Here is a 72089-nt window from a genome sequence, read left to right on the forward strand (position 1 = left end):
ATCAATGTATTGTACAGATTAAATATTGACATATTACACTGATATCAATGTATTGTACAGATTAAATATTGATGTCTGACACTGATATCAATGTATTGTACAGGTTAAATATTGATGTCTGACACTGATATCAATGTATTGTACAGATTAAATATTGACATATTACACTGATATCAATATCTTGTACAGGTTAAATATTGACATATTACACTGATATCAATGTATTGTATAGATTAAATATTGATGTCTGACACTGATATCAATGTATTGTACAGGTTAAATATTGACATATTACACTGATATCAATGTATTGTACAGATTAAATATTGATGTCTGACACTGTTATCAATGTATTGTACAGGTTAAATATTGACATATTACACTGATATCAATGTATTGTACAGATTAACTGATATTGATGTCTGATACTGATATCAATGTATTGTACAATGTCTGACACTGATATCAATGTATTGTACAGGTTAAATATTGACATATTACACTGATATCAATGTATTGTACAGATTAAATATTGATGTCTGACACTGATATCAATGTATCGTACGGGTTAGATATCGATGTCTGACACTGATATCAATGTATTGTACGGGTTAAATATTGACATATTACACTGATATCAATGTATTGTACAGGTTAAATATTGACTTATTACACTGATATCAATGTATTGTACAGGTTAAATATTGACATATTACACTGATATCAATGTATTGTACAGATTAAATATTGACATATTACACTGATATCAATGTATTGTACAGATTAAATATTGATGTCTGACACTGATATCAATGTATTGTACAGGTTAAATATTGACATATTACACTGATATCAATGTATTGTACAGGTTAAATATTGACATATTACACTGATATCAATGTATTGTACAGATTAAATATTGATGTCTGACACTGTTATCAATGTATTGTACAGGTTAAATATTGACATATTACACTGATATCAATGTATTGTACGGGTTAGATATTGATGTCTGACACTGATATCAATGTATTGTACAGATTAAATATTGACATATTACACTGATATCAATGTATTGTACAGATTAAATATTGATGTCTGACACTGATATCAATGTATTGTACAGGTTAAATATTGACATATTACACTGATATCAATGTATTGTACAGATTAACTATTGATGTCTGACACTGATATCAATGTATCGTACGGGTTAGATATCGATGTTTGACACTGATATCAATGTATTGTACGGGTAAGATATTGACATATTACACTGATATCAATGTATTGTACAGATTAAATATTGACATATTACACTGATATCAATGTATTGTACAGGTTAAATATTGATGTCTGACACTAATATCAACGTGTTGTATAGGTTAAATATTGACATATTACACTCATAACAATGTATTGTACGGGTTAGATATTGATGTCTGACACTGATATCAATGTATTGTACAGATTAAATATTGATGTCTGACACTGATATCAATGTATTGTACAGGTTAAATATTGATGTCTGACACTGATATCAATGTATTTTACAGGTTAAATATTGACATATTACATTGATATCAATGTATTGTACAGATTAAATATTGATGTCTGACACTGATATCAATGTATTGTACAGGTTAAATATTGATATCTGACACTGATATCAATGTATTGTACAGATTAAATATTGACATATTACACTGATATCAATGTATTGTACAGGTTAAATATTGACATATTACACTGATATTGATGTATTGTATAGATTAAATATTGATGTCTGACACTGATATCAATGTATTGTACAGGTTAAATATTGACATATTACACTGATATCAATGTATTGTACAGATTAAATATTGATGTGTGACACTGATATCAATGTATTGTACAGATTAAATATTGATGTCTGACACTGATATCAATGTGTTGTACAGGTTAAATATTGACATATTACACTGATATCAATGTATTGTACGGGTTAAATATTGACTTATTACACTGATATCAATGTATTGTACAGGTTAAATATTGACATATTACACTGATATCAATGTATTGTACGGGTTAGATATTGATGTCTGACACTGATATCAATGTATTGTACAGATTAAATATTGACATATTACACTGATATCAATGTATTGTACAGATTAAATATTGATGTCTGACACTAATATCAATGTATTGTACAGGTTAAATATTGATATATTACACTGATATCAATGTATTGTACAGATTAAATATTCATGTCTGACACTGATATCAATGTATTGTACAGATAAAATATTGATGTCTGACACTGATATCAATATATTGTACGGGTTAGATATTGTTGTCTGACACTGATATCAATGTATTGTACGGGTTAAATATTGACATATTACACTGATATCAATGTATTGTACGGTTTAGATATTGATGTCTGACACTAATATCAATGTATTGTACAGGTTAAATATTGACATATTACACTGATATCAATGTATTGTACGGGTTAGATATGGATGTCTGACACTGATATCAATGTATTGTACAGATTAAATATTGACATATTACACTGATATCAATGTATTGTACAGATTAAATATTGATGTCTGACACTGATATCAATGTATTGTACAGGTTAAATATTGATGTCTGACACTGATATCAATGTATTGTACAGATTAAATATTGACATATTACACTGATATCAATATCTTTTACAGGTTAAATATTGACATATTACACTGATATCAATGTATTGTATAGATTAAATATTGATGTCTGACACTGATATCAATGTATTGTACAGGTTAAATATTGACCTATTACACTGATATCAATGTATTGTACGGGTTAGATATTGATGTCTGACACTGTTATCAATGTATTGTACAGGTTAAATATTGACATATTACACTGATATCAATGTATTGTACGGGTTAGATATTGATGTTTGACACTGATATCAATGTATTGTACAGATTAAATATTGACATATTACACTGATATCAATGTATTGTACAGATTAAATATTGACATATTACACTGATATCAATGTATTGTACTGGTTAGATATTGACATATTACACTGATATCAATGTATTGTACAGGTTAAATATTGACATATTACACTTATAACAATGTATTGTACGGGTTAGATATTGATGTCTGACACTGATATCAATGTATTGTACAGATTAAATATTGACATATTACACTGATATCAATGTATTGTATAGATTAAATATTGACATATTTCACTGATATCAATGTATTGTACTGGTTAGATATTGACATATTACACTGATATCAATGTATTGTATAGATTAAATATTGACATATTACACTGATATCAATGTATTGTACAGATTAAATATTGATGTCTGACACTGATATCAATGTATTGTACAGGTTAAATATTGATGTCTGACACTGATATCAATGTATTGTACAGATTAAATATTGATGTCTGACACTGATATCAATGTATTGTACAGGTTAAATATTGACATATTACACTGATATCAATGTATTGTACGGGTTAAATATATTACACTGATATCAATGTATTGTACAGGTTAAATATTTATTACATGATATCAATGTATTGTACAGGTTAAATATTATTACACTGATATCAATATGTACAGTTAAATATTGACATATTACACTGATATCAATGTATTGTACAGATTAAATATTGATGTCTGACACTGATATCAATGTATTGTACAGGTTAAATATTGATATATTACACTGATATCAATGTATTGTACAGATTAAATATTGATGTCTGACACTGATATCAATGTATTGTACAGATTAAATATTGACATATCATACTGATATCAATGTATTGTACAGATTAAATAGTGACATATTACACTGATATCAATGTATTGTACAGGTTACAATATCAATGTATGTACAGGTTAAATATTGACATATTACACTGATATCAATGTATTGTACAGGTTAAATATTGATGTCAGACACTTATATCAATGTATTGTATAGGTTAAATATTGACATATTACACTGATATCAATGTATTGTACAGGTTAAATATTGATGTCTGACACTGATATCAATGTATTGTACAGGTTAAATATTGACATATTACACTGATATCAATGTATTGTACAGGTTAAATATTGACGTGTTACACTGATATCAATGTATTGTACAGATTAAATATTGATGTCTGACACTGATATCAATGTATTGTACAGGTTAAATATTGACATATTACACTGATATCAATGTATTGTACAAATGAAATATTGATGTCTGACACTGATATCAATATATTTGTTAAATAGACATATTACACTGATATCAATATTGTACGGGTTAGATATATTGACACTGATATCAATGTATTGTACAGATTAAATATTGACATATTACACTGATATCAATGTATTGTACAGATTAAATATTGACATATTACACTGATATCAATGTATTGTACAGGTTAAATATTGACATATTACACTGATATCAATGTATTGTACAGGTTAAATATTGATATTACACTGATATCAATGTATTGTACAGGTTAAATATTGACATATTACACTGATATCAATGTATTGTACAGATTAAATATTGACATATTACACTGATATCAATGTATTGTATAGATTAAATATTGACATATTACACTGATATCAATGTATTGTACAGGTTAAATATTGACATATTACACTGATATCAATAAATATTATGTCTGACACTGATATCAATGTATTGTACAGGTTAAATATTGACATATTACACTGATATCAATGTATTGTACAGATTAAATATTGATGGACACTGATATCAATGTATTGTACAGGTTAAATATTGATGTTACACTGATATCAATGTATTGTACAGGTTAAATATTGACATATTACACTGATATCAATGTATTGTACAGATTAAATATTGATGTCTGACACTGATATCAATGTTACACTGATATCAATGTATTGTACAGGTTAAATATTGACATATTACACTGATATCAATGTATTGTACAGGTTAAATATTGACATATTACACTGATATCAATGTATTGTACAGATTAAATATTGATGTCTGACATGTATTGTACAGGTTAAATATTGATGTCTGACACTGATATCAATGTATTGTACAGGTTAAATATTGACATATTACACTGTTATCAATGTATTGTACAGGTTAAATATTGACATATTACACTGATATCAATGTATTGTACAGATTAAATATTGATATCTGACACTCATATCAATGTATTGTACAGGTTAAATATTGACATATTACACTGATATCAATGTATTGTACAGATTAAATATTGACACTGATATCAATATTGTACAGGTTAAATATATTACACTGATATCAATGTATTGTACAGATTAAATATTGACATATTACACTGATATCAATGATATTGTACAGGTTAAATATTGGTTAGATATTGATGTTACACTGATATCAATGTATTGTACAGGTTAAATATTGACATATTACACAGGTTAAATATTGATACACAATGTATTGTACAGGTTAAATATTGACATATTACACTGATATCAATGTATTGTACAGGTTAAATATTGACATATTACACTGATATCAATGTATTGTACAGGTTAAATATTGACATGTTACACTGATATCAATGTATTGTACAGGTTAAATATTGACATATTACACTGATATCAATGTATTGTATCAATGTATTGTACAGGTTAAATATTGATATTGACATATTACACTGATATCAATGTATTGTACAGATTAAATATTGACATATTACACTGATATGTACAATGTATTGTATTGTACAGGTTAGATAAATATTGACATATTACACTGATATCAATGTATTGTACAGATTAAATATTGACATATTACACTGATATCAATGTATTGTAGAGGTTAAATATTGACATATTACACTGATATCAATGTATTGTACAGGTTAAATATTGATGTCTGACACTGATATCAATGTATTGTACAGGTTAAATATTGACATATTACACTGTTATCAATGTATTGTACAGGTTAAATATTGACATATTACATTGATATCAATGTATTGTACAGGATTAAATATTGATACACTGACATGTATTGTACATATCAATGTATTGATATCAATGTTAAATATTGATATATTACACTGATATCAATGTATTGTACAGATTAAATATTGATGTCTGACACTGTTATCAATGTATTGTACAGGTTAAATATTGACGTGTTACACTGATATCAATGTATTGTACAGATTAAATATTGATGTCTGACACTGATATCAATGTATTGTACAGATTAAATATCGATGTCTGACACTGATATCAATGTATTGTACAGGTTAAATATTGACGTGTTACACTGATATCAATGTATTGTACAGGTTAAATATTGACATATTACACTGATATCAATGTATTGTACGGGTTAAATATTGATGTCTGACACTGATATCAATGTATTGTACGGGTTAGATATTGACATATTACACTGATATCAATGTATTGTACAGGTTAAATATTGACATATTACACTGATATCAATGTATTGTACAGGTTAAATATTGATGTCTGACACTGATATCAATGTATTGTACAGGTTAAATATTGACGTGTTACACTGATATCAATGTATTGTACAGGTTAAATATTGACATATTACACTGATATCAATGTATTGTACGGGTTAAATATTGACATATTACACTGATATCAATGTATTGTACGGGTTAGATATTGATGTCTGACACTGATATCAATGTATTGTACAGATTAAATATCGATGTCTGACACTGATATCAATGTATTGTACAGGTTAAATATTGACGTGTTACACTGATATCAATGTATTGTACAGGTTAAATATTGACATATTACACTGATATCAATGTATTGTACGGGTTAGATATTGACATATTACACTGATATCAATGTATTGTACAGGTTAAATATTGATATCTGACACTGATATCAATGTATTGTACAGGTTAAATATTGACGTGTTACACTGATATCAATGTATTGTACAGATTAAATATTGACATATTACACTGATATCAATATCTTGTACAGGTTAAATATTGACATATTACACTGATATCAATGTATTGTACAGGTTAAATATTGACATATTACACTGATATCAATGTACTGTACAGGTTAAATATTGATGTCTGACACTGATATCAATGTATTGTACAGGTTAAATATTGACATATTACACTGATATCAATGTATTGTACAGGTTAAATATTGATGTCTGACACTGATATCAATGTATTGTACAGGTTAAATATTGACATATTACACTGATATCAATGTATTGTACAGATTAAATATCGATGTCTGACACTGATATCAATGTATTGTACAGGTTAAATATTGACTTATTACACTGATATCAATGTATTGTACAGGACATATTACACTGATATCAATGTATTGTACGGGTTAGATATTGATGTCTGACACTGATATCAATGTATTGTACAGATTAAATATTGACATATTACACTGATATCAATGTATTGTACAGATTAAATATTGATGTCTGACACTAATATCAATGTATTGTACAGGTTAAATATTGATATATTACACTGATATCAATGTGTTGTACAGATTAAATATTGATGTCTGACACTGATATCAATGTCTGACACTGATATCAATGTATTGTACGGGTTAAATATTGACATATTACACTGATATCAATGTATTGTACAGGTTAAATATTGACATATTACACTGATATCAATGTATTGTACAGATTAAATATTGACATATTACACTGATATCAATGTATTGTACAGATTAAATATTGATGTCTGACACTGACGTCAATGTATGTACAGGTTAAATATTGACATATTACACTGATATCAATGTATTGTACAGGTGAAATATTGATGTCCGACACTGATATCATTGTATTGTACGGGTTAAATATTGACATATTACACTGATATCAATGTATTGTACAGGTTAAATATTGACTTATTACACTGATATCAATGTATTGTACAGGTTAAATATTGACATATTACACTGATATCAATGTATTGTACAGATTAAATATTGATGTCTGACACTGATATCATTGTATTGTACAGGTTAAATATGGACGTGTTACACGTGACTTTTGTTAAATTGTAATATCAACTGGATGTTTCCCGTTCAACCTCTTAATATCAGAGAAGTCGGTTAATATCATGCGCCGATATAAATATAATCTTGAAATACCTTAACATTCGGGCTCATATTACAGCAAAGACGACCTGGAACGATGAAATCAGTTATGAATATGGATGCGTCATCATTTATCTTTCTTGATAACAGTACTTTTTACTTGGTATATATGCTGTGATATTGACCGAGGCGAATAATGTATAGGTTAATTATTGAGGTATTATATTGAAATCAATTCATTTACTAGTAATTCTAATCGTTTACATTAATGTACCTGGATTGTTTTTGCAAATATAAAAAATACTTAGATTGTGTCAGTATTTTATAACAACTTACCGTATGTAAACTCGTGCTGGCCCGGATGGATGTACATGGCAGGTATTACATGTATTGTCGTAAGGGAAATCAGTTGACCCGATTTAATCCACGTGGTCGAGGAGGTGACCTCTGTTACACGGGCACCCTGTATATAAGATTTGATAATGTGGTTCTAGTCAAGCTAATAAGGGATCTTATTCCCCATGCAGAATCGTTAAAATGGTATATTAATAGGAGTTTTTCCTGGTTGGAGGATAGGACATGGAAATCTCTACATGAGGAGTAGTTTCTTGGTTGTCTAATCCGAGGCTTTGCCAACCGTTAGACTGTCGGAAATCTCCATCAAGGGTAAAGATTTTTCTGTCCAAACCTGAAACCAAGGAATGATAATTTTTTTCTATTCCTCATCTCCATCATGCTGCAAATATATGAATAACCAAACAAATACATACTGAAAATATGGAAATAAAATCAGGCAAATAACGACCTTTGTTTTTACTTTTCTGTTTTTAATTAACTAATGGCGACTGATTTGTAATCTACATCATACATTGTACAAAGACAATTGGAAGAACTCATCGTCAAAACTTATTTGAATAATCAAAGATAATTAGATATTGTTTTACAGTGTTATTAAACCTATCTTAAACTATCAATATCTATCAGTCGTCTCAAACTTACAACTTCCGGTTTAGCACGTGCTGACACTTGTAAGATTGAGATACCTTATCCTCACCGGAAGTGTCCGTTCCGTCTGTGTAGAATCGTGTCAATGCCAACAGATTCATACCCCATAAGTATTATAACATCATGTTCAATCATATTAATTAAGGTGATCGTCTTTTTTCTAACATTGACCAAAGTCTTTAAACAAAACTTTTTAACGTTCCATTTCTTCTATCAAACAGCTTTGTTTGAAAGGAAGACTTACAGACTGTTCATCTACCTTTGATTCCTCGTCATTAGATTCGAATCTTCGGAATTATCGATTCACCAATACGAACCTACAAAAATGTGATTGAACGCACTTCCCGTACAAATACAATTGATATTTATAATTCTAATCATAAAAAAAACTGTAGCAGAAATCCTCATGTAAAAATTCACTGTCCGTACATGAGCCATGATAGCAATTTCAACACAGGCTAAGATAAAGGCCAAGAAAATACAATTATGTGTTAATTGTCTTTACATAGCTGTAGGTAAGATTTTATAGCCTCCTAACTCTATATTTGAATTTGATTTCAAACTGATATTATTTCAACGAAGCCTTACCAAAGGATGAACGAAATTCTACCGGGCCGTTTACTGACCGCTTCTTGCTTCCAGCTCATTTGACAAAAGACATAAATATAACTATCTCACTATATATAGATGTCAGTGCGGGCGTTACAGACAAGTGGTCAATGTGAAGTTATTATCACTTATCCTTGTTTTGTATGTTTGTATATGTGACCGGTGTTAGAACAGGATTTCAGAAGTCCCGAGCTGTTAAAGGTTAGTAAAAATAACACGGTATTGTCGTTATTTCGACACATGTTATCGATATATATATAAACATATTTATAAAAAAAATATTCAAATTTTTATTATGAATTTTATAAAAACTATTCAAATCATTTTTATGAGTTTTATAAAAACTACTCAAATTAATGTTATGAATTTTAGTAGAATAGCACATGAATTTCCGAACAATTGAAACTACATTACAGCTGCACATTACTACAGTATCCCATTAATACGTCTCTTTACTAAAGCAGGTTACTAAAATCCATTGTTCTTCCTCTTTAGACTTACGTATTCTCCAATAGGTCTCTAAGACCCCCCCTCCCCCCTAGATACAAGGTTAATTATCTACCTCTTTTCATTTCCTTATTTTGTTTGACTTTGAAAGATCTTTATAACCTTGTTTTTATCTGCCCTCTGAAGTACAATATTAATGAAATGTATTTACATAAGATATTTGTTTTTATTATATAAATGCAATTTTCCATTAAATACGTGATAGATATATACAATGACGAAGATACTTACTATTATTCAGTCAAAAGACAGTTTTCAAATAGCGAATACTGTTATTAACAAAAGACAGTTTTCAAATAGCTAATACTGTTATTAACAAAAGACAGTTTTCAAATAGCGAATACTTTTATTAACAAAAGACAAATGTTAAGAAAGTTAGCAGGAAAAAAATAGAAAAATAACATAACGTAGAGTTAGGGTTAAGGATAGGGTTGAGTTAGGGTTAAGGCAATTTAATGTCTATTGACAGAAACGAGTGGAAACTCCATCTGACATTCGGTTGGAAATTTAAGCATAATTAATAGGTTGGAAATATGGAGAGTCTGTTTTACATTATAATAAGTGGAAAATCAAATAGAATCCAATAAAATGGTTTATATTAGAAATCATTCAATCAGAAACTATCAAATGTCAATGTATATTAAAAATATATCAATGAGAAACTATCAAATGTCAATGTATATTAAAAATATCAATCAGAAACTATCAAATGTCAATGTATATTAAAAAATATCAAACAGAAATTATCAAATGTCAATGTATATTAAAAATATATCAATGAGAAACTATCAAATGTCAATGTATATTAAAAATATCAAACAGAAACTATTAAATGTCAATGTATATTAAAAATATATCAATGAGAAACTATCAAATGTCAATGTATATTAAAAATATCAATCAGAAATTATCAAATGTCAATGTATATTAAAAATATCAATCAGAAACTATCAAATGTCAATGTATATTAAAAATATATCAATGAGAAACTATCAAATGTCAATGTATATTAAAAATATATCAATGAGAAACTATCAAATGTCAATGTATATTAAAAATATCAATCAGAAACTATCAAATGTCAATGTATATTAAAAATATGTATATTAGAAACTATCAGAAACTATCAAATGTCAATGTATATTAAAAATATCAATGAGAAACTATCAAATGTCAATGTATATTAAAAATATATCAATCAGAAACTATCAAATGTCAATGTATATTAAAAATATCAATCAGAAACTATCAAATGTCAATGTATATTAAAAATATATCAATCAGAAACTATCAAATGTTAATGTATATTAAAAAATATCAAACAGAAACTATCAAATGTCAATGTATATTAAAAATATCAATGAGAAACTATCAAATGTCAATGTATATTAAAAATATCAATCAGAAACTATTAAATGTCAATGTATATTAAAAATATATCAATGAGAAACTATCAAATGTCAATGTATATTAAAAATATCAATCAGAAATTATCAAATGTCAATGTATATTAAAAATATCAATCAGAAACTATCAAATGTCAATGTATATTAAAAATATATCAATGAGAAACTATCAAATCTCAATGTATATTAAAATAATATAAATCAGAAACTATCAAATGTCAATGTATATTAAAATATATCAATCAGAAACTATCAAATGTCAATGTATATTAAAAATATGTCAATGTATATTAAAAATATAAGAAACTATCAAATGTCAATGTATATTAAAAATATCAATCAGAAACTATCAAATGTCAATGTATATTAAAAATATCAATCAGAAACTATCAAATGTCAATGTATATTAAAATATCAATCAGAAACTATCAAATGTCAATGTATATTAAAAATATCAATCAGAAACTATCAAATGTCAATGTATATTAAAAATATCAATCAGAAACTATCAAATGTCAATGTATATTAAAAAATCAATGTATATTAAAAATATCAACAGAAACTATCAAATGTCAATGTATATTAAAAATATCAATGAGAAACTATCAAATGTCAATGTATATTAAAAATATCAATCAGAAACTATCTCAATGTATATTAAAAATATCAATGAGAAACTATCAAATGTCAATGTATATTAAAAATATATCAATCAGAAACTATCAAATGTCAATGTATATTAAAAATATCAATGAGAAACTATCAAATGTCAATGTATATTAAAAAAATCTATCAAATGTCAATGTATATTAAAAATATATCAATGAGAAACTATCAAATGTCAATGTATATTAAAAATATATCAATCAGAAACTATCAAATGTCAATGTATATTAAAAAATATCAATGAGAAACTATCAAATGTCAATGTATATTAAAAATATCAATCAGAAACTATCAAATGTCAATGTATATTAAAAATATCAATGAGAAACTATCAAATGTCAATGTATATTAAAAATATATCAATCAGAAACTATCAAATGCCAATTTATATTAAGAAAACAAACCAAATCCATTAAATTTAACATCCTTTAAAAATCTACTTGAAATCATCATTAAAATTTAAAATGTACTAAAAGGTCAAACCATGAAACATCAAACTTCAATATTTATGAAAAAATAACCCATTAAAATCAATATATATTAAAAAATCAAACAGAAACTATTAAACGATATAAAAGGTCCGTGCAGGAACTTTTAACCAATATTAAAGAATGGAACTCGAGAAAACACTATCTCATGCAATAGATGTGAAAACCATGGAAACCATTTCAAAGCATTATTCGTAGAAAATCAAATTATATATAAATGAAAACGTCATCAAAAGGGAAAAAAATTACCATTGTTACTGACAAAACTTGTATCTTTAGTTCATATCTAGGACGGAGAACTATGGAGCCTAGGATCACTAGGGGTTAAATAAATGGAGACATACCAAATACAACTCTACCAAGCATCATTATAGATGGAAATCTATAGATATACCATTGAATTTTGTATAAAAAAGAATGGAGGCCTCAAATGACCAGGTAACCCATAGACACGCGCCTGCACGAAACATTATTATGAAAGCTTTATTATAGGAGGGAAATCCTTTAGGGTCTTACACTATTACTGAGACAACTCGAACATCTTAAGAATACGCTAATACACATTTAGTTTCAGTCCCTGTCACCTCAACATTTCATGTCTGACCTCGAATTTCTCTAGCAGAAATTCTGGAAACATTTTCAAAATTATAAGCTTTGTTAAGTTTCACATTTCACAAAATTTGTATAAAATTGTTCCAAAGACTTACGAGCTATAGGACATTACACAAATGTATATATATACTAACACATGTCCTGATAAAGTGACAAAGAATATTAAAAATAAATAAATTCATAAATATATGCAGGTCTACAAATGACCGACGATATTTCTGTTTACTAGTAGTCACATTGAAATTGGTTTCCATGTTTAGGAGAACCCTGGACAAGATCCCTGTAAACATAGGTCTTATTTGGTTACCATGACAACCAAACATTTGGAGGTTTAAAAAAAATAGAACCTTCAAAATCCTTTTATTTCATCATTGTCTTCTTATGAACGGTTCTGTAAAACCGGATGTGTCTAATTACAGGCCTTGATTAGTGACACTGCGGCATTTTACACGGTAATGATGATCCATTAAAATTAATCTTAAGGTCTGTAAAGCCATAAGCTTCTAAACCAAAATCTATGTATAGTGATCTGGTAACCATGACAAACTAAAATTTCTGCCTTAAAGATCATGCATGCTCAACTACAAACGGTCTCTTACGAGGAGTTGACCAGACAAGTTGTCCTGGCAAAATGTTCACACAAAAGCCTGTGTTAAATGAGCTTGTTACAATCAGAACCAACATTTCTGCTATGGAAAACCTGCCTGCACATATGTAATTAGCCTACATTTTTGTGTCAGGAAAAGATCATTTAGATATTAGTTTTAATTTTTGTCACAATATTACTGGCACTAAATTGTTCAAGAGTGTAGATATAAAGTCATCTAAAAAACAATAAGCAAAATTGTCCTATATATCGATTTGCCCACAATTTATATGACAAAAATGAGTCGTTCTTTCATCATCAAAATTACTGTAACAAAAAAGTATTTTCTCATAGACGAAGGGGGGTAACTCTCAGACGTGTGACCACTCGCTGCCAAATTAGGAGATCGAACAACGCATCTTTTTTGCATGTAAGTATGGATGTTGCTCATATTCTTCGTTTAACGGTGATGGTAGTCGGTGTATTCTTTGTCTACATCAGGTGAAAACTAACCATGAATGGTGTTAGAGAGTCGCGAATCCAAGTAATGTCAACAACGGTCTCTCAGCATGTCTAAAATTAGGCCACAACGAAACCGGCGCAATATCTTAATTACATTTACAGTAGCTTGAGTAGGTCTAATATTGTAGTGTCGGTAGCAGGCCTGAAATATACTATATATAGTATATCAGAAAGTGTCTAAGATAATCTCTACGATGTTCTACAGGTGTTTGATGAAGCCTGCGTGCATGGTCGAACAGACGAAAGGAGGAACTCAAACTTGAAAAAACTGGGGCTTGTGCAAGACTATTGAATGTATGTAGCCTTGCTGAAGTCCGAGTATTAGAATAATTCTGAAAGAGCAAGAAAGAACGAAGATGTCATCTTTCTCTTATAGAAATGTTTTCAGCGGTAATCAGACATCATTAAGTCAGTTTGCTTGATATTTTTATGTACACAGGTACAGGTAAAACCAACAGGTAGACCATTCACCTGTAGACGAAATCCTGGTATCATGTGTTCAGGGCCTAGTGCACTTGTCTTTCACCTGTAGTCTATTTCTTGTGTACTGCAAGTGAACTCGGTGTAAAGCTTAGTCTACACTGAACTTAACTATACTGTACAGAAATGAATAACCACAGGGATTGGATGCTCTATAGGTGAAACACAGCCATTACACTACTAAAACAGCAGAACTTGTATATAAGTATTTTTTTATACATAATTGCTGCTATTTCTAGTAGTGTGATAACATTAATATTTCCACTTCATGTGGTTAAGGAGGACCCTGGATTTAATGGCACTGAACTAGGATGACTTGTAATTAGAGGTTCCACAGGTAATGGTACAGGATGATAACTAAATTGGGATTGATGGTCCTTGTTGATGACTTGACGATTGGTTATAATGGGGCAGAAAGGTTATTGAATATTATAAATTTTTAATGTGCTGTAAATGGCACTGCATGATGGGGGGATTGAGGCGTAATTATCCTTGATGTTGAACATAAATAGGGTTTAATATAATGATCCTGGATAATGAATGAAAATGTGAAGTTAATGACCCTGGATGGTGATTGTTAATGTGGAGTTAATGACCCTGGATTGTGATTGTTAATGTGGAGTTAATGACCCTGGATTGTGATTGGTAATGTGGAGTTAATGACCCTGAATGATGGTTGTTAATGTGGAGTTAATGACCCTGGACATTGATTGTTAATGTGGAGTTAATGACCCTGGATGGTGATTGTTAATGTGGAGTTAATGACCCTAGATGGTGATTGTTAATGTGGAGTTAATGACCATGGATGATGGTTGTTAATGTGGAGTTAATGACCCTGGATGATGGTTGTTAATGTGGAGTTAATGACCCTGGATTGTGATTGTTAATGTGGAGTTAATGACCCTGGATGGTGATTGTTAATGTGGAGTTAATGACCCTGGATGATGGTTGTTAATGTGGAGTTAATGACCCTGGATTGTGATTGTTAATGTAGAGTTAATGACCCTGGATGATGGTTGTTAATGTGGAGTTAATGACCCTGGACATTGATTGTTAATGTGGAGTTAATGACCCTGGATGGTGATTGTTAATGTGGAGTTAATGACCCTGGATGATGGTTGTTAATGTGGAGTTAATGACCCTGGATGATGATTGTTAATGTGGAGTTAATGACCCTGGATGGTGATTGTTAATGTGGAGTTAATGACCCTGGATTGTGATTGTTAATGTGGAGTTAATGACCCTGGATGATGGTTGTTAATGTGGAGTTAATGACCCTGGACATTGATTGTTAATGTGAAGTTAATGACCCAGGATGGTGATTGTTAATGTTTAGTTAATGACCCTGGATGGTGATTGTTAATGTGGAGTTAATGACCCTGGATAATGGTTGTTAATATGGAGCTAATGACCCTGGATGATGGTTGTTAATGTGGAGTTAATGACCCTGGATTGTGATTGTTAATGTGGAGTTAATGACCCTGGATGGTGATTGTTAATGTGGAGTTAATGACCCTGGATGATGGTTGTTAATGTGGAGTTAATGACCCTGGATTGTGATTGTTAATGTGGAGTTAATGACCCTGGATGATGGTTGTTAATGTGGAGTTAATGACCCTGGACATTGATTGTTAATGTGGAGTTAATGACCCTGGATGGTGATTGTTAATGTGGAGTTAATGACCCTGGATGATGGTTGTTAAGGTGGAGTTAATGACCTTGGATGGTGATTGTTAATGTGGAGTTAATGACCCTGAATGATGGTTGTTAATGTGGAGTTAATGACCCTGGATGGTGATTGTTATTGTGGAGTTAATGACCCTGGATGGTGATTGTTAATGTGGAATTAATGATCCTGGATGGTGATTGGTGATGTGGAGTTAATGACCCTGGACATTGATTGTTAATGTGGAGTTAATGACCCTGGATGGTGATTGTTAATGTGGAGTTAATGACCCTGGATGATGGTTGTTAATGTGGAGTTAATGACCCTGGATTGTGATTGTTAATGTGGAGTTAATGACCCTGGATGATGGTTGTTAATGTGGAGTTAATGACCCTGGACATTGATTGTTAATGTGGAGTTAATGACCCTGGATGGTGATTGTTAATGTGGAGTTAATGACCCTGGATGATGGTTGTTAATTTGGAGTTAATGACCCTGGATTGTGATTGTTAATGTGGAGTTAATGACCCTGGATGGTGATTGTTAATGTGGAGTTAATGACCCTGGATGATGGTTGTTAATGTGGAGTTAATGACCCTGGATGATGGTTGTTAATGTGGAGTTAATGACCCTGGATTGTGATTGTTAATGTGGAGTTAATGACCCTGGATGGTGATTGTTAATGTGGAGTTAATGACCCTGGATGATGGTTGTTAATGTGGAGTTAATGACCCTGGATTGTGATTGTTAATGTGGAGTTAATGACCCTGGATGATGGTTATTAATGTGGAGTTAATGACCCTGGTCATTGATTGTTAATGTGGAGTTAATGACCCTGGATGGTGATTGTTAATGTGGAGTTAATGACCCTGGATGATGGTTGTTAATGTGGAGTTAATGACCCTGGATGATGGTTGTTAATGTGGAGTTAATGACCCTGGATTGTGATTGTTAATGTGGAGTTAATGACCCTGGATGGTGATTGTTAATGTGGAGTTAATGACCCTGGATGATGGTTGTTAATGTGGAGTTAATGACCCTGGATTGTGATTGTTAATGTGGAGTTAATGACCCTGGATGATGGTTGTTAATGTGGAGTTAATGACCCTGGACATTGATTGTTAATGTGGAGTTAATGACCCTGGATGGTGATTGTTAATGTGGAGTTAATGACCCTGGATGATGGTTGTTAATGTGGAGTTAATGACCCTGGATTGTGATTGTTAATGTAGAGTTAATGACCCTGGATGGTGATTGTTAATGTGGAGTTAATGACCCTGGATGATAGTTGTTAAGGTGGAGTTAATGACCTTGGATGGTGATTGTTAATGTGGAGTTAATGACCCTGAATGATGGTTGTTAATGTGGAGTTAATGACCCTGGATGGTGATTGTTAATGTGGAGTTAATGACCCTGGATAATGATTGTTAATGTGGAATTAATGATCCTGGATGGTGATTGGTGATGTGGAGTTAATGACTGTCGACATTGATTGTTAATGTGGAGTTAATGACCCTGGATTGTGATTGTTAATGTGGAGTTAATGACCCTTGATGATGGTTGTTAATGTGGAGTTAATGACCCTGGATTGTGATTGTTAATGTGGAGTTAATGACCCTGGATGATGGTTGTTAATGTGGAGTTAATGACCCTGGATGGTGATTGTTAATGTGGAGTTAATGACCCTGGATGATGGTTGTTAATGTGGAGTTAATGACCCTGGATGGTGATTGTTAATGTGGAGTTAATGACCCTGGATGGTGATTGGTGATGTGGAGTTAATGACCCTGGATGGTGATTGTTAATGTGGAGTTAATGACCCTGGATAATGGTTGTTAATATGGAGCTAATGACCCTGGATGATGGTTGTTAATGTGGAGTTAATGACCCTGGATTGTGATTGTTAATGTGGAGTTAATGACCCTGGATGGTGATTGTTAATGTGGAGTTAATGACCCTGGATGATGGTTGTTAATGTGGAGTTAATGACCCTGGATTGTGATTGTTAATGTGGAGTTAATGACCCTGGATGATGGTTGTTAATGTGGAGTTAATGACCCTGGACATTGATTGTTAATGTGGAGTTAATGACCCTGGATGGTGATTGTTAATGTGGAGTTAATGACCCTGGATGATGGTTGTTAAGGTGGAGTTAATGACCTTGGATGGTGATTGTTAATGTGGAGTTAATGACCCTGAATGATGGTTGTTAATGTGGAGTTAATGACCCTGGATGGTGATTGTTAATGTGGAGTTAATGACCCTGGATGGTGATTGTTAATGTGGAATTAATGATCCTGGATGGTGATTGGTGATGTGGAGTTAATGACCCTGGACATTGATTGTTAATGTGGAGTTAATGACCCTGGATGGTGATTGTTAATGTGGAGTTAATGACCCTGGATGATGGTTGTTAATGTGGAGTTAATGACCCTGGATTGTGATTGTTAATGTGGAGTTAATGACCCTGGATGATGGTTGTTAATGTGGAGTTAATGACCCTGGACATTGATTGTTAATGTGGAGTTAATGACCCTGGATGGTGATTGTTAATGTGGAGTTAATGACCCTGGATGATGGTTGTTAATTTGGAGTTAATGACCCTGGATTGTGCTTGTTAATGTGGAGTTAATGACCCTGGATGGGGATTGTTAATGTGGAGTTAATGACCCTGGATGATGGTTGTTAATGTGGAGTTAATGACCCTGGATGATGGTTGTTAATGTGGAGTTAATGACCCTGGATTGTGATTGTTAATGTGGAGTTAATGACCCTGGATGGTGATTGTTAATGTGGAGTTAATGACCCTGGATGATGGTTGTTAATGTGGAGTTAATGACCCTGGATTGTGATTGTTAATGTGGAGTTAATGACCCTGGACATTGATTGTTAATGTGGAGTTAATGACCCTGGATGGTGATTGTTAATGTGGAGTAAATGACCCTGGATGGTGATTGTTAATGTGGAGTTAATGACCCTGGATGATGGTTGTTAATGTGGAGTTAATGACCCTGGATGATGGTTGTTAATGTGGAGTTAATGACCCTGGATTGTGATTGTTAATGTGGAGTTAATGACCCTGGATGGTGATTGTTAATGTGGAGTTAATGACCCTGGATGATGGTTGTTAATGTGGAGTTAATGACCCTGGATTGTGATTGTTAATGTGGAGTTAATGACCCTGGATGATGGTTGTTAATGTGGAGTTAATGACCCTGGACATTGATTGTTAATGTGGAGTTAATGACCCTGGATGGTGATTGTTAATGTGGAGTTAATGACCCTGGATGATGGTTGTTAATGTGGAGTTAATGACCCTGGATTGTGATTGTTAATGTAGAGTTAATGACCCTGGATGGTGATTGTTAATGTGGAGTTAATGACCCTGGATGATAGTTGTTAAGGTGGAGTTAATGACCTTGGATGGTGATTGTTAATGTGGAGTTAATGACCCTGAATGATGGTTGTTAATGTGGAGTTAATGACCCTGGATGGTGATTGTTAATGTGGAGTTAATGACCCTGGATAATGATTGTTAATGTGGAATTAATGATCCTGGATGGTGATTGGTGATGTGGAGTTAATGACTGTCGACATTGATTGTTAATGTGGAGTTAATGACCCTGGATTGATTGTTAATGTGGAGTTAATGACCCTTGATGACCCTGGATTGTGATTGTTAATGTGGAGTTAATGACCCTGGATGATGGTTGTTAATGTGGAGTTAATGACCCTGGATGGTGATTGTTAATGTGGAGTTAATGACCCTGGATGATGGTTGTTAATGTGGAGTTAATGACCCTGGATGGTGATTGTTAATGTGGAGTTAATGACCCTGGATGGTGATTGGTGATGTGGAGTTAATGACCCTGGATATTGATTGTTAATGTGGAGTTAATGACCCTGGATGGTGATTGATAATGTAAAGTTAATGACCCTGGATAGTGGTTGTTAATGTGGAGTTAATGACCCTGGATTGTGATTGTTAATGTGGAGTTAATGACCCTGGATGATGGTTGTTAATGTGGAGTTAATGACCCTGGATGGTGATTGTTAATGTGGAGTAAATGACCCTGGATGGTGATTGCTAATGTGGAGTTAATGACCCTGGATGATGGTTGTTAATGTGGAGTTAATGACCCTGGATGATGGTTGTTAATGTGGAGTTAATGACCCTGGATTGTGATTGTTAATGTGGAGTTAATGACCCTGGATGGTGATTGTTAATGTGGAGTTAATGACCCTGGATGATGGTTGTTAATGTGGAGTTAATGACCCTGGATGATGGTTGTTAATGTGGAGTTAATGACCCTGGACATTGATTGTTAATGTGGAGTTAATGACCCTGGATGGTGATTGTTAATGTGGAGTTAATGACCCTGGATGATGGTTGTTAATGTGGAGTTAATGACCCTGGATTGTGATTGTTAATGTAGAGTTAATGACCCTGGATGGTGATTGTTAATGTGGAGTTAATGACCCTGGATGATGATTGTTAATGTGGAGTTAATGACCCTGAATGATGGTTGTTAATGTGGAGTTAATGACCCTGGATGGTGATTGTTAATGTGGAGTTAATGACCCTGGATAATGATTGTTAATGTGGAATTAATGATCCTGGATGGTGATTGGTGATGTGGAGTTAATGACTGTGGACATTGATTGTTAATGTGGAGTTAATGACCCTGGATGGTGATTGTTAATGTGGAGTTAATGACCCTGGATGATGGTTGTTAATGTGGAGTTAATGACCCTGGATTGTGATTGTTAATGTGGAGTTAATGACCCTGGATGATGGTTGTTAATGTGGAGTTAATGACCCTGGATGGTGATTGTTAATGTGGAGTTAATGACCCTGGATGATGGTTGTTAATGTGGAGTTAATGACCCTGGATGGTGATTGTTAATGTGGAGTTAATGACCCTGGATGGTGATTGGTGATGTGGAGTTAATGACCCTGGATATTGATTGTTAATGTGGAGTTAATGACCCTGGATTGTGATTGGTGATGTGGAGTTAATGACCCTGGATGATGGTTGTTAATGTGGAGTTAATGACCCTGGACATTGATTGTTAATGTGGAGTTAATGACCCTGGATGGTGGTTGTTAATGTGGAGTTAATAACCCTGGATGGTGATTGTTAATGTGGAGTTAATGACCCTGGATTGTGATTGTTGATGTGGAGTTAATGACCCTGGATGATGATTGTTAATGTGGAGTTAATGACCCCGGATGATGGTTGTTAATGTGGAGTTAATGATCCTGGATTGTGATTGTTAATGTTGAGTTAATGATCCTGGATGATGATGGTTAATGTGGAGTCAACGATCCTGGATGATGATTGTTAATGTGGAGTTAATGACCCTGGATTGTGATTGTTAATGTGGAGTTAATGACCCTGGATGATGATGGTTAATGTGGAGTTAATGACCCTGGATGGCGATTGTTAATGTGGAGTTAATGACCCTGGATGGTGATTGTTAATATGGAGTTAATGACCCTGGATGGCGATTGTTAATGTGGAGTTAATGACCCTGGATGGTGATTGTTAATATGGAGTTAATGACCCTGGATGGCGATTGTTAATGTGGAGTTAATGACCCTGGATGGTGATTGTTAATGTGGAGTTAATGACTTGATTAATACATTTGTGCTTGAGTTAGCGACATCCTCAGTTATGTTTATGTTCAATATCTTTCAGAATGACTTCAGATGGATTTAGACCTACAAGTAGTGATGCACAGTCTTCTGTCCCATCAGCTCCTCCTCTCCGCCAACTCCCACTGCCTTCCCAAACTGAAAGTTCTATGACCTACGGGAGCAGGGTTTTCGGACCTTCAGATATGGAACAAGCAAGTGAGTATTCCAATTTTCAGCCACTGGTACTCACAATCTTTGTGTTGTGTTTAGCCACATGAACATGTCATAGTATGATTAAAAAGCAGTTGATAATGCAGCAAAACCCAGTTACTTGTTATGATGATGTTGGTGACACATAGAAATATTACAATATTAAATGTCCTTAATCAAAGGATATACATGTAAATTTTGTTTGAATAGCCTTTGATTCATCGGGGCTTAATATCATACTTTGAAATATATGTATAACTTCTAAAGAACCAATTATCTGACACTATGCCTGTAGGTAAATAGCCCTGCCTTGTATAATTGCCCAGAAATGATTTATCAATAACATATTCTAAATTGTGTTACTGGGCCTAATCAATTTGGAAATATGTAGCTTACAGCTTGCTGGGTTTCTGAGTATTCAAACTCACAGATGCCAGTTGTGATTTATTTTTTTTCTCAAAATGAAATTAAAAAAGCACTGTTGTACCTAATACATGTATAGATTAGGCATTAGCTTAGGGTGAAACATACAAATTGTTCCTTTGAGTAACAACAAGCTGAGGTCCTATGAAAATTTTAATATGGTTCTTTGAAATAATCAGTTGAAAAATTACTACTGTTTTTTTATGTATGACAGGTAAATTTTTATGTATGACAGGTAAATTTTTATGTATGACAGGTAAATTTTTATGTATGACAGGTAAATTTTTATGTATGACAGGTAAATTTTTATGCATCAAACTAATGAGTTTATCAACAGATGATAAAAATCCTTTTTCCCCTTATATGCATATACACATAATATACTGGTTCTGTATTTCAGCAAAGATGCGTCAAAAAGAGATGCAGTTCAAGATTGTTGGTGCTATAGAGCAACAAGATGTAAGTCTACTGACTTCACTCATCAACGGAGGCGTCAACCTGGACGCTGTCATTCTGTACGCAAAGACACCTCTTACGTATGCTCTGGAATTAGGTCACAACGACATAGCTTGTCGTCTCATATGTGCCGGATGTGATGTTGAAAAATTTGTGGAATCTAGCATGGGGTTGAAACCTATACATTTTGCTGTGCGAAGGAAGTGTAACAATGCACTGAAAGAATTGATAGCACATGGAGTTGATGTTAATGGAACTGACTCAGGAAAAACAACCGCATTGCATTACGCTTGTTATCTGGGGTTTGAAAATACAGTAAACATTTTGCTTTCAAACAATGCAGACATTGCTTATAGTGACAGTTGTGGGCGAACACCTTTGCACCGTGCAATAGAACAAGAGCATCAAAACATTGCCGAGAATCTGATCAAACATGGTGCATCTGTAAATTGTCAGGATGTATATGGATGGCCACCATTGTTTCAGTCTATCATCTTCAATTCCAGGAGGATGGTAGAATTTCTAATTGAACAGAACTGTGATTTGAGTATTAGTGATTGTCATGGAAACACAGCCTTACACCTCGCCTGTGACAGATGCTCTCCAAACAGTACAAAAATTCTTGTATCAACCTCTGTTGAATACCAGAAACGAAAAAAGAAAATTCCAACAGAAGAATTAACTCATCTTTTGATTGGTCAGAACTCTAAACCGTGTCATTCAATGATCCAATTATTAGTCAATGCAGGAGCTTGTATAAACATGAGAAACAGAGCACACGAGACTCCCATGTATTTGTCAGCGTTCTGCCAAGACTTCATTCTCACTGATTACTTGTACTTGGCTGGAGGCATGGTTAACAGACAATGGTTGCAGCTATGTGATGATGTACACCTTGTAAGACGTGGCAATGATGTCTATGCCCCACAACGCCACCAGTTTGAACCTTTGTTTGAACAGCAGTTCAGTCTGTCTCATCAGTGTCGAGCTTGTATTCGAATGACGCTTGGTCAAACCAAAAACATACGAAACGCCATTACCAAGTTACCTGCACCACCAAAGTTAAAAGTCTATATTGATGCATGTGAATTGATGATGGAAATGGTCAGCAAAAAGGACATGCAAGCAAGTGTTTCATAGTGTTAATGTCAGATGGCAAATTGTCCTAGAGAATGAAACTGTTAATCATTTGCTGTAGATTTCCCCGAATTTTTATACGCCATTTTGACCATCATACCGACGGAATGTTTATCAGAAACACTGAATATAAACATACCAACTAAAATGAATATTTATATGAACCATCTGATGTTGTCAGTTTCATGCTAATCATCTGTATAGTTAGAATTAAATTTCCAAAGTTCCAGGACAGCAGCAACACATTGTTAAAATCTCTTCCTACCAGCCTGAATCAGAGTGTTTTTCCCTTGTGAAGATTGGGTTGGGAAAGACAGCTAGTGTGTTATCATATAACGCTACTCACAATATGTTTCGTCATCATTTTATGTAGCGAAACAAATGGATATGTCACAGATTTTGACACACGTTTCATTGGAAATAGACAATGGCTGGATGTAAAGGTTTCACAACAGCTTACAATTTGTTACTGTTTTTCTAAGTTTGTGAGAAAAAGATTCAAACATGCGTTGTTCAATGGACCGGGATACCCCCTGGAACCCTTGTGCAAGAGTTTGACTGGTCAGCACAAGGCAACCCTTTTGGCACTGTCTTTGCATTAAAATGTAAATCCACATGTGTAGGCAGTTAGTGTTCAAAACCCGTGCAAAAATGACATGCTTTGCTCAGACACTTAAACATTTCAGCAATCATGAACATAATTTTCACAACTACCAGATCTATGTGTTGATATTGAGTAAGTACTTTTATTACACCTAGAATTCCTTTCCTGTGTCCATGAGGATAACTACACATTATTGTACCTGAGCAGTTTGTATGAAAAATAGCAATCATAACTTAACTCTTTAAATAAATGACACAACAGACTAATTTTTAAGATTGACATTGAGACCTTTTGAAAAAAAAAATGAAACGCCTCAAAACAGGGGAAAAGCCTAATTCTTCATCACTGCTGTTCAAGTTAACATTTGGTACAATCACTTTATCATAGTTGTCATTACGTAAGAGTGGTTTAAAGATTGCCCCCCCCCTCCCCTGTATTTCACCTTCTTGACCCAAAGGAACATATACAACCTTTGCCAATGGATGTGTTCCCATAACTCACTTGTTTACTAGACTGGTCAAACTCCTGGTATTTTAACAAAAGAAGAAAGATTTTATTTCCATACCCTTCTCCTCCCTCTGGTCTTCATTTTCATATAAAATCAGTTTAATTATGTATCTTAATAACACTTGTTTAGATTCTGTCAAATCTTAGGAGTCAACAAAGACATTCTATACAGCTAACATGGAAGACAAATTAGCATATGGCAACAGAAGAAATGGTTTCTCAAAGTCCAGGTTTCCATAACATTTAACTCAGTCAATTATTTGTGAAACAGGACCAAATTGTGTTTAAATATTCAACCCCGCACTCCTGGTTTCAGAGCTGTAAAAAGTCTTGCACAATTTAGATTTGTCCGCAGATCTGCCATAAAATTATTAACAAAAGTGTCTTTCTCCGACTTCTTGCATTCAAAGATGACAACAAACGTTATTCTCACATCAACCTGGGTTATGAAGTACGTGCTTTGGGCCGTCTGAAATGTTAAATAAAAGACATCAAATATTGATACAATAAAATCCCTTGTAAGTGGCCGAGTCTTAAATGTTAAACAACAAATATCAAACTGTGATCATACTATCAGCACAGAATGTGTTTCGTGAATAGGGAATTTCTTATTACCAACTACCATTCTGTTATTTAACTCGTGAAAAAGAATTTGTTAAACATGAAATGGATTTGAAGATTTAATGAGTTGACACTTTGGTATTGTACCCTTTATTAAGGTTTCATCAGGAAGACACTGTTCACTATATGTATATGTACACACAAGTTTGAAAACAGAGAATTGACGTCTTTGCTAAAAATCAAGATGTAATTTGTGAACCACTGCCTAGCAAATGGCTACAAATTACTCATTTCAAAATCTTCCCTACAGACCTACCTTATCATATGTACAGGTGATTTTGTCCCCCATCAATATCCCTATAGACTTACCTTATCATATATACAGGTGATTTTGTCCCCCATCAATATCCCTATAGACTTACCTTATCATATATACAGGTGATTTTGTCCCCCATCAATATCCCTATAGACCTACCTTATCATATATACAGGTGATTTTGTCCCCCATCAATATCCCTATAGACTTACCTTATCATATATACAGGTGATTTTGTCCCCCATCAATATCCCTATAGACTTACCTTATCATATATACAGGTGATTTTGTCCCCCATCAATATCCCTATAGACTTACCTTATCATATATACAGGTGATTTTGTCCCACATCAATATATCTATAGACCTACCTTATCATATATACAGGTGATTTTGTCCCACATCAATATATCTATAGACCTACCTTATCATATATACAGGTGATTTTGTCCCACATCAATATATCTATAGACCTACCTTATCATATATACAGGTGATTTTGTCCCCATCAATATCCCTATAGACCTACCTTATCATATATACAGGTGATTTTGTCCCACATCAATATATCTATAGACCTACCTTATCATATATACAGGTGATTTTGTCCCACATCAATATATCTATAGACCTATCTTATCATATATACAGGTGATTTTGTCCCCCATCAATATCCCTATAGACTTACCTTATCATATATACAGGTGATTTTGTCCCACATCAATATATCTATAGACCTACCTTATCATATATACAGGTGATTTTGTCCCACATCAATATATCTATAGACCTACCTTATCATATATACAGGTGATTTTGTCGTAGATATGGTGATCACTCATTCTATTGTTGATCAGCATCACAATGTTATGCCAATGGTTCTGCACCTGTCGATCCTGTATATTGAAAGGTCAATGTGAAGATTTTATTATTAACTAAATATTGTTTGTTAAAGATCTGAATAACTTGTTTCTAAGTAAATATGTAGCGTTGTTTGACATATTAATAGAATCGGCAAATTTTGACTTTTAACCTTTTAACCTTGACTGATGAAACCTTAAACAATTTATATTATTAGATGAAAACATGATGTTATGATACTATAGAGTAAATATGAACAAATATATTGAATACTCAGAGGTTCGGAACATTGGACAAAACAGGACAGACTGACAAACGTGCAGGTAACAAGTTATATTTCCATGGATAAAAAGGCATAAAAATCATTAGTTATGAAAACAGGGGATGTAATGCACCAAACTTATTTGGAGATAAATCATTCTAACAGTATAAAAAAATTTAAATCAGTATTTTTGACAATGTACATATAATACATGAAAGGAAACAACATCACAAAGACACAGATTCACGTGACTAAATGTAATTATTCATCAGTTATACACATTTTGTTGAAGTTTTAAAAGTCTGTACTAACCGCAGGGTATGAATATATGGCAGGAAAAGTATCGAGTCCTTTAGGTTCCTCTGTGTATTTCTTAGGAAAGTTGTAGCCTGAACCCTTACACCGATGGATCCCTTGGGTGTCGAGTACTAGTGAGACATGTGTGGCATCTGACTTACGCTGGAATGTTACAATCCTGTAACAATGCATTTTATATATAACTTAAATCTTTCTTTAAGTAAAAACCTTCAGTTTACAGCTTCATGTTAATATAATGTATATCACACCTATGACCTTGGATATGAGTCATGGTCAGTTCTATTTACAAACTTTGTTGGAGCTCATCTCTGGTACCTATCAGTCAAACACTGTGACTCTACACAAGCTGCTTCCTTAGAAGAAGTAGCTTAAAAAACTTAGTGGGCAAGGTGAGTTAAAAAATACTGTGTAAGAAGGTGATTTGGAACATTACCATCTTGCGTCCAAGTTCTATTTCTAGGATCTTACTTGCTGACAAAATCGTCAGAGAGTCTGGCAGTCACTGTTTTCATCTCACTGGAGTGTACTTGTTTCTGGAGGAGGTCGTAGAAGTATAGACTAAACTGTAACAGATCATTCAACAATTGTGAATCAAATTTATCTCAAGTAAAAGAAAGTTGTTAAGTATACAATACTCATTCACAAAGTAATTACTGATAATTGTTTTTAAATCTTTAAAAAAGTTGGTCAGTACAGTACTAACTGTACTTGACAATCCAGTTGTGGAGTGAAATGTTACACTTACCTTAGACAACAGCACCTGTTTGTATTTGACAATCCAGTTGTAGAGTGCTGGCCAGGGGTTATGTTTACTGGAACCACCAAAGGCTGATTTCTTAACCTAGAAAGGAAAATGGCTGAAGACTGAGACAGCTTCATATTGGGTATATTTGTAATATCAAGAAATTATTTGTCAACAAGGAACGTCTATGAATGCATGTTGCATCAAACACAGTATTCGGTAAAGTCTAAATAGAAAAAATCAACATTTTTGTAAAGTGATGTTGACAATAACGCAACCGCTTCACTTTGAAATATACATCCTTGTTTTAATAGTTTGATGAGAAACTGTTATAAATAATTTTATCAAATCCAGTATCTGGTAAAATTTGAATATCAGAAAGATGACATTCTTTATTTAAGTAGAAGACCTTACATTAGTGTTAATGTAATTGGAAATTTGTTAAACAATTTAGGCGAGTGACCTATCAAATTATTTTATAAGTTTAATATGTTCCAAATTACATTGACAACAGTGTATGATTCTATTTATCATATGACCTGTCTGTCATAAAAATAGAAAATAAGAAGCCTAAGAGCCTTAATGGTCACCTGAGTCACAATGGTTCTTGTAACATGTCAGTCATCTGATTCACAGAGGTTCTTGTAACATGTCAATTTGACCCACTTTTTGCCCCATCAAACAGCCCCTGGGGGTCAGCTGAGGTCAATATGTGCATCTCATAAAACTGTCATCTTAAACATAAACTTAAATATATCCAGCTTTTACCTATTGAACAATATAAAATAAACAAATAATTTTCAAAAATTTGATTTTCCTATATAAAATATAGTAAATTGTACCCACTCCCCTAGGGATAATGCGATACCCTGTGGTCATGAAATTTACAATTTTGATAAAGCATCTGAAGGCCTTTCCATCCACAAAGAGTACTTGATTCTACCATACCTGGGATTTGAGAAGATGAGTTTTGAAGTTTCTATCAATTTGATTCTTTTTGTCCCTGCCCCTAAGGCCCCTTTCGGTGCACCTTTAAACATGGAAGATTTTTGTAAAAATTTCCTTTAAATTGGTTCAGGAGTTTTCCAAAAGAAGTAGAAAATGATAATGACGCCCAACACCAAGGGGATCATAACTCTTTATTTTGACTTATTTCAATGCCGACAATATGCTTTTCACTATTGAGACAATCATTTGACAACAAACGACAAGACACAAGTTGCCTTAAAATCTGTCAATGTTTAAATATAACCAAATGGTGAACTCAATACCAATATAGCTCTGATAATGATAAATTCTCGACTCTCACTGAGGAACTTTAAAATTCCTGAAGTCAGTCTTGGTGACATATTTTCATGTAACAATAGTGTTCTCCTTTTAATTATCCAATAGGATAATAATAACAACCATTAACTGTATTTTCATAGTGACAGAGGGTACCGCAAGATTTATTGCCACACCATTTAATATTTAACAGAAACATGTATTGTTCTTCATAAGCATGTGCAACTTGCTTACATTTGAAAACGACTTCAATTATTAAATACTGGTTTGCATTGAACACGAAATTATCAAATTTCATTTCAATTGATTAATATTATTAAAGTTCTTCTAACAAAGCTTAATAAGCTTACAGGAAAAAATCCTTGCACCTACGAAAAACTAAAAATTGTGTGTGTACCGCGCTACCCGAGTCGCCTGAATGACGGACCCGAGTACCAGGACACATGTATTAGCACAACCAAAACGTGCTTATACCCAACACGCCACCTATTGAAAAACATACCACGGAGAAATTAATTTCATCCTTATTCCCCAGTCAAACGGATGAAATTATATCGCCACACACATCATTACAAGATACCCAAGAGTAGTCTTAGAACTTTACATGTTTGGCATAAAAATAGGTCAGTGACCATCACATTACCTCCTTAATCTGATGAGCACTGGCCCCCCAGCTGGTCAATTTACTGTGAGCCTGATGTAGCTGAAGGAGAGATGGCAGGAACTGCAGCTCAGTCATCAACACCTGTGCCTGAAGCAGGTGTGACATAATTTCACACTCATAGCTGGAAAAGCAAATTAAACCAATCACATAACTATATATACACAGAGAAACTTTATTCCTAGTGTAAAGTTGAATACTGCACCACTAATAGCCTCAGGGAATGTCACCTTTCAAAGGTAGACAAACGCTTGTATTAACCTAAAAATGGTGATACTTGCTTTGTTTTATGATGCACCATTTCAGATTTCAATATGATAACTACAATTAAATGTAAAAATGAGTCTAGGTTATCAATTTGTAGTGATATAGCTGTCGCCTCCCATCATGGAAATCTCCATTTACTATTTTTAGTCCAGGTTATTCATTTGTAATGATAACCTCCCATCAGGGAAATTCCCAGTTACTATTTTTAGTCCAGGTTATTCATTTTCAATGATAACCTCCCATCAGGGAAATCCCCAGTTACTATTTTTAGTCCAGGTTATTCATTTGCAATGATAACCTCCCATCAGGGAAATCCCCAGTTACTGTTTTCAGTTCAGGTTATCAATTTGTGAAGATAACCTCCCATCAGGGAAATCCCCAGTTACTATTTTTAGTCTAGGTTATCAATATACAATGATATCCTCTTGTAAAGGAATTCACCAGTTTCAGGGTAACATTTCCTGTTGGAGATATTTCAGCCAATCACAGCAGAGTGATGTTCTTAGTCATATTATAATAATTTGTAATCAAAACTTAAAAAAATTAAATCATGAGATATTGTCATATTTATAAATCCTCTAAAGAAACTTCAAAGAGAAGGAGCCAACGTCAGGTATGAGTAAGTGGGTATTAAGTGGGTACTTCGCTGTGAGTATGGATACCAGAAGGTATGCAGGGCGATTAAACAAAAACTAAGAAGTATGTATGAAGAGGGTATTCCTGAAGAAGCCTCTGCGACAGAGGAGAAACTAGTCGACGAATAAAGTCAACACTCTCTTATTGGTAACGCGTGAGTATGTTGTGATTAATACCCTCTTCATACATATTTATAAATCCTTATACAGTGTACATGTTTACATGATGAAATAGAACAGACATACTGAGTATCGATAAAGTGATACACATCCCTACTGGCCGTGTAAGATATTACATTCTAATGATACATAAAGATGTTGATTTGGAAAAAATCATAATTACAATTAGCTTGTGACTGATTTTAATGGAAAAAATTGTTAGAAACCCACAAGGCGAGGATGGTGGGCTAAAAACGGTATAAATATGGTTAAGATTTACCAATAATGTTTTCGAAATCAAATAAAACAAATTTGTGCCTAGCATTTACATTTATGAGTTTATAGCTGTAAAATGAATATATAGTGATCATCATGAAACTCACAAGAATTTGGACTTGAGATGACTGAGAAGTGGATGGTGGAAGTTCCGACTGTTGGTCTGGACAATCCTTGATATGGCCACCATTAATTCAGAATAATTTATCACTTTGTACGTCCCCATTGAGCTCATCTGCTCATAACTAAACAAAGAGTCAAGGTTAACATAGCTAGAAAGCTTTCTTGGATATACACAGTAAAATACTCTCATGAATGAAACATCCACCTACAGACAGGGAGTAAGTTTTCAAGATTTTGAATTACTTTGGATTATCACTAATGATCTAAATTTTGAAATCACTATTTACTATAGTTTTTTTTTTTAATTTTCTTTGTCCAAACAATAAGACTTTAAATAAGTGCATGAATCACACCATGATTAAAGTTACTGAAAACTTTTAGCAGTATGTTCTGGAAGAAAAACTTTCAAAGCCATATACATATATAATTATAAATACAACATATGCACATACATGAACCCTAATTCTATATAGCTTTGATAGTGAAATAATTCAACAAAATAGGAACTGACACATAAAAAGTATTTCATATCTTGAAATAAATCAATTCCTCTCCAAGAGATATACTACACGATTTCCACACAAATCTTTTTTTTAATTTAGCAAGTAGGCCTATCAAAGTAATTAATGAAAACTTTAATATAATAGCTATAGTTATCAGGAAAAAGATACAACTCCATAGACTTCTGCCTGGCCAGGACAAAGTGACCAAGCTGACCACATAGGTGGGCGATCAGCTGTTCAAACTCTGCAGATGGGTGAGGAAGACCGAAATGAACAAGCTGATCTTGATTTCGCACATTTTCTTCCACTTTACGAAATTCCAGAGCTAGTGAGTGGTAAACACTCTTCAGAGTCTGAAAACAGTGATCAGCCATTCATCATACTAGTCACAATCACACATTGTAGGATGTCAGCACAGATAACAAATAAAACAGAATGTCAAATTCTCTAATACCAACATAGATGATGTTTTTCGTCTCCTTGACTCTGCCCATCGCCGTGCAGAGTGCAATCGACGTGTGGTGATTCTCAGGCGACGTGTCACTATCTAATAGTGATAATATGTATGTCTTATACCTAACTGGATACAATACCAATGATACATAACAATGACAATACTGGACCAGATCAGGGCTGATCTTCCAAAACTAGAAATTATTACATATGAATGGATTACATCAGGTCTGGTCTTCCAAAACTAGACAACAGGCCCATGGGCCTTAATGGTCATCTGACATAAAATACAAGATTTCAAATTTTGAACTTCTTTCACCTGGATTTAAGAATCAAGGCACTCAGCCACCACCTTGAAAGTGGGTTAAGGTTATTCATTTCAATAAACTTTGTAAACCTTCATCCCAGCATGCTACAGGCCAAATATCATCACCCTGGGTGTTCTGGTTATTCAGAGGATGTTTGAAGTAACAAACTTTGGTCTGTGCCATGTCATGATCATTTCACGCAAGTTTTGGCTCAATTGCACTGGTGGAAGTTGAGAAGAAGTCGAAAATGTGTTTTCAAAATGGTGGCCATCTTGGATTTCGGACCAATCCGAAATTAACAAACTTTGGTCAGGATCATGTCACGATCATTTCAGGTAAGTTTCAGCTTAATGAGACATGTAGAACTTGAGAAGAAGTTGAACAAGTTTATGACGGATGATGCCGAACAAAAGGCGATCGCAATAGGTCATCAGACCCTTTGGGTGAGATGACCTAAAAATGTTACATATGATTAGATTATATCAGGGTTGGTCTTCCAAAACTAGAAAATGTTACACACGATATGATCATTTCAGGGCCTGGCATCCAAAACCACACAGTCATGGGTGGTATTATCTGTCCTGAGTCACTCAAAAACATTAAAACTTTACAAAACACTCACATCTTTTGAACGAGTGAAGAATCCTTTGTGTTCCAGAAATGCTAGTGACATATAACCCTTCTCTGCAGTAGCAAACTGGGTGAGAGAGTACATAAATAGTCCCCAGGACGAAGCAAACGCAGCTTTATGGTTATCTTTCTCTTTATCCTGTGAAAATCAAAACAACACCCAGACAGATACAGTTATCTTTTCTGAATTTCATCAAAGTCAACAACATCAGATTGTAAACAATCAATGACATCAGATTGTAAACTATCAATGACATCAGATTGTATACACAAATAAATGACTTCTTCTAAATTAATGATTTCTGTCTGTAGAAACAAGTCAATGACATATGAAACTGTAACTTACATAAATAAATGACATTTGATTGAAAAGAAAATTCATTGACATCAAATTGTAAACACAAATCAACAGAGGGATCTAGGCACCCGCTATTGTTCTATCTTTACTTGTTCTCAAAGTGTTCGATCTTTTCCTTTTTTTGTTTCCTCTGTGTTTGCTCTTTTATTATATAAAATTTTAAAATCTTTTTTAAGAAATAGCAATAATAATCTTTCACTGCCATATCCAAGATTTTAAGCTTATCAGCTATCTTTGTTTTTCCCCATCAGTCCAAAAATCGAATAGGCACAACTAGGGACCAAGAGAAATCAGCATATGAAATTTGAAAGATCCATACAGCACTTCTCAAGGAAAAGTGGAAACAATTTTTCTTGTCAAAATCCAAGATGGTTGCCTGTCTGCCATGTTGTTTTTTTCCAGAGCAGTCTGAAAATTGGACAATGTACAACATGGACCAAGGGTCCCTAGATATATAATTTGAAAAAGATCCATCCAGTTTTTCGGTTGAAATAGCTGCCAAAATCTTACATGGCTGCCTGTTGGTCCAGTTATTTTCAGGTCAGTGTGAAAATATTACAATAGGGACCAAAGGGAAGCTATTGGTAGTATGTGAAATTTGAAAATGATCCATCTGATACTTCTCCAGAAAGAGTGATAACAAAATGCTACTGTCAAAATTCAAGAATACACAGCCGGATCAAGGGAACCAAAGGGAAGCTATTGGTCGTATGTGAAATTTGAAAATGATCCATCTGATACTTCTCCAGAAAGAGTGATAACAAAATGCTACTGTCAAAATTCAAGAATACACAGCCGGATCAAGGGTAACCTACATATGTAATTTAAAAAAAATCTATCTATTACTTCTCAAGAATTAGCGATAGCAAGTACCTATTGTTTAAGGACATGCACATGTGCATCGAAGAGTCATGAATGCAAGGATAGCCCTCCATCTGATGATGGTGACATAGAATGACATTAGTGTATTGTTAAGTTTGTGACTTGTAAATATCACTGTTGTTATCTTTGAATTTTTATTGAACTTCCTAACACTTTAATTGTATAGTATATTTTACATGAAAGATAATATCCAGACTGATGTGTTGACCAGAGCCAGCTCCCTCCTGTACACTAATGTAATTGTTTAGGTGATCATATTAAATGTACAAGAAAAAGTAAAGGCAACAAACATGTTAACGACACAATGCCTATCCATGATATCAAACAAGAATTAAACACATCAGTGACATCAAACACTTAATGACATGCAATGAACATGTCATGTAGGACATAATGTCATTATATGTACTTAAATAATTTAATTTAATCATACCACACACAGGGGTTTCCAATATTGTTAGGATTTCTAACCACAAAAATCATTCCTCTTACGTACAAGTGAACGTATACTCACCGCTAAATCACGAGCCTTTTCGTAAGAAAATTGACTAATGAGTTTAAAGAAGTTCTCAAGAAATGTTTCTTCTTTTGCCCCTAATGGGGACAGGGGTGACAGGTGCCCTAAAGTGGCCATATCCATGGTAGGTCACCACCCAAAACCCTGAAATCAAAGAAAGACAGCAAAAGCAGAAAATTTAATAATTCACTCATAACAACATTTTTCACCTGGGCAAATGTCAGTGTCAAAATAACCAATTAAATAATCCTAAGAAGCCCATGGACCATAATGGTCATAAACTTGACTTATCTAAATCAATCTTAAACTGCAAATACCCATAAAACTCTCCTGATCCCACTGTTGCAGTCCTTTAAAACCTTAATTATATAAGGCTGCATATAGAATTTCATCAAAATCTGTTCACATTTACTCAAGTTATAGTGTTCACAAGGCTCAATTTTACTAAAATGTGAAGGGCCATAACTCCGTAAATTACATCTGAATCAGTCCCATTGGCAAACTTATCTAAGATCTTATTGATAAAAAGGTTGCATATCAAGCTTTTTTAAAGTCTGGTTATATCAAGTCAAGATATTCACAAAACTGACATGGGCCATAATTCAGTAAATAATTTGGACTCAGTCCCATAATCAAATTTGTACCAAATCATTTCATCAAAATCTGTTCATATATAAATCTAATTAGATTAGGTTGTCTGTTTTTTTCAGAATCTGAGTGGCTCACAACTAGCTAAGTACTACACAAAAAGTGAGAACCATTGTACTGACCAGGCTGGTACCAGGATCTTGAATACCTTTTTTCCTATTTAGCAGATTGACAACCTTAATTTTACGTTCTTTGTTGTGTATATGACAGTCTTGTTTGGTAATCAATAGCTAAAATTAAACTCTTTCGGGAACACTTAGCTAACAATTAAAATGTAGATCCAAGGCATAAAAAACATAATATAAGTCCTACATACAGTAAATCAGATATTTTCGTTGGTCCCAATTTACATGATTTTTTAAAAAGAAATGTATCGCTTCGTAGATTGTTGATTCCATGCATCTATCTAGTCCCATAAACTTGCCTAAATTGAATTTTACAGTTTGTGGAAACAATAATTCTCAAGAACCGTAAACCTATCTACGTGTCTCTACATACAAAACAAAAGGAAAATGATGTTTACAAAAACATCTATTTAGTATAGATGATTCAACAAATCTTTTGTAACATTCAAACTATTTTTTATGAAATATTCATATATTCAAATGAAGCTTTAAAATTAATCATTTTACAATATAGTATATACTTACATTTTGATAATGTTTGATATGTGTTAAGCAAAAAGTGATTTAACAACCCATAGAATCCTAGAACATCTGGGGCTGAAGGTTTAAGAGATATCTTAGAAATAACTGCTGGCAAAGAGGTAAAGGTAGAGTGATTAAAAACACATTCTGTATACAGGTAAACAAACCATTTTGTCTTGATGATGATAGCTTGTCTAATTAAATATCATAGAATTTATGTCAAGCTAACAATTAATTTTATTTTACAGATTGATGTTTTGTTATCATGTTACTATACCAGGAAACAAAATTGATCAAAGTAAAACTTGTATAGTACAGATTAAGGTTGCCAGATTAACGGTCAAGGCCACCGTGTAAGAGGCAAAGTCAATCTTAAATGGTTTATATTGCAGAATGCAGTGCAAGCATATTGAAATAAAGTTTTTCATATTTTTCATCATATTGAAATAGTTTGTGGTTCATAAATGACACGTAAATACCTAAATACGAAGGTCAAAAGTGAAAATGGAAAGATCTCTCAGTTTTCTACATTCACACTTGATCACATATATCATAACACTTTTGAACCACAAAATCAGGAAATGATTTTTCGGGAAAACATTAAAATATCACAAAGGTTTATTTCAGTACTATTTGTTGTTATGGATCTGGTATAAATTTACAAGTTAGATTTCATGCAGTATCATTAATTGATATATTTGTTTTAATTATAGAACCTCCTGTCTATGAAAAATGCGATTTTGAGATTAGAAGCAAATGCTTTTTAAGCCAAACTACAGCGGATGAATTTGATTGGATTGTTAATTGAACTGTACGTAAGACCACAGTGTATAAAACAAAGGAATGGCAACAACTGATTAAAGAAATGGACAGCAAGAACATACAGATATCATTTAAAGTGAAACAATTAGGCCCTTTATAGATGATAGATTAGTAAAAATACTTAACATATACATTTTTGTACATACCCAAACTTTCACAGACATTTCCATCTAAACAGAGTAGACAGTCATCTAATGATTTAGGCACCAGTATGACTAGACAAAAGGGAGAAACACTGTCAGAGATGGGACATGCTGGAGTATTGGCACAGTGACTGAAACTTTGTTAATACTTAGTTGAATCATCAAAACGATTCTATGTATCATGTGACTGCACAAGTTCAATAACAATATGGTATTTGGCCAAAGTTTTATCATTGATCATGCACTGTACCTTAATTTCTGGTGCAGCGTCAGTAATCACAGCAAATGATTAGTTGAGTGGGTATAAATACTGTTTAATACAAAGTCTAGTAAGCCCTTCATTTAATGTATCCTTGCACTCAATTTCCAAGATCAATGTAAATATGAAGAAACACAATCCTCCATAACAGGATCCCGAATATTAGAGAATATTGTCGCTAACAATTCACAGCGACATATGTACATATAAAATGTATATATGTTAGATACATACAGAGGTACTATTTCTTCAGTGTCTGTGTGTAGATCTAGTTATTTCTCAATGCTCACTTTTCCCCACAAAGTGATGCAGTTTAGATTACTTAATCTCCTGTTGCCACAGGATAAGAATCTACATGTATTATAAGTCCGTATTATTGCCTAAAGGACTGATGTCATGAGGTAGGAGAAGGATGGGGGAACAGTCAGAATAGATAGGTCTGTAAACACTGTCCCCATGACCATGTATGGCCAATCCACAGGTCAAGGTATGTGTTATGATAGTCTTATAAGATGTAGTTAGTGATGAATACCTTTACATGTGTAGGGGCAAGTCGTAAGTACATTTGCATAATTACATACCTGAGGTTCGGTCAATTTCAAATACGTTTTCTTATCATTCTCCTTACTTTCGCTTTATGACAAATCTGTTCGGAACTCCTACGGGGCGAGGTATTCCGACTGTGTGCAAGCGTATGAGAGGGGGTTGAATTGGCGTACGCCGTTCCCGAATCTGGCCGCGATACCTGTACCAAGAAAGTGAAAAATAATTAATATCTCGCGAGAACAAAAATCTAATAAATCTTTTTTTTCACGTAATCCACTTAAACATTCCGGTACTGGGGGTTCTCGAGATATTAATATTCACCCACACCAAGCGTCTGGGCGATCGTGATCACGAGGTTTCGATTCGCTAATACCAGAGACATATATAACTGTGATATATACGTCTCTGCTAATACCATGTCCTACTGCAGTAACTTTATGAAAATACGTCAATATTTCTTTATATGTATATATATATAACATGATTTGAAATTAGCGGTCTTTACTGTGGTTTGTTTAGCGACAAGTAAAACGTATTGGGTTTAAACACTATTTTATGGTGTAACCCATGCTGTTGTCATCATCGGGCTCCAAATTGGTTATCTGGAGTAATTCTCTGTGGGGGCATTCCCAACTCAATTTTATATTTAAGCGTTCCTGTTATTTCCTTATATATCACATTTCGCAATAAGCAGTGTCGTGTGTCCATTAAGGAATGGTCGTTTTAGGTCACCTGGTGTCATGCTGGTGACCTATTGCGCTTGCCTTCATCCGGCGTCGTGCGTCCGTGAACAATTTAACATTTTCGACTTCTCAACCACCCCTGATCCGATTTCAATAAAATTTTGCAAAAACCTTCCCTGGCCTCAGATGAACCAAATTGTTAATTATTCAGTCACCACTCCACAGGGGCCTGATGGGCGGGGCCAAACGGGGTCAAATTGATTCGAATTTCAATTATCTTCACAACACCAATATATGGTATAATGCTTTACCAAATTTGTAAATTTCATGGCCCAAGGGCCTCGCATTTCCGCGTGGAGAATGAGCAAAATTTACTATAGTTTATACCGGAAAACTATTTTGAGCATAAATTGTTTAATTTCCATTTGAAATATTTCAAACTTAGTTACAATTATGAATGCAGGACGACGGCTTGGTGGTACGCCCATATTGATCCTGACTTACCATGAGCTACAAGGGCTGATGGCGTGGCCAAAAGGGGTCAAATTTACTTAAATTTCAACAATTTCTTCTCAACACCCGCGTTTGCTAGAATCAAAGGCTCTGTATGAATGGAAGCATATTCAGGTGCTTTTATTACCAAAATTGGTCTCACATTTCTTTCTTTAAAAAAAAAAAAACTGTACGGTAATTTTCATAGAAAAATTGCATTTTTGATTATAACGTTGGATATTTTCCACTGGAAATGACTTTGTAAGAATTATCAGCATAGAATGACATTTTTGATGGAATGCGACATTGACTCTGGCTTTCTGTATTCATTGTCACAATTTCTGGTTCATTGCACTTGATTACTACCTTTTTTTATTCACTATTGCTGATCTCGGGTGATTGTCAAGGCTCAATTAAAGCTACAAGTGTTCAAAGTCACTGGTGTGTGAATACAATCTGACCGGAACAAGTACCACCGAAAATCAGAAATACACGAAATGTGTATTACAATATTTGTATGGTGCTGTCACGGTCATAAATAATTGTGTGCTCTTCGCAAAAGTTGAGGGAACTGTTGAATTCTGCACCGAGGCGGGATTTGTGAAATTTTGTTCATATGGAAATATTTAAGAAGTCTAAGGTTTGTTTTCATTGTCAGAAAGACATTGCAAGAACTTTTTAAGCAATATATTATTTATGCCCATCGTCCTATAATATTTACAACAACGATATAAACAATCTTGTTTACGTCACGAACTGGTCCTTAGAAATGTATAGAATTTTATTGAATTATGGGGCTATTGCACGCTCCCGTCAAGATTTTGACTTTCCTTCCCATCACTTTGGTCGCCTCCTTGGCTTCAACGTTTAGGCCCTTAGCATCAATGACGAATTACCTGTACTATATTTAATTCTAAATTTGTGTTAAAAGATGCAATTCGTTTATGTTTCTTTTGTACAACCTAGCACACGTGTACCATTAAGTACATGTGTACATCGTATGCATTAAAAATCTTCATTTACATCAAAGTTCCTTTACATGTTTTATAACTTATAAACGTATTTAATGTTAACAGAGACCGTAAAAGAAATACATGTTATATGATGTATCATAAGGTTGGTACTTATTTGTCAACACAGACTTAGGGATCTGGAGGTCTGAAGTGCACGCTAGCAATCACGGCTAGCGGTGAATCCGAAAGATCATTGATTTTTATCTTTATTTATTTGTTCGAAAATCCACTGCTATATTTTAAATGAATTATAAAAGATAACAACAACTCGAATGAAGTTAGGTTTAGAGCAAATACAACGATAGTTAATTTTACCATGTGAAATTCAAGTTGACAACATCTAAAGATATAGTTTGGGAAACGTACATTGTATATGAGACAGAACATAATTGATGCGCCCTTTCAAATTTAACAGTGAAACCAAAACCAACGAAACATTAAAATAGTTCGCTGTAAATATGGCTAGGTCCAACTTATCAGAGTGATACTAGAGGGCTTTGTTTTGTTTGACCTTTACTGTGATTTGTCTTTGAATGTATTATTACGCTTGAGTCATTATTTATGCATTCATTGTTGACTAGTCAAAGCAAGTATCATCTGTTACTTTCTCAATGTGGAAGACCTGTAACTGACCAACGTTTGGTGATTTCATTTTACAAGCCACACATCTAGTTTGAAAGAATGAGCGTATTTGGATCGTGAGCTGACAAACTGTGAAGATTTAGGGATGGTGCGTTCAAGACTCATGATATATACTCAACAAAAAAAGAAAGGTTAACATGTTTCCTTGGCGAATACCTGTAAATGAGTGAAAACAAAATGACGTTTGTGCAATAATAGAAAATGGTTATGTTTTACATTACAAAATCCAAGGGGGTTACCAAAATCATTCAAGCGTGAAAGTCTGTATTAGCGAAAGAGCTGCACGAGGTTTTCTGCGACTAACTTGTATCTTCGCTTGAATTTCATAAATATTCAAATTGACAACTGTTCCTTAGATCCTTAGGACTTAGAATTCACCGAATCTTACTATCTATCAACTTTATCATTATGACCCGGCTGTCACAAGTACAGAGAGAAAGGACTGTAGGCATGATCCAGGCTGGGGAGTCTCGCCGTCGAGTTGCATGGCATTTTGGTTGCAGTGTTAAGACAATTTGCCAGTTGGTAAGTCGTTTAAACCAAACTGAGTCAACATCCGATCGTCCTCGAAGCGGCCGACCCCGTAAAACGACCGCCAGGGATGACCGTCGTATACGATTGATACACTTGCGCAATCGATTCGTAACCGCAGTAGAGACTACAAGGACATTGTTTGGGCGTCGTGTGTCTCCCCAAACAGTCCGCAACAGGTTGAGGGCCTAGCAATTGAAAGCGCGGCGTACCTACACTGGACCCAATTTGTTGCGACGTCACCGTAATAATCGGCGTAACTGGACCCGTGTTCACCGTCGTTGGGCCTTACGACAATGGAACAATGTTCTGTTTTCAGATGAGTCCAGGTTTTGTCTGCAAAACGGTGACGGAAAGCGCAGAGTGTGGAGGCGACGAGGGGAGGGTTTTGCGAACTGCTGCGTCGCAGAACGGGACCGCTTTGGCGGCGGAAGTGTAATGGTTTGGGGTGGTATTTGTCGGGGGACTCGTACCAGGCTTGTTGTGTTAAATGGCAATTTAACTGGCATTCGATATCGGGACGAAATTTTAAGACTAGTGGTTCTGCCTTTCTTAAGACGCCATTTTTCAACAGCATAACGCACCAGCGCACACCAGTCGCGTCAGCAGAACTTTCTTGCAGCAGAATAACGTACAGGTGTTAGATTGGCCATCTAAATCACCTGATTTGTCCCCAGCAGGCATTTTACGTCAAATTTACGTCGGATTTGGACTTAATCCTGACGTCAGGATTACGTCAAATAATGGTCAGAAATGAAAGTAATATTGACGTAAATGTCTGACATCTATATTATGTCAGTATTTTACGTCAGATTTTCGTCATTTATTAGTCAGAATTGGTCAGAATCTGACTTCAGATGCGTTACGTTGCGGATGCTTTGAAGAATTAAAAAGTAATATTAATAAAATAAATCAAAATATAGTTCCTCTTACAAATTTTATTTATAGCATAATTGCACAAAAAATTATATATGTATCATGACAATAATAAAAAAATTTACAAAAATGACAAGAGCGACAAAAGAAATTATTCATGACATGATCTTCATTGTTTAAATATAACAAAACTAGTCTTAAAGACAATAAAAAGAAGCTTCTGTATATATGAACTCTCGTGTGTAAATTTTCTATCAAAGTCATTATTTTAACACATGCACAATAGAAACAAAATATTCATTTTCTTTTCAAGATTTTACAATAAACAAGAATTGAGGAAAAAAACTGGTTAAAGAAATTATTGTAATGAAATATTGAAAACCTAATTTATAAATACATACACAAAAAGCAACCATGAAACATTCCAAATGCACAAATTACAAAATGTTTGAAACATAAAATGTTCATATTTATTCACTGTTAGAGTGAGCCCCTAACAAAATTAATGTATATTTTATTATAATACCAGTAACCCTTCTTAAAATTAAGATTTGAATACCATATTTCCCATGAAAAATTGACAATGTTTTTCCCAATACATGAATGTCACAATATGTTACAAGAAGGCCTTCAAATTATTAAATACAAATAAGAGGAGATAATAAAAGAGGAAGTTTTCCATGAAACTTTATGCCTGAAAATAGGTTTGCAATATTAAATATTGATTGTTGGTACAGAGATTCATGTAAATAAATGTTGATAACATTATTTACTGGTGTCTTCCTCCTCCTCCACTTCTCCTGTCGGGCACATGTTTTAATGTGTACCCGATCACTGCTTACAGGTCAGCATCTCTGCAGTCTGTACACCTTTGTGTGCTTTCTGAAAGGATCAATGCAATAGATCTTAATACTAATGTAACATTTGTTGTTCTTTATTTTTTTCTACTATTGCATTTAACGTTAAAAATTATTGCAATGGGGAAGAAAATTTATTCCTTTAAAGATTTAAAGAAGAATGTAGAATATGAATATTCTACCCAAGGTGAAGAAGTTTGGGTTATAACTTTTTTTTCAATTTCAAAATATTTTATTGTTAAAAAATAGTATACATAACAAAATATATAACATATTATAAATAAATAGTCTAAACTTAGTATTAACAACGGGATTAAGTCTTTTCCCAAATGATACCGGTATATTTTAATTAATTAATATATTCAATTTTTTTAAATAATAGGATGGTATTTTTCAGTTTATAATAATAAAGAGAGAATAAAGAAAAGAAAATAAACCTCTCACATACTCACTCCCACACTACATCCACAACTCCTTAAGTATAATAAATATTATAACTATAGGATTTGTATGTATATATTATTACTTGTAAATTGAGAATCTTTTAGTTTTTTTAATAAGAACTAGTATGATAAAGTATAAAACTACTAAATTCATATGACATTCCAATGATACCATAAAGCAAAACAATAAGGTTAACATTTCCTAATAAATTATATACTGAATTAACATGATGTCTAACATGTGAGTAAAGAGGACATTGGAAGAAAAAGTGTATAGCATCTTCAAAATTTGCACCACACATACAGGAGCCATTTGGGTTATAACCTTTGAAGCCTCCGTTAAGACCCCAACTTATACACCCTTAGGTAGAATATCCATATCACACATACCTACATTTGTACATTAACTATTTTTCTCCCAAAATATCAGTCAATTTTGTCAAAATATTGATGTATGCACAGTAAACCTGGTTAAAAAATCCCAAAACAATTCAACTTGTGAAAATGATTTATAGATACGTTATATGAAAATTTTAGCAAAAAAGTGCTGTATCTCTTTGTGTATTCTGCATGGCTAGAAGTGGAGAAAATACTGCTGGTTATTGCATTTCTTTCACTCGAGTTGGTTATTTTTTTAAAGTTACAAAAGATACAAGCTTTAGCGAGTTTCTATTATAACTTTTAAAACATAACTAGCCTATCTCGACTGAAAGAAATACCGTGCCGGTGGCCACGAGTTGTGTAACCTCGTGTAATCGGTTTCCACCATGATTTTTTAAACAGCTAAAAAGTCAACAAAAAACAAAAGTAAAATTATAACGGTGCAAATACAGACATTGAGTGATAAACCAACTCACCTTTTCCGAGAATGAAGCAAAATAAACCAGCTGTAGACAGAAATCCAAAAGTAAATGTAAAAAATTCAAAAACCGATGTGACCTCGTTTCCCGCCGTAACACTCGGCGCCCGCTAGAATTTTAAAATGACAGGAAGTATGAACGAACTACTCCGGTGATAATATTCATATCGTTCCATATTTTACTAAAAGTAGTTGAATTTTTAAATTAAAGCATCAAATAGCCAACAAAAGCTTTTTGTTGACACAGAACAATTTCTTATCGCGTAGATGTATTTGTGATGATTTTATTTTTCGAAATTTCGATGTGCCATTAAAGGGAGGTAACAAGAGAAAAAAAACCCACCGGCTTCTGGTGATGTATTTAGGGATCTGGATTTTAATCAGATTGACATCAACCGCAATATATACCAAGATATTTTTTTCATTTATACAGCTTGGTTAAAATTATGAAGCTGTAGAAAGAACTGCTTAATGAATGATAAAGAGTATCATATCACATGAATGTTGTTTCAATCATGACAAAACTAGAACTGAAGGGGCGGGAGGTGGGACAAGCAGTATTTTCTGTAACAGTACGCTTACCCGAGATCGTTTCTGAAATCAAAATCAACATTTTGTGAACATTTTATTTTCGTCAGGTTTTCTGGCCACTTGACGTACATCTGACGTTTTACTTCTGACATCAATTTGACGTCAGGGTATTTACGTCAGATCTTCGTCAAATACTCGTCAATGACGTCCTGACCATTATTTGACGAAAATATGACGTAAATTTGACGTACAATGCCTGCTGGGTCACCGATTGAGCATGTCTGGGACGTTCTTGGGCGACGCGTGAGAGAACGTCAAAATCAGCCGTCAAACTTGCAGGAGCTGGCCCAAGCCTTGATCGCTGAATGGAACAACAACTCTCCTGGAATTATCCGCCGGTTAACGAGTTCCATGCGACGACGCTGCAATGCTGTTTACTTCGCAAAGTTTTATAATGAACCATGACTGCAGTTTTATCATACTTGATCAATTACTTTATTCGTACATGATTGGTAAGGATTTATGAAGGGGTTAATTAATTAATCACAGAATAAAGTAATGCTACCTTTCTGTTTTTGTTTAGTATATATATTTTTATTGTCGTTTTCTCTGTATATATATTTTACGGTTGTGGATATATTTACAGATTTTGGTATGTATTATGATTAGTGGTTTGACTGATTTGGTCGTATCTCGCTTACAAATCTTGTAATACTGTCTCTTTCAAACGCTTCTGATTGCGATAATGGCAAACACAAGAAGCGGATGACTTGCATTAGACTTAAGTGTATATTTCTACAGGAAACATTGAACAATGTCCCTGTATGGTCAATTCATCTAAATTATTCAAGATGTCCTCAGAATAGTTGTTGTGTAGCAGATACGGTCATCTAAATACCAGAGACGTATACGTCTCTGTAAATACTATTAAAATTATCTTCATTAACGTCTACGTCATTTTTTTAATTCCCTAAAGGTGATAACGAGATACTTCGAGAAAGAACGACCAATCAACGCAAACAAATTAATCAGAAAATGAAAAGACCAGTCTTTGTTTGCAGGCTGTTCAAGCGAAGAACTTTCTCAGAGAGCCACCAGCAGCTGCGTCTGATGTACTGCTACTTGGGTACATGGGAGGAGGAAGTACCAGTACTTAAGTTCTGGCTACACCTGTAGTATGTGGAACGCAAATTGTTCGTAAGTATTTTAACACCAAGTAAAATCAAAGTACTGAGAGGCTAAACGTATTGAAAAATGTTAGCAAATAACCGCTAAGCTATATTACTTTCCCAATACTCCTACACTTTGGAATGCGAAAATTACTAAAATAAGAGAACCGAAGGCTATTTTATATCTTCTTTAATTCTTATTTCAAATTTGACGACAATAATGTGAACAAATCAAAATAGGTAAAAAGAAATAAAATAACAAAAAAAAAAAAAAAAAACACAACCATATATTCTCCGCCAAGTGATAAATAGCTCTATGATGAAGTTGACTAAATAAAATCTTTGAAATCCCCAAGATGTTGCAATTACTGTCCTATCAATATGAGGATTTAGACAAATCGAAAGGACTTTATACCTACTTCTCTATTTTAAATGTATTGCAAAGTAATAGTCCTTACTTATTATAATTAAATTTGTAGTTGAGGAAAGTAGATAAGGTGTACACAGCATTTCAGATAGATAAAAGAGTAAATAATTACATTAAATGTATTTACATGCATATCTTCCTTGAGATATCATGGTTAGAACTTTATTCCAGTAATTATATCTATAAAAACATAGTTCTATGAGATTAAACTTGGCTTCCATATATATACAAAATTTACCATATTTTCACTATAGCTACTACTATTTCTGATCTCCAATGCATTAGATAATGTCACCATGACACGCAAAATGAATAAATATGTTATGGAAATATTTCGTTCTAGTTAATTGATAATTATAGACATGAATATATTGTTTTTTTGTTTGAAGCAATAAGCAAGGAACTTTGATACACATTAACAAACCTAGAGAAATCAGCACAATCAACCTTCATCAAATAAAACTAAAAGACAAAAATTATAAGTTATAACAAAGTCAACATCATGATCAGTACAGTATTAAAATATATTATTCATAAATCATGAGCACCAATTGTACCTTGCCTACGAAGCGCAAACTTTTTATCTACAAAAACTTGAAAAAGAGTCATGGCGGTGGATGTGAAAAACCTGAAAAGTGCCATACCGGCGGGTATGTGCGTGGGACGAACAGTCCAATTTTGTGACGTCTAATGAGGTAAAATGATGTTATATATTAAGACGATCTTGCCACAACGACAAGGATTAAAGTAAAAAAATAGATGTTCTGTTTGTAAGTTTTGTTATTAAAAGTGCTGTTAGTTAATAATTCAAACCAAGCCCCCAGTCTAGCTTCTTATCATGGCGCCAACTCGCACGTACAGTGTTATGTAGGCTTACGTCATGTCGAGAAGGATTCATAAGCCGCCATACAGTAAATACACTGTAAATCAAGTTACGCAGTTACAATAAACTTTGAAGATACAAGAAACCATTGTTTTGCTTACTTACTTCAGAGACGTATCTCTGCTTACGGTTAATATGGTTGTTTTTTAGAAACATTCACAGCAGGCGATAAGAATCACGTCAGCTCGATCTTCTTCAACAGCACAGGTGTCGGGGATGTCCGTGAGCAAATTCCGTAAAATCTATTGTTCAAAATTTATCAATAATTCAACCACATTGTGCTACTTTTTTGAAATATATAGTAATCGTATTGTAATTAAAAAATAAACTTATTGTGGATGCTTTTAATATAGCGATTTAAAAGATCACGGCATTACTTACGCAGAAAATTGCCGCTAGAGGGCTCTAACTCCTTTCGATATTTCAGCCAATGAGAAGGCCAGGATCGGTAAATTTTGTCTGAAAGGCCGTTGCAATAGGCTGTACGTACTGAGTACTTCTAGCCTAAAATGGTTTATTGCAGATGGTCATATACACCATAAATAAGATTTATAAAGATAAAGACGAGGAACTACAACATTTTTTGTAACATGTAACCAAGGCAAATTGTAAATATTAAGGCCATGGTCAGTTTTATTTCTGTTCAAAGCTCTCCGGCGAGTGGTTTTCTCTCAGGAACGCCAACGTTTTTTCAACCGTGTTCAACTCGATTTTTACCCGACTTGCTTGTATTTAATGTGTTCATTTTTATGCTAAGAGCATTTTCAATGCTCTTCAGCATGTTACTGGCGCCCCTGAGTATCAGTACTTCGTTTTCATTGGTTCATAAATCGAAAGTTTACTCCTACTCCATCTGCCGGACATTACCGTAATCATTGGATTATCGCCCCTACAAGTTGCATTAAATGAAACAACCTTATCTACATTTTCTTCATTACTTGTACATCAAGAAAACGTTTTGTGTTTTGTATTAATGATAATCAGACATCGAAATTTGTAAATACAATGACAAAGACTCACGTTTTATGGTGGTAAATTTTGCGAGGCGATGCCAATATGGCGGCTTAACTTTCTTTTCCGCGCGATGCATTGTGGGTGTCATATATCTTTCTTTTATTAATTTAAAGTCAATACTTATATTGAACTAGCAATTGCATTTTTTGCAACAATTCATTTGAAATGAGCCATCTCATGTATTGAATTTAGGCTCGACGGCGACGCGCAAGCTGGGCACTGCCGCAATGGCACTTTTTTTCAAAATAGTTTCAAGACTTTTTCTTTGAAGCAGTATGCATTTGAAAAATGTTATCTAAGCATCTAGCACATTTTTGTTGCTTCCGTAAAGTATTTCAGTATTTTGAAATGGATTTATTTTAGAATGATCGTTTCATAATGGTCTCATTGCAGTCACTTCTGTCAGTGGCCCAACAGATCGGAAATTAAACAGAAAAAAACTTATCCGTAATATTATACTGTACTACTTACGCTACCGTAAATAGATCTAGGGATCTATCTGTGTAATATATCGATTTTACTTTAAAATATCGGTTATAAGTACCCCAAGGCCAGGGTATGAAATCGTACGGGAACTCTACAGCTATGTCAATTGTAAGGTTTACTTGTGAAGTTAATATATATAGTTTTAACTTAAATTTAGTTTTTGTCTTTCTGACATGATGTCTCGTTGATTGTGTTGAAGAGTGATGCATGTGAACGATTGCAATATAAAGATTGGGAATAATGAAGATGTCAATTAACATCTGAATACCGGAAGGTGTTTTGATAAAGATTAGGATAAACCTAGCAAAGTGTTAGGTCCCAGTGTGAATGTGTAAAGTGTAAGGTCCCAGTGTGAATGTGTAAAGTGTAATTGGTACAATTCTTATTGTGCCTGAACTTTTAATATATGTACTGTATTTGTTCATCTCAGAAATTTCAGTGTTATGTCAACTGCGTCCACTTTCAGTTCAACACTTTTGATTCATCAACTTTACACAGCCCTAGACTCAATATTTGGCATTAATTGTCACCTGTTTTTTAGCGTTTTAGAGTTTTGTTTCCATGGTGAATGGAATGAAATGGGATAAATAGTCTAACCAATACCCCTCGAGAGCTAATTAAGGCATTGCAGTATTATCACTTTGGGCCTTATTAAAAGTCGAATTGAAACTTTAAGAAACTCAAGTGACCGTAAGTACAACAATAAGATGTCAATAATCAACGAAATTGATTAATTGAGAGGGCATTTTCTTAGTACAGGTAACCAGGCTTTGTAGTGGTTTGTTCAGAACTGTAGTTCTGGTTAAGTAACCATTAATAATGTCCTTTCAGCTACAATGACATACATTTTTGAAATACCTCTACTGTAGCTAAATGTGGCATTTGTAAAAGACATAGCCAAAGTTAATTTTGTGATAGAAGTAGCCAAAGTTAATTTTAGGATCAGTTAGGACAGCTACTGTTTGTAACAGGCATGGTTTCAATTACATGATGATGTAATTAATTAAATTTAAATTATATTATGAAAATGGCATTGCCATTACAGGTATTTTCAAAATAATTAGATTACCATTATATGACGGTCCAATGTAATTAATTAAATTACACATTACTTTTCAAGTCAAAATGATTTTTGAAATACAAACGTCAAAATAAATTATCATACTGCACAGATTTATCATACAAATGTAACTTTATGATTCAATCTCTGTATGACCATGGTCGAGATATTATTATTTTGCTAGCTGTCCATCGCTTAATAATTTGACAATCCTGAACGTCAAAATAAGTAATTACAGTATATTTAATATAGACACCTATTGGGAAGTTCAAGACTATAAGCTTATACAGAAGTGTATATTTCTTCAACATAATCATAGCAATAATGAAATATAGTTATTTATTTCCCTTACTCTCTTTCAGCATGTGGATGTCCCTGAAGAAATGAAATCTGGAATGGTAGAAGGTATCTCTATTGATTCTTCTAACTTGGAATTGGCCATTGTGACCAACAATGGATTTGAGGACCTTATGGTGGAGAAAAAACGTCCTTCTTTCCGGCCTCAATTAGATGTTGAAGATGATTAATCACTTGAGGAGATGCTAACAACCATGTTGCCTTTTAAGGTCACAGTACTCTCTAAAGGCGGCAATATATTTACCATCACAAAAGAAGAATCAACAAATCGCGGAAACTAAAAAAATGTGGAAAAGATCATGGTATACTGCATTTGTAGTAAATTTGTATACAATCTTCAATTTGCTTGAGTAGAAAGATTCACTAGTTATTCCAAGTTTGTGTAGAAAGGATCACTGTATACTGAGTTTGTAGTGTACATAGAAAGGTTTACTTCTTTATTTTTTTTCTGAGTTTAGTGTATACAATATATATAAAATAACTTTTTGTAGAAAAGATCACCGCATACTGAGTTTGTTGTTTACAAATGTGTAGAAAAGATCGCTGTATACTGAACATATTACGACTTCTGTTTAAAACCTTCATTTAAACTTAGGCATGTATTTTTTTATTTATCTTAAAAGTCTACCTACAACAACTTTGTGTATGCAATCTTGTACTAGGATATTGACATGACAAGATTACATTGCTGATCAAAGCATGGAAAGAATACTGTATCTAAAAACTGAATAAAACCAAGATATAAGCATCTTCATCATGTTATTATTATTATTATTATTTTTCCATGATGTCTGTCCACATGGAATTTGTAAGCATTCTTGTGCATTCTTATACCACCAAAAGGATGGGTAATTTGGAATCAGGTTGTCTATCCGTCCATCCATCTGTTTGTCTGTTTGTAGGCACATCTTGTCTGGACAACTCCAATGAAACTTTACAGTAATATTCGGGACAATGTGTACATGTGCATGCACCATTTCCCCTCGAAATATTGATTGCCATGGCAACTAGTCAATATAGACAGGTTTTGCATGTTGGTCAACTTCCAAACCTGTAGACCAATTTCAACAAAACTTCGCAGGAATGTCAGGGAACATGTGCACATGCCGCTGTGTTTCAGAGGATGTTTCTGTGCAAAAGGTCACCATGGAGAGATAACTAAGGCTGTGGGTGTTGGGGGTATTAGTTATCATTTGGATTACAGTTTCAGTTATCCCTGGGCAATGTGGAGAGGATATAGTAATGATTTTGAGGATTGAATGTAGAGGTCACAGTACTTGCATAAGTACAATATGATTACCTTGTAAACGCATTGAGACTAAAACAGTTAGTATACTTTAATCAAATTTGGAACATGTACATGTATCCCTTAGGTCACAGTCAAAAAACGGATAGTTGCATGGGTGTGTTTTCCTTTGCATTACCCTCATATTTCTTTCAAATTTCACAACCTAAAAGATATTCAAATCTTGCAAATGTCAAGGTTCAAGGTCACTGTAAAAAAATGTTAAAAAATGATAATGCAAAAGGAATAAAATATCTTGTGACAAGTTTTAGAGAACAAAGAATATATAAACATGTCAACAGAATTGTAGAACCAGCAAAACAAGTGTAAAATTGAAACAAAGACAATATCTACTTGATTCCCTGAAAAAGTACAAGGAGAATAAGACCAGGATTCCAGAAGAATAGGCATCTTCTATTTTAAGTTATGGTGACAAGGTGACAAATTATGTTTGTCTTCGAAAATTGGCAGTCTTATGCAGACATTTACAAACAATCTGGAAAATGAAGCTGCCCAATATTTGTATGTTGCATGTTTTTTGCATGATGGTCTAACTAATGGTCTTAAACCAATAAGATACGCAGTCTTTAAAGTGATAATATGGTGTCCAAGATCAACATTCCCTACAATGTATCCAAAGAAATGGACAACTTCCCAATCATTGCATCTTGGAGCCTACTTGGGACATGTATTACATAGGTAATACTACTATGCTTGTTATTTCTGATATCTGCTGGTCATTTTTTATGGGCTGTAATGATTTAATGCTTGCATATAGTTGGTTTCAGTATATAGCAAGCTAATAACAAAGAATTTATTGTTTTAATGGTCTTAGCATACCAGTACTTTCAGTATTTTGATTAAAATGTTAAATGTATCTATTAAAAAAACTACCGAAAATGCTGTAGAAAAAAATTTGATATTCAAATATGATGGATGATTTAGTACTACAGCACACATATCATACAATGAAAGATATATATATATATATTAATGATCTTGCAGTTACCTAATTAAAGATACAATTAATATACTTAAAAACAAAAACGCTTACTCAGATCACACATAAATGGAGATATATAAAATGCCTCTTTTGTTATCTTTTTGTATCTTTATGTTAAAAAATCATATCAAACCTCAGGAAATCCCGTGAATGCTGGCTTAGAGCATTCTAATTAAACAGCTTTTGGATCTGTGCGACAGATTTTATAGCACAAATGTGCAATTCTGTCATGGTGAATTTCGAAATTACTGATGTATAAGTGTGAGATTATAAGTATATGTCCTTATTAAGTCATACATCTATGTACAGACTGATTAGTTATTATATACATAATTTCTCGGCAATGAATAATTTAAAATGTCATACCGTCAGAAAGGAAATTTTATTTTCATTACTGTTTTTCACTCATTTTTCTAACATTTAGTAAACAAAATACATATGTGCAGGTTAGGGTTTGAGTTTTTTTGAGTGGTTTTCGAGTGTTGTGTTAGCCAAACGGAAGACGAAGCCGGTATATATCTATGGCATATGTCCCTGCTGTCGTTGTTGCTGTGGTCTGGGTGTTTCGTTAAATGAACTTTTTGTAGTGTTGTGTTATCCACACGGAAGACGAAGCCGGTATATATCTATGGTATATGTCCCTGCTGTCGTTGTTTCTGTGGTCTTGGTGGGTATATATCGGTGTATATCTATGGTATATGTCCCTGCTGTCGTTGTTGCTGTGATCATGGTGGTTCGTTAAATGAACTTTTTGTAGTGTTGTGTTTGCCACACGGATGAAGAAGCCGGTATATAACTATGGTAAATGTCCCTGCTGTCGTTGTTTCTGTGGTTTTGGTGGTTTGTTAAATGAACATTTTGTAACACGTAAAGAAGCGTTGGCCCATTTGAAAAGTGTTTTTAACAAAATCGTCTGCTCTGGGTTTTTGCCGGATACTTGGAATATTGGAACCATCATACCACGATTTAAATAGGGGATTTGTTTGTAACATATGATTATAGGGGTATTACCTTAGTAAGTTGTCTTAATAACATATTTACAGCTATACTCCATGAGAGATTAATTAGAATTGACAAAACGCATTCTATCATTACTGATGTACAGATTGAATTTAGAAAAGACTTATCGCCAATGGTACTGTTCTAGTCTTACAGTCTCTGAGTTATTTAACTCATAAAAATCGTCGTAAACTTTATTGTTGTTTTATTGATTATTATTTTGATTTTGTCGTCAAAATCACTGGCATAAAATGATTAAGGAAGGGATGGAGGGGAAATTTCTGAAAATTAAAAGAAGTCTGTCTGACAACGTAAGATATTGTGTTAAATACAGTGGTATAACCGATTTCTTCAAATGTGACTGTGGATTATTTCAGGGGAAATATTTCTCCGCTATTATTTACTTTATTTGTTAAGGATTTAGAAATTGATTGTATAAAAAACTGTTGTTCATTGATAGAAACCTAAACTATCAACATTTTTTATTTATGTATGCAGATGACATAGTTATTTTTAGCTGAAACACCAAGATGACTTACATGTTAATTAGAGGAGTGTAGTAGAAAGTGGAATGTAACTATTAATGTAAGAAAGGCAAAATAGTTATCTTCAGGAACGGTGGTTTAATACGTTCGATTGAGATATGGTTTAACGATCAGAAATTTGAAATAGTCGATGAAATTAATTTTCTTTGACTTACTTTAAATTTTGATGGAAAATTTGCAAAAACGCAAAATAAATTTGCACAGCAAGGACGAAAAACATACGCGGTGAATAATATTTGTAGTAAGAATGTTTTTGATATTGAATTTCGTCTTGCTGTTTTTGACGCTTATGTAAAAAGCATTTTAATGTATGGTCCGGTTCGGAAATCTCCAGAAAAAATGAAAAACTAATTTCTTATGTCATTACTTTGACTAAGAAAATAAAAAAAACTATAAAAATATAATTTTATTATTAAATGTAAGTGTTATACAGATATTCGTACCAAAAAAGCCATATTAGTTAAATAAACCTAATATGTTTGAATTCATTCAGTCAAAAATATAAAAGAACTTTATAATTTTGGAAAGTATCTAACATCAGCAAACACACGTAGGCAAGATTTATTTTCACAATTTGATTAATATTTTCCTGGTTTCCTTCAAATTTATCATATTAGCATTATTAATGATGACATAGAGTACAGGATGGTAAGATTGTGGATGTGTTTTTACTTTTTACTGTTATTTATCTGATAAGTAGTATAACTTACGGAAATGAATTAAACTTCACATTACAGGTCATACGTAGATACAATCGTAACCCTTTGTTACACGTGTCTCTGCAGAGCCAAACCACTCGCCTCCCTCTGAAACTACCAAAGAGTTATTCAAAGAACTGTCGAGTTAAAAATGACCTCTATAATCTCCGATCAGCTTTTAGTCAGCCCTTGGTCGATATATAACATAACTCGCCATCGGATTCTGAAAGCCATTGGCTTAGCACTATTGTTGGGTATTTTAGTAAGATTTTCGTCAGATAAACCGGATCTGACAGTATCTCATTTTCTCTCAGACTTGCCGACAGTTGTGCGCGAAAGTTCTGAATGCATGCGGCTAAATTTCTAACATGCTTTTTACTTGTTCCGGGTACTAATAAGTCTCATGTGTTTTCGTACGCGCTAAGACATGCACCAAACCCAAAGTCAATGTAGCGTGCCCGGAACGATTTGTCTCAATTTTTTTCTGAATTTGTTGGAAATCCGTATATTGTGTTTTGTTATACAGTTATTGTTAACTAGACCATGGTTTTGTCTAGAACCAAAATATAAAATAATCTTCATATATATTATCAAAGATAAATATTTATGTATATATTAACGATAAATGTTTGCTTATTGTTTTAGATTTAATTGTCAAAAATTTTTAAAGAACTTTAAAAAAGTGTTTTTCTAAATCTCCCGGTGTATCGTACATTTAGAAGATATTATGGAAGACTAAACAATGTGCTTAGATAAGGCAGAGTTTGTAAACAAGTAAGAAAATAGTAACATGTTGTTTCACTCGTCAGAAGGATTTTTCTAGAAAATACATTAAAATTCCATCTTTAAGTTCAATAAGTATATTATCTATGACAGCTTACAGTGAAACCTCGCTGAAGGATCACCTCAAAATGACGACCACCTCGCCATTATGTCAGACCACTCCATTTCGTTGCCAAAACGATCTTTATATAAATATGTTGTATAGTACTTTTCACTATTAACGCCATTGTTTAAGATCACTACATTCCATTCCCAGAAGGTTCTTGAGATATCTATGTTTTATAGTAAGCTTCACTTTTAACGCCAACCACAGTTAACACTACCTTGGAATTTAAAAAAAATAAAAAAAATAAAATGTCCCTTAAACCTATTTTGCACTGGGTTTCACCCCATTGCCTAGTCATAAAAACTCAGGATTATCCGATCAACTAGCTACACATCGTATTTAGATGTTAAACTGGTTATGAAGACCATTTTTTCAATACCCAGGGTGGTCTAAATAGTGCGATTCCACTGAGGTCTCATTTATTAGAGAGTTTATGAAGTTGATAATCGCTCAGTATTAGCACTGTGACAAGCGTTCGAGAATACAATCCTTGTCAGTGTCATTATTATCGAAAGTTATTACAAGTGTGATCTGATACCGATTTAATGTACATGCATAAAAGTACGTTTTGTTTAAATCATATTCAATGACGGAATGTAAAAACGTTGCAATATGAACTAGGGTCATCTGAACATCGGGAATACATAGTCGTTGATCAGAGATATGGGGTCAGATTACAGTAACACACAAAAGGAAGATCAACTCTGTCATACGTATACATCTGAACACGACGAAGCTTATAAGGCTTACACTTATGTGTTTGTTGGTTTGATTAAAAAACAAAACAAAACAAATAAAAAAATATTCGATCATTAATAGCGAACAAAGATATAGCCATTGCATCGTTATGTTAAACTTCATTTTCTCTTTGTTTAATTAACAGGTTTTCCAATGGAAATGACATTAGAGCTATCAATACCCTCCAGGAAATCTATGCATGTAACGATAATGCTTATCAGACAGAAATTTCACGCTGGCAATTACTGCAAATGAACGTCACGATACTCCTGAAATGTCACGGAATACTAAGAACCATTGTGTTGGTCACAAATACTAAAACCATGCCAAACTGCCTCCTCCAGAATCAGCAAGGTGATTCGTTTAACTGTAGGTCTTGCTGGAAGACTTCTTCATATGTTGCCAAATTTAAAAATAATGCATCTATTTACATATCCGAGAGCTATTATATAATTCAAGACTGAGAGAAAGTGGACGTTCTGAATTTGATGACATAAGATCACTTTGTAAAAAAATTAGACAAAACTGTACGGATATTATGCAGATGCAACAAACATATCCCAACAGAATCTACTACACATTTTACGGAGATAAATCAACAAACCTATGGAAATATCCAAGCTGTATAATTTTGTCCAATTTTCGGCTGGAATGAACGACTTCCACCACATTCACTCCATGATAAATTCCTCCCCAAAGCAAGTTGTTTACGGGACAACTTTATACAAATGGCTAAAAATGGCGGACAACTATTTCTTGGCATGTAGCTAGGTGGGTTAATACTAAATGCGCCGACGTCTATGAACAGCTCGAATATCCACATCTTAGTAACAGGATTTCTTAAACGATTTCATTACGATATTTATACTACCAAATATTTCACTAGGCATTTTTTGTATGAATAAGGCTATCGATTTTATCTTTTATAACTTAAGAAATAAATATATATTCTTGATATTTTGTGTGGGCATGGCTTTAAAGTTTCAAACAGGCAGTCCTATCATGATAGGATCTCATTATCACTTTAACTTAAATAAATACCATGTATCACGTGCACGTCACGAAATAACCGATTGAAATAATCGGTTGTGTTTCTGAAGGATTGTCTGCCATATGATCACCAACCAATAAAGGAAGTATCTATAGACGAACAGCGTGCTAATCACGGTGTTGTGCTATCAGAAATGTACGTTATAGTCAAACCTAGCGTTCAACAATAAAAACAAGGACACTTCTCGAAAAGAATTCACACATGGCTAGTGATGGCCTAATGTCCACACTGGCTTTTAAAATTCATGATAAAATATAATAAAGTTTCCCTAGAGATACCTCCTATTTCAGGTATAATTGAAACGATGGCAATCAGATATAATCAGTTACGCTCTAACTTCATATCTGATCATGACTGGGTAAAAAAACAATAAGAAAATACCAACATGTCACCATAATCATGAACCAAACTCAAATTCAATAAAGCTATGGCAAGATATGATCAACAGAAAGATTTACACGGAGACTCCTGAAAAAAGTACAAGGAGAATTAGACCACGCCCGTATTTAAATAAGTAGTGTTTCGTTCTCATATAAGTTATACAACAACGGAACCGACAGTCGAATTAACCAACATCAAATACGTCCAGCTTGTTATCGTACAAAGAAATAGAACATTTCTCAATGAGACCACTATGGCGACCCGTAAACCTACCTCATAATTTTTATCAACTTGCAACTTTTGAAACCCCGTATTACGGGTTTGTCTGTCAGTTAACTTCTTGTTTGAAACTCGTGATGATGGAAACGGGCCCCTAGAATATCGAATCAGCTGCAGGTATTGTCGCTATACACAAATGGAAATGAACAATAGGGAAAATCATCACGCTTAACATACAGCTTGTTGGAGAGCTGTCTTGTTGCGTTGTAAGAAAAGATCGAGATAAGCAGTTGATGTAGAAGAGTTTGGCGTGTCTTTGATACAAATAATTTCTTGCATGGTTCAGAAAAGTGATAGATTTATCGTTAGACCTACAGTTTATTTTTTTTGATGCAGTAATAGCGCGTATCCTTGTATACACATCAGTTATCTGGTGATTCAAAAATATGACCATTTTGGAAACGATACACTGAAAATCGATGATAAAAAGTTTACAACTGAATCTCCGCCTAATTATGTGATATATACAGAATTCGGATGATTCCCGATAGAAAATACAATTGAAATTAAAATGAGTTTGATCTATCACAAACTAATGACAGGAGATGGTTAAATATCGAGTCATTCATAAAATATAATTGCACGAAACGGGAGCATTTCACTCCAGCACACTGATTTGTTGTTGTTGTTTTTATTAACACTTAATGATCAATTTATTCGATAGTTGTTGGTGGTATGAAATGCACTTTAGAAGGCGTAACTGTTTATTTATGAAATTTTTTTTATCAGAAACAAGTAAAAAATTTCTCGAGTCAAACTTTCCACTGGCTGTTAAATAGAAGTACCTCGTCACGATAGAAATTGTACAAACAAGAGAGGGAGATCCTTCAAAATGTCTAAATGATTATTTTATTGACAACAACGATTTTTTAATATAGCAAATCTTCTGCTTTGACTACATGGTTCGTTACAAGTCCATTTACTATTCATCATACCTTCAATATGTATATATATTGATGATCTAGAAAGTCACATTAAAATTTTTTCAGACGACATTTACCTAAAAACATCTTGATGGTGCAGATGCGTCGTGGTCCCTTCAGGTGGATCCTCCTTCCTCGGTTGTTTCAGCGCTGTCCACGACAACCTCCATATGTGCGCCGACTGGGGTGATCAGGTCCCAGCCCGGAACCACTCCGTTATCCGCTAGTGACACAGGTGGCGTTTTACTTGGTGTTGTTAAATGTTCATATGCCACCTCCTACGATGTTATGTGTCACTGATGTTTGATCCATAGCCACAGTGAAGCCATTTACAGAGACAGCTTATGAGCTGCCGCCTGTCTGCACCAATGATGCCTTTGACCTGCATAGCTCTCCACATCGACTGACCCACAAATCCTCTGCAACCAACCTCCACTGGAAAGCACCATACTTTCCATCCTCTGTGTTGGCAGTCCTCCACTAGACCCTGATACTTACTCTTCTTGCGCTCATAGGCTTCCATCATTCTTTCTGCCCATGGCACAGAAGTTCCACCAGGACAGCATATTTATTGGACCAGATGACGATGTCTGGCCTTTGATGTGTAACTGCTACCTCTGGTGGAAACTGCATACAACCATTCAGATCTGCTTTCAGCTGCCAATCCCCTGCTGTTCCTCGTAGCCAAGTCCTTTCAACGGTCCCTCCTGTGGTAGGCTCTCCTGCCCGGACAAAGTTTACACATTTCAGCTGTCCCTTGCCCCTTTTTTGTTTCCTCCTGCACTTTTCCAAGGCATCTGCAATGAAGGATAAAACCTTGTCGTGACGCAAGGCGTATCGTCCATCTGTCAAGGCGACTGAGCAAAAAGAAAGGATGTGCTTCAAGTTAGCTGGTCGCCCGCAAAGCTTGCAGCTTGGATCGTCTGACAGCCCCCACGTTGCCAGGTTTTTTGGGCTCGGCAAGACATCGTATACTGACTTGAGGTTAAATTGTAGCCTCTGTGGTTCAGTATACCAAATGTCTTTCCATGTCAGCTTCCTCTGGCGGGCTCCCTCCCAGTTCATCCAACTTCCTTGTTTCTTCATGCCAACCGCCTTGACCATACGAAACTGCTTTTCCATGGCTCGTACTTCCCTCTGGACCATGTGTCGTCGGTCTACAGTTGAGGCTGGTCCCCATCTAGCTGTTGGTGTTGCTCCTAACCCTGTTCTTCCCACAGCTACACTGCCAACAATGTCTGCGTGTCTAAGACGCGACTCTGCATCTTTCACTGCCTGTGATGCCGACCACTTCTTCCTTGCTCTGTTGTTGACCTCCGCTGCTCTTTACCTTCTCATGTTTGCTGTCTCTAAGCATGAGGAATTGTCTAACCTTGGTGACCTTAAATTCCTCTGTTATTGACGTCAGCGGCAACTGGAGCCTTGTTCCTCAGCTGTATAATCCCACACTGCTGAAGCTTCGAGGGACTGATAGCCATCTCCTGAGACAACTGCTTGCCTTGCGCTCCATCGCTTCCACTTTTGTCAATGGTACGTCGTAAACCAATAAAGGCCATAGTACACGAGGTAGAATTCCATGCTGATAGATCCAGGCCTTGTATCTTCCTGGCAGACCACATCTGTCTACTGACACTCGCCTCTTCTCCAGCTGTTCAAAGTATCATCAAAATACTTCCCCAGGCATTTGACTGGCTTCTCGGAGACTGTTGGAATGATGTCCTCTCCAATCTTGAATACCTCTCTGCATACTTTCCCTTTCCTTAGTACCAAGCTCCTGGACTTTACTGGCTTGATTCTCATCCGAGCGCAGCTGATGATATCCTTTATTTCCTCGAGAGTCCATTTTGCCTCCACCACTGTCTTGGTACTGATGGTCATGTCGTCCATGAATGCTCTCAACGGCGGTTGCCGCACACCTCCTTTCATCCATGGCCATCTACTCATCTTCCCGAGTGACTTCACCATTAGGTTCATAGCTGCTGAGAACAGGATTACTAACACAGTGCAACCTGTAACTATCCCCACCTCCAAGCGCTGCCACGATGTTGTCAAATCTCGTAGGGTGAACTTTAACTGAAGTCTGTCAATGTAATCTTCCAACAGATGTCTGTTCTTCTCGGGAACATGGTAACGCTCGAGGGTCAGCTGGACCACCTTATAAGGCATAGACCCATATGCATTGGCTAAATCCAACCAGATCACTGCCAGCCCTCCCTTCTGTTCCTTTGCTTCCCGAATAATCTGTGATAGGACACTTGTGTGTTCGACACATCCCGACACGCATGGGACTCCTCCTTTCTGCACCGATATTTCTATATGCCTATTGGTCAGCATGTAGGTGGTCATCCTCTTTGCCACTATTGCAATGAAAATCTCCCCCTCGATGTTTAGTAGGGAGATTGTCCGAAACTGGTTGAGTAACTCAGAGTTCTCTTCTTTTGGTATGAAGCATCCTTTCGCTTGGTGCCAGCTATCAGTTAAACGTCCTCTTCTCCATACAATTCTCAAGTACATCCAGAGTCTAACTGTCAGTCTGCTACAGTTCTTATAAACTTTATAGGGCACTCCATTTGGGCCTGGAGATGATCCTGCCCTGGCCTTCCTGATGACTTCCCTCACTTCCTTGAGTTTCGGTTCAGACTCATCGAATGGTTGCTCTGGTTCTTCAGGGCGGATTAGCTTCTCATAGTCAGGCAGATTCTCGTTTCTTATTGGGTCGCTATGCATGTCCCTCAAGTGATCCTCCACCTCTTCCTTTCCTGCTGTTAACGTTCCTGATGCTAACCTGTATTGCCTTGCCAATTGTCTCAGATATTTCCTCAGCTTGGCCATCTCTTGTTGTCTCCTGCTCTTATTGATTGATCTTCCCTGCTGTTTCTGTTCTTCCAATCCAAGCCTATCGAGTCCTACATTGTATATGATAGCTGACATTCCCTCTATTTTCCTATCTACCCCACCTGCTGATGATGCAGCCAGAATGGCATCCACGTCTTCGTCAAACTTCTTCCATTCTGCCTTGCTGTTACTTGGTGGCCACTTGATCTTTCCTTTCCTGCCGCTATGATCAGGTCCCTGTCTAGGTTGATCTGTGACTGGTGCTTGTTGACCATGTTCTTCCTCTAAGACCTCACTGGGTGTGTCCCTGTCATTGTCTGGCTCATGGACGCTGTAGTCGCTTTGGTTTGAGTCCTGGACTACCTCCTCCTCCGTCTCATCAGGTTGCCATGTCCGTTGTGTCAGCCGCAGAATCGGTGCACATGCCATTTTGGTCATGTTGATCTTCAATCCCCCTCGTTCTTCAGAGTTCTTCAACAACTGCATGTGCTTCCGGTGTTCAAGCTCAATGTCCTTGGTCGGTCCGATGTTGTATCCCTTGAATCCTCATGATAAGGTCGCTCATCCTCCCCCGCTCTCGCCCGACCTCGGGGGTATCTAAAATACGTATCTGTCTATAGCGAATAAATAAGGTTCCTCCTCGCGGAAGATGTCTTTTGGCCTGCTAAGCCTCCAGACCCTTGGATGTCTGTCTCTCCAAACTGCCTCCTTTCTATCCAGGTTGTCACTGCTCAATTCACGGTCGTCATCCAGACTTTCTGTATTAAGGTAAAACATAACAACCACTTTAACACTATGAATAATTACAGATGATAACAATTGAAAATAATTCATACCTAGATCTCTAGATGTCTTTCCAGGGACTAATCAAGCTCAACAAAAAAGGGACAACCTGCAAAAGGACACTGGGCTAGATTAATTTAATCAAAAAACAATTAGAAGTGGATTAGTGATTAAGCCGGCTGGAACAAGCTACAAAATTTGATTATTTATCAGAATAATTAAATTACAACATCATCATCAAAATTTAAAAAACGATAAAAATGTATTCGTCAAAATTTACACAAACGTTTGATGAAGAAAAATAGAACATACCCTCAAGTCTTAATGCAGCTTTTCCAAAATTTATGCAAAAAAAGAGGGTTTAGATATATTGTTACAAAATGTATGCCTCTGATCAATAAATTTAACATTTCTTCGTTACAAATTGATCTTTTTTTAATTTTTAGATGAAAATTAGTTGTGTCATTTTTATTTGAAGCTTACACACGTATCCCTTCATAATAAAATTTTTAACAATTATTTCTAACGATTATTTTGACAACTTAAATGTGAAAATAAAAGCATTATGTACAAATCTCCTAATGTATGTCTCTGTCTATCAAGTATATTAACTTTCCAATATTAAAAATTAGTCATTTTTGCGTGAATAATTTCTGTTTGCTAGAATTTTCTCAAGTCCCATCGATCGTTGTACATGTAAAGATGGCATCAATGTACGTGAATCAACGAGTCATTAAGACGGACTGCTGTTTATATATAGTAAATAATCTTATAGTTTTCTGATCAATGTACATTTGAGAACTTCGAAATAAAGCTCAGATTTTATATTAATTCAGAAAATGAATACTAACAGTTATAACCAAAACATAGTTCACAGTATGTGAATATCAACAATCAATGAAGTTTATTTTAATTTATTTTTTTTTTCTTTTTGTCTTAATTTATTTACCTACATCCACATATTCCGTTCGTATTCTTGTGTGTGTGTGAGTGTGTGTGGGTGTGTGTGTAATGTATTTTCAAAGGCATATGTACAGTTTACGACTGACATTTGTAACCATTGCTGTGAATATATACTGATCGATTCACTTACAGTAATAAAACAATAATGACGAATCATGAAAACATTATTGAAGAAGTGTACAATGTATATACTATGTTGACGTTGAAACTTACATGTACAATCATTTCAACGAGAAGTGTACGATGCAGCCATTTAATAGCATTTTTAATAGCATAAATAATAGATGCAGCCTCTATGTCCATATCATGTACATTACAAAGCGAAATAAATACAAATTCCACTTCCAGTTTAACGGCTACAAAGTACATACACGTTAATGATCGCATGTGAAACAGTTATTTTTCCAATGTTCATCTAACATAATTTCAAATTTAATTACAGATTTAGCACTGACAACAGTTTGTGGTAAACTATTCCAAAAGTCAATTACTCGCTGACTGAAAAAATGCTTCGTTTTTTGAAGATTTTCTTATCATGACCTCTGGTAATACAATTTTTGTCCATTTGGAAGAAGTTTCTTGTCACTCTATAATAATATTTATCATTTATTATCTTGAATACGTTTATTACATCTCCTTTAGTCCTTCGGTGTTGTAGCGTTGGAAGTTTTAACCTTTCCAGCCTCTCCTGATCAGTCAGATTTCTAAATCCATGGAGTAATTTGGAAGCCCTCCTCTGAACATTTTCGATAAGTTCAATATCTCTTACTTTTGATGGGTTCCAAACACTCGCAGCATACTCCAGATGTGGTCTAACTAGAGATTTGAACAGCAAGGTGATCATGTCTTCATCGAGAAACACAAAAGATCTTCTTATAAGTCCTACTATACTGTTTGCCTTGTTTACAACTTGCTGTATGTGAGTTTTAAAGTTTAAATCCTCATCTATTGTGATGCCAATGTCCTTTTCGTTCTCAACATTTTCAAGATGGATTCTTTCTCCACGGATTCTCCCATATAGTATTTTCATTCCTGAGTTGCTTTAAGCGAAAGAACTTTACAATTATTAGGATGAAATTTCAGCAGCCATTTGTTGGACCATTTTTGGAGTTTATTTAGGTCTTTTTGAAGTATTTCCACATCCTCGATATTTTCTATTTGTCTATATAATTTGGTATCATCAGCAAAGAGTGGCGATTGGGACATTGGTATCTCCGGTAGATCATGAATATATACAACAAATAGTATTGGGCCCAATACGCTTCCCTGGGGAATACCACTTATTACTGGGTGACTGTTAGAGGATTCGCCATTGACTATTACTCGCTGGCATCGGTTTCTTAGAAAATCCTGCATCCAGTTTAATATCTGATGACTAACACCATATCCGGAGAGTTTCTTTAATAGAGGCTGATGTGGCACTTTTTCAAGGGTCTTCATAAAATCCATGTATATGATATCCAGCTCTCCGCTCTTGTCTATATATCTGTCCATTCTTCAAGCACTGTTAATACTTGTAACTGAGTTTATCTTTTTTTATCCATATGCTCAACAATGCTATATCTCTCTATTTTTTCTAGTAGCTTGCCTACAACGCTTGTCAGGCTAACAGGTCTATAATTTCCTGGGTCGGCTTTAGATCCCTTTTTGTAAATTGGTGATATGTTAGCCTCTTTCCAAGCTTGGGGTAGTTTTCCTCAGATAATGATTTTTTAAAAATATCTGGTAATGGCGAACTTATATTATTTCTGATTTCTTTTAAGATTTTTGGATGTTAGTTTTCATTTAAATTCTGGATTATTTTTCCACAATGTCCTTATTAAAGACAATATCTTTAAATAGATAGGTTGGTATTCTATTCTTAAACTCTGGCAGCGCCCCTAGGAGTTCCGTTGTAAATACACTGTTGAAAAATTTGGATATGACTTACTGCGAACTGTCGATCATTTCCATTTAGCCCTCTTAGGTCTGAAGTACTTATTTTAATTTTCCTTTTAGAGACATTCATTCTTGAAGTCGTGTTTTCTGGGTTCAGAATGCTTTCAGATACGTTTTGGAACTTTAAAGAGGGAGGGTGAGACGTCCATATAATATAATAATAGATATAAAAACTATAAGATTTGATTTTCAGAAAAAAAGATGTACGGACGTGATGACGTACAAGTCACGGCTAATTGCTTTGTTGTCTGTTTGCTTTTTAGGCTAAACGTACTCAGTACGCATAGCCTATTGCGACGGCCTTTACAAAATTTACCGATCCTGGCCTTCTCATTGGCTGAAATATCGAAAAGAGTTAGAGTCCTCTAGCGGCAATTTTCTGCGTAAATAATGCCGCGATTTTTCAAATCACTATTTCAAAAGCATCCAAAATTAGCTTATTTTTTTAATAACAACACGATAACTATATATTTAAAAAAAGAAGCACAGTGTGGTTGAACTACTGATAAATTTTGAACAATATATTTTACGGAATTCTCGACATGACGTAAGCGTACAGAACACTGTACGTGCGAGTTGGCGCCGTGATGAAAAGCTAGTCTGGGGGCTTGGTTTGAATTATCAACTAACAACACTTATAAAAATAACTTACAAACAGAACATCAATTTTGCTTTAATCATTGTCGTTGTGGCAAGATCATCTTAATATATAACATCACTTTATCTCATTAGACGTCACAAAATTGGACTGTTCGTCCTACGCGCACACCCGCCGATATGACACTTTTTCAAGATTTTCACATCCACCGCCATGACACTTTTTCAAGTTTTTGAAGATAAATAGTTTGCGCATCGTAGGCTATTGGTGCTCATGATTTTTGAATGATATATTTTTGATACTGTACCGATCATGATGTTGACTTTGTTATAACTTATATTTTTTGTCTTTTAGTTTTATTTGATGAAAGTTGATCGTGCTGATTTCTCAATGTTTGTTGATGTGTAACAAAGTTCCTTGAAATGAAAATATTCCTTCAAACAAAGCGCGTATAAAAAACGCAAATTATACATGTTTATTATTATCAATTAACTAGAACGAAATATTTCCATAACATATTTATTCATTAGCGTGTCATGGTGACATTATCTAATGCATTGGAGATCAGAAATAGTAGTAGCTATAGTGAAAATATTGTAAATTTTGTATATATATGGAAGTCTGGTTTAATCTCATAGAACTATGCCTTTATAGACAAAATTACTGGAAGAAAAGTCTAACCATGATACTTCAAGGAAGATAGGCATGTAAATATATTTAATGTAATTATTTACGCTTTTATCTATCTGAAATGCTGTGTTTACCTTATCTACTTTCCTCAACTACAAATATAATTATGATAAGTAAGGACTATTACTTTGCAATACATTCAAAATAAAGAAGTAGGTATAAAGTCCTTTCGATTTGTTTAAATCCTCATATTGATAGGATAGTAATTGCAACATCTTGGGTATTTTAAAGGTTTTATTTAGTCAACTTCATCATAGAGCTATTTATCATTTGGCTTGTTGGCGATAAATATATGGTTGTGTGTATTTTGTGATTTTTTTTACCTATTTTGATTTGTTCACATTATTGTCGTCAAATTTGAAATAAGAGTTAAAGAAGATATAAAATCACCTAAAATTAAGAAAAAAAGCCTCCGGTTCTCTTATTTCAGTAATTTTTGCATTCCAAAGTGTAGGAGTATGGGGAAAGTAATATAGCTTTGCGGTTATTTGTGAACATTTTTCAATACGTTTATCCTCTCAGTACTTTCATTTTTTGTTTGATAAGTGTTTCTCAGACAATATCCATATTTCTATAACTAATTTGTCTAACCAGTTCCGTGTCAATAACTATCGGGCGAAGCGATCCTTAGGTAATGGCCGTAATGACAATTGTTGTACTTTACAAGGTTATACAGAACATCTTCTCATTCGAAATAAATTTCATTTTCAGTTATTTAAATTAACTGCGAATTATCAAGCGGTGCTTTTCCCTATCCTGTCAAACATGATGTAAAAAAAATCGAGACATTTAGGTCTCATTTGTTATTTACCTTTGCTCCGTTCACCCAGAGACGTATATATATCACGTCTCTGGTTCACCACATATACTCAACAAAAAAAGAAAGGTTAACATGTTTCCTTGGCGAATACCTGTAAATGAGTGAAAACAAAATGACGTTTGTGCAATATTAGAAAATGGTTATGTTTTACATTACAAAATCAAAGGGGTTTACCAAAATCATTCAAGCGTGAAAGTCTGTATTAGCGAAAGAGTTGCATGAGGTTCTCTGCGACTAACTTGTATCTTCGCTTGAATTTCATAAACATTCAAACTGACAACTGTTCCTTAGATCCTTAGGACTTATAAATCACCGAATCTTGCTATCTGTCAACTTTATCATTATGCCCCGGCTGTCACAAGTACAGAGAGAAAGGGCTGTAGGCATGATCCAGGCTGGGGAGTCTCGCCGTAGAGTTGCATGGCATTTTGGTTGCAGTGTTGAGACAATTTGCCAGTTGGTAAGTCGTTTAAACCAAACTGGGTCAACATCCGATCGTCCTCGAAGCGGCCGACCCCGTAAAACGACCGCCAGGGATGACCGTCGTATACGATTGATACACTTGCGCAATCGATTCGTAACCGCAGTAGAGACTACAAAGACATTGTTTGGGCGTCGTGTGTCTCCCCAAACAGTCCGCAACAGGTTGAGGGCCTAGCAATTGAAAGCGCGGCGTACCTACACTGGACTCAATTTGTTGCGACGTCACCGTAATAATCGGCGTAACTGGACCCGTGTTCACCGTCGTTGGGCCTTACGACAATGGAACAATGTTCTGTTTTCAGATGAGTCCAGGTTTTGTCTGCAACACGGTGACGGAAAGCGCAGAGTGTGGAGGCGACGAGGGGAGCGTTTTGCGAACTGCTGCGTCGCAGAACGGGACCGCTTTGGCGGCGGAAGTGTAATGGTTTGGGGTGGTATTTGTCGGGGGACTCGTACCAGGCTTGTTGTGTTAAATGGCAATTTAACTGGCATTCGATATCGGGACGAAATTTTAAGACCAGTGGTTCTGCCATTCTTAAGACGCCATGGCGTTGGCTCCATTTTTCAACAGCATTACGCACCAGCGCACACCAGTCGCGTCAGCAGAACTTTCTTGCAGCAGAATAACGTACAGGTGTTAGATTGGTCATCTAAATCACCTGATTTGTCACCGATTGAGCATGTCTGGGACGTTCTTGCGCGACGCGTGAAAGAACGTCAAAATCAGCCGTCAAACTTACAGGAGCTGGCCCAAGCCTTGATCGCTGAATGGAACAACATCTCTCCTCGAATTATCCGCCGGTTTACGAGTTCCATGCGACGACGCTGCAATGCTGTTTACTTCGCAAACGGTGGCCATACCCGTTACTAATGGTGTTATCTTTGAAATTGACCCCAACGTCCTTTACAGTCGAATAAAATCAACTGAACGCAAAGTTTTATAATGAACCATGACTGTAGTTTTATCATACTTGATCAATTACTTTATTCGTACATGATTGGTAAGGATTTATGAAGGGGTTAATTAATTAATCACAGAATAAAGTAGTGTTACCTTTCTTTTTTTGTTTAGTATATATGCTGTATTTGTGTAGCTCAATGCGCTATGCCGTTTTGTTTACAATAACCATGGTATATGCGTTGTCACGTGACCGTCCTTGTCTATTTTCGTTTTGTGATGCCACGTGTTCTCTGTCACGTGATTGCGTTGTTCTATGTAAGGGATTTCCTTTTCAGTCCGGGTCCTTTTGGCTATCAGTTGCTTTCGAGAGCGTCCCCTGCCGAGTTGGCGTAGCCGCAAATTATTCACAAACAACAGTTGTCGACAAATACAGGTTTTATTTGACACAGTTCACAAAGGACATTTCTACAAATAATACTCTCACAGTAGACATTAAGTAGACAGTATTTGCGTTGCTATTGGGAGTACGCCTCTAGGTGTGAAATTATGCGTAAGTTAAGTAATGCGCCGGCAAATTTGGTGTTACTGGCCTAAACAGACTTGGCAGGTGCAATGACGGCGTTACGCCCGCATTACGCCGGCGTCAGTAACAGCGTGTCTTTAAAAGTACATTGACAACGCAGTGTGAGGCACCCACATCGCCGTTGACTATCCCTCTTTCGCCCGTCCCGTGATATTCTTAACCGGCGTCCTTGGCAACCTGTCGCCAATCTCCCGGCGCCCGCGTTGCCCCTTACGCCAAACCCTGACGTCTTCGCCAAACTCTATACCTCAGCGATATACCCGGATTTACTGGCGATGTCAGTTTTTCCTCACTGCGTTACCATGTGCACCGTATTCATGCCCTGGTTGCTCACCAACTATCCTTGTGTCCTTTATCAGCTCCAGCGAATGAGAGAGCCTGTGACACTGAAATTCCGGCCTTATATACCCGTAGGTTAACCTCAACAATGAGGACGTACTCCCTTATCGTTAATAAAGGCGTATGCTATATGAATTCAATTCAATTACAAAAGCTCGTGCATGGACAAAAGGTATTACGCTTATATACAGAGCAAGGCTACAATACGTTACGCTCAAATGATTCACAGGTAAATCGATATACAAAAACAAATAAATATTAGCGTGCACTGAAATAACAAATGTTTTTACAATTAACATCAAAATTACGAGGACCATGACATAGTGCAAATTTATATAAAGCACAAAACATTACACTACCCACGCCTCCGGGTTGGACGTCCCGGCCAACTGTTACTCAAAAGGGTATGTACAAATTTTACAAACACATGAACACATAAAAACGGAAGCAAAAAAAAAATATTACACAGGAATGGTTTTGCTGGAAAGGAAAATTATTTTTTTTTTTTTTTTTTTTTTTTTTTTTTTTTTTTTTTTTACAAATATACCCGAACATTACTTGTATTATTCTTTCAATGTCATTAATAAACAAGGTAATCAAAAAAAATCAAACATCTCCTCCTGTCCACGTTAAGTCAGATCATTTCCTCCAGGTCGTCCCATGTAACTACATGTATGCTGGACCGCACTATGGTTTCTCTGTCCACAACTGTAGTTCTCACTGTGGATTCTTCCCGCCTGTGGTGTTTTACTCGCACCTTACACTGTACGCCGAAGCTACGCTGAAGCGGTGTGGCATTGCCCTTCTCCAGTTCCGAGTCACCAACATTCGCCTCTGGGAACAAAACTGTCGAAGGTACGGTTGCTGATACAGGCTCCCTTGACACCGTCGCCTCCTTCGTAGCCGTCGTCGCCGTCCCATTCTGAGATTCAACCATCTCCGGCGGAGTCTTCTTAGATGGATCTGTAGTCCTGGGCGAACTGCTTGAGACCGGGGACACCATTGCCTCTACCCGATAATGTCTAGTTGCCAGGGATATAGACACATCTGGATCCGGCCCAAGTTCGTCCAAATGTGCAGCTGTCGATATGGTCTGTTCCTCATTTCCGGTTGCCACCTCTGCAGGTGCCGATTT

General features: G+C 34.7%; 3 protein-coding genes across 4 annotated transcripts; 1 reads left to right on the forward strand and 2 right to left on the reverse strand.

Annotated features, from left to right (window-relative positions):
* The first annotated feature begins 14451 nt into the window (after positions 1-14451).
* On the forward strand, positions 14452-25492 carry LOC132565621 (serine/threonine-protein phosphatase 6 regulatory ankyrin repeat subunit A-like). Of its 2 annotated transcripts, none has more exons than XM_060230267.1 (3): positions 14452-14510; positions 22451-22605; positions 23423-25492. In XM_060230267.1, the coding sequence occupies exons 2-3, from the start codon at positions 22452-22454 to the stop codon at positions 24616-24618; spliced, it is 1350 nt and encodes a 449-aa protein (XP_060086250.1). In that variant the 5' UTR covers positions 14452-14510; position 22451; the 3' UTR covers positions 24619-25492. The 2 variants fall into 2 exon arrangements, with proteins under 2 accessions (XP_060086250.1, XP_060086249.1); XM_060230266.1 differs by lacking the exon at positions 14452-14510 and adding an exon at positions 14545-14624.
* LOC132565622 (KICSTOR subunit 2-like) lies at positions 25096-39043 on the reverse strand. Its single transcript, XM_060230268.1, has 11 exons — positions 38943-39043; positions 35840-35986; positions 34078-34224; positions 32863-33047; positions 32176-32313; positions 30714-30855; positions 28790-28885; positions 28513-28607; positions 28039-28201; positions 27398-27499; positions 25096-26195 (listed from the first exon to the last, which is right to left on the reverse strand). Exons 2-11 carry the CDS (start codon positions 35963-35965, stop codon positions 26019-26021), a joined length of 1371 nt encoding a protein of 456 aa, XP_060086251.1. The 5' UTR covers positions 35966-35986; positions 38943-39043; the 3' UTR covers positions 25096-26018.
* A 22601-nt stretch (positions 39044-61644) lies between these two features.
* Positions 61645-63342, reverse strand: LOC132565620 (uncharacterized). Its single transcript, XM_060230264.1, has one exon. The coding sequence runs from the start codon at positions 63340-63342 to the stop codon at positions 61645-61647; it is 1698 nt and encodes a 565-aa protein (XP_060086247.1).
* Between the last annotated feature and the right edge of the window lie 8747 nt (positions 63343-72089).

This window comes from Ylistrum balloti, unplaced genomic scaffold, assembly GCF_031769215.1.
Source record: "Ylistrum balloti isolate Yb309-2 unplaced genomic scaffold, AGI_CSIRO_Ybal_v1 Utg369728, whole genome shotgun sequence".
NCBI classification, from domain to species: Eukaryota; Metazoa; Mollusca; class Bivalvia; order Pectinida; family Pectinidae; genus Ylistrum; species Ylistrum balloti.

What these genes read in the sequence shown, in the direction of transcription:
- LOC132565621 (XM_060230266.1), top strand. Translation starts at nt 14,599, where the DNA reads ATGGTGTTAGAGAGTCGCGAATCCAA. An exon ending in TTAGAGAGTCGCGAATCCAA is followed by an intron (nt 14,625 to 22,450) that starts GTAATGTCAACA and finishes AATATCTTTCAG; the next exon opens with AATGACTTCAGATGGATTTA. An exon ending in TTCAGATATGGAACAAGCAA is followed by an intron (nt 22,606 to 23,422) that starts GTGAGTATTCCA and finishes TCTGTATTTCAG; the next exon opens with CAAAGATGCGTCAAAAAGAG.
- LOC132565622 (XM_060230268.1), bottom strand. Translation starts at nt 35,965, where the DNA reads ATGGATATGGCCACTTTAGGGCACCTGTCACCCCTGTCCCCATTAGGG. An exon ending in TCTTCACTCGTTCAAAAGAT is followed by an intron (nt 33,048 to 34,077) that starts GTGAGTGTTTTG and finishes CACTGTTTTCAG; the next exon opens with ACTCTGAAGAGTGTTTACCA. An exon ending in TCACCTGTATATATGATAAG is followed by an intron (nt 26,196 to 27,397) that starts GTAGGTCTATAG and finishes TTAACATTTCAG; the next exon opens with ACGGCCCAAAGCACGTACTT.
- LOC132565620 (XM_060230264.1), bottom strand. Translation starts at nt 63,342, where the DNA reads ATGCAGTTGTTGAAGAACTCTGAAGAACGAGGGGGATTGAAGATCAAC.